The sequence below is a fragment of the Gossypium arboreum genome, chromosome 10 (genome assembly GCF_025698485.1).
Source record: "Gossypium arboreum isolate Shixiya-1 chromosome 10, ASM2569848v2, whole genome shotgun sequence".
NCBI lineage: Eukaryota > Viridiplantae > Streptophyta > Magnoliopsida > Malvales > Malvaceae > Gossypium > Gossypium arboreum.
Window position 1 is genome coordinate 121,263,245 of NC_069079.1, and position 72,089 is coordinate 121,335,333.

Genomic DNA, 72,089 nt, shown 5'->3' on the forward strand with positions numbered 1-72,089 from the left:
TCTAATCCTCCTCTTTTATTTTTCAAAAACCATATACAATTCTAATACCTATTCATTTTATTTTTGGATGATGATTTTATTAGATAATCTCCCGTTGCAAATGAAATACTGTGGGATCAGGGATTCATCTTTTCCTTGGGATTTTTCATAAGTGAGCCTTAAACTTCAATGATAATCTTTTCTTCTCCACTTATTAAAGTCGAATTTAATGATGTTTCTATATGCTAGTGAAGCATTTTTCTTCGTACGCTTGGATTCGTATTCTTGCCTTAAGAGAAAGTATTGTCGTTTGGAAGATAGATAAGTACGTCTCCTCAATTGACTTTTGTAACGAAACTTCAATGGATTGTTTTAGATTTTTAACTTATTATTAATTTATTAATAAAAGGATTCAAGACCAGATTTGTTCCCTTAGAGTTGGAAACATAGTTGATATCATTGGAATTTGCAAAATCAAGTGTGGGGATTTATCCTATAAAAATATATGAAATTATTGTTAATAGTAAAAATGTGAAATATTAAATATTAGTTTAAGAAAACTCTGAAATGTGAAAATGGGCAAATACACTAAGTATTCAAATGGATTGATAAAAAGGAGGATTCCAAGTAAGTGATTATGAACTTTCAGATTTTTGAAAACATGAATATGATTGTGTGATTTTCTGATAAATGTAATATTATATGATTTCCTAACACTCATGTAATGTGACATATGGCATTATTTGATGTGCATGAAAATGAACATGCCACTTGTTCTATTGTTATTCTTATTCACATGTTAAGCATGCCATTATATTGATTCTGATTCGCGTGTAAAGTATGCCACTGTGTTAAACCGTAATGAGATCAGATTGGCATGTAAAGCTTGCCCACTTAAAATTATGTTCTGTCTGTCATATCACTTGTATGAGCTTGAGATATGATTGTATGGAGGATGATTTTGGCAATTTAATAATCTGCATATTCTGGTGATTTAACCACATTATCTTGCAGTATATCTACAAATCTTATGGCTTGACCACAATATTCTGATTTGGCAATTTAATATGTATTTTGATAAGTTTTCGTTGTCGGGCAACCCAAGATGACATAATTGGTGCATTATTGGATGGACGAGTTCTAGGGAACTCATTATGGTGTATAGCGGAGATAGGTAGGAAATGTTTTTCTGAAAATCTACACTATTTCTGAAAAAGTGTCACATAGACATCAATGATATGCATATTGATAAATGTAATTTTGTGATTGTATATTTATGTATATGTGGATTTGTATACTGCTGAGAATCTGTCTTAATTTCGGTTATTATGCAAGTTGACCCACACTGGGCTTTTAAAGCTCACCCCTATAAGTTTATGATTTTTTAGATAATAATCAAGTTTAGAACATGGGATCAACTTACGGAGGTGCTCTCGGATAACTATTTTAATAAACTGACAAAATATATGTTTCGGTATTTTAGGGTTGTATGTTTATTTTCTATAGATTGTGGCATGGGACACTATTTTTTATTTTTGACGTTTTACATGATTTGGTCTTTAAAACTAAATTTTAAGACGATTTATAAATATGGAAAGAAAAACTAGATTTTTCAACCTAACGACAACCTCAATTCAATGATTTTTATTTCAAACTCAAGACTTCAATTTTTGGAACTCAAAACTATCTGATCATTTAATTGATATTTTACAAGTCATGTCAAAATTATGATTTCAAATCGACAAGTGAGATTTAGTTACTTTTCCTTGCAACATTTCCTTTGGAATATGATGTTTTCTGTATACATTTGAAACTTGAGTTTTTCTAAAGATAATCGAGTTTTTTTTACAATTTCTTTCTAAAAGAAAATTTATAGACACTACTTGGTTTTTCTTAAGCAAATCAAAATGACAATTTTAAATAATGACGATTGTCGAGAGAAAATAGTTAAATGATTTTCTGCGCCATCATCATTGCCAATGTGATCTTCGAGATTTGACCATAACGTCTAAGTTGGGTTTAGAGGGTTATGTCACTAACATAATATGACACACCATAAAACTCACTAATTTCTTAAGGGGAGATATCGAATTTCTTGTACTGAACATACACCTTGTTCTTTTTAGAAAATTTTAAATTGGAGTAAAACTACAAAACTACTTGGATTACTGCAGGTGTAGTTGGTACCATATCAAGGTTCTTCCATCGATGAAAATGAACCAAATCCCAAACATCTTCGTAGCCTAAGGCTGAAGAGTCGAAGGCTCTTTCAAGGATGAAGCTCTTTCATTGAATGTTCGAGAAATAGGCTTTGGCCTCATTCGATTTAAACTTGTTCGGAACATACTCTAGTTCCGGAGGTGGTTCGAGTTGGGATTTCGTTCATTTTTTCATTCTAAGGGGCATGTTTATCAACATTTTAACAAAAGCTAACTAACAAGTATGTACTAATAAACTAACCTATAACCAATCAGCACTAAAACCAAAATGATATAGGAAAAAAAAAAAAAAGAGAGGCAAAAATAGCAAATGCTAACAAAATGAAGAAAAAGGAAACTTATACGCATTAGTTGCGAGGGATTTGTTGTGTGAGGCAAAAAATTTCGTACTTTCCAACCTAAAAGAGTAGAATAACTAGAAAGAAAAAGAAAACTAACTAAAAATAAAGCAAAAAGAAAGGAAAAATTGTAAAGAGAAATAGAGGAAATTGAAAGAGAGATAGAGAGAAAATAGAGAGAGGGAGAGTTTTTAGGGATTTAAGGTTGAGGAATTAGGGGAACATGAAGAGCGGATCATGACACACGAAATCAAGTATTGCCTAACTCAACTTTGATATAACGATACTCAGGGTTGGATATCGCGATATCCCTAATTTCTGGACCTTTCACATTTCATTCTGTTTGAGGTGTCGCGGTGTCAAGGGTTGGGTATCACGATATCACTGTGTAAAACCAAAATTTTAACTTTTGAAATTCTAGGGCTATCATAATATCAAGGATCTGATATCATGATACCAACAAGATTTTTGGTCCTCTCTTGAAACTATCCTAGAAATCGTGATATCCCCCCTTCGTATCGCAATTTCATTGGAAAATCCCCAAAATTTCTACAAAATCATCTTTTTTCTTCCCAATCATAAAAATTCTCTCCTAAGAAATCTAAATAGAAAACAACTACTAATTAAAATCCTACGCTACAGGAAAAAATAGTTGGAGTCCATTCTCAAAACATTTAATTATTTACAAATTTTTGGGTTCTATCTCCATATGCGACAATTTAAAAATGTAATTTGGAGCGGTTGATCGCGCCACTAAAATGATGTTTTATCGGTGTTCTCGACACTTGGATACGTCTCTTTTTCTATGTGCAACTGAGGCCTCCCAAGAATCGTAATGTACTCCTTATCCTTGTTTGCTTCCAGATTCTTCTATGTGGCGCACGTACACCTGAAAAACTACACCATTCCATAAAATTTGCAAACTTGTTAGCACAATAAGGTTTTGTCTCAACTACTTAACACTCATTCCCTTGTGATGGCAACACCTCTTTAGACTTAGGCTCGGGCTCAACACATTTGAAAATTTTGGTCTCTCTCTCGATATCCATAGTCAACTCACTCCTTCTTACATCTATAGTGGCTCTAAACTTAGGTAAGAAAAGTCTCCCTAAAAGGATAAGAATTTTGAGATCCTCCCAAAGTCCAGCATGATAAAGTCAACAGGAAAATAAATTGCCTAACCCTTACTAAAACATCCTCAAGAACTCCCTTAGGGTGTAGCAAAGACCATTCGAGTAATTGTAAGGTGACCGTAATGTCCTTAAGCTCTCTCAAACCTAGCCTCCTATAGATGAACATTGGCATGAGGTTAATGCTTGCCCATAAGTCACATAGGGTTTTCCCTAAACTCACTCCGCTTATCTCTATTAGAATGGTGAAGCTGCCAGGATCCTTAACCTTAGGAGGGACTTTTCTAGACCCTATCACGTTGCATTCCTCATTAAGAGCTTTTTGCTCTCTTTTTCCTATTTTCTTCCTATGAGACATAACACCCCTAAGGAATATGATGTATTTGGGTATTTTTTTAAGGAGCTCTAATAAGGGGAGGTTTACATTCAATACCTTAAACATATTTAGGAATTGCAAGAACTCCTCACTTTCTTTCTTCTTTTTCTCCTCTAAATGTGAAGGATATGATATAAGCTTTGGGCTTGGTAGTGGTGGTGGAATGATTTTATCCTCTAGTTCGATTTGTGTGGGTTCACCCTCAAGTTCTTCCTTCTCTCCTACCTCATCTCCAACACTAGAAGTGGGGATGCTCTCATCCTTTTCACTAACTTCTTTCTCTCCAAAATTTGATTAGATATGATTTTTAACCACAACCCTTGATCTAAGGGTGATTGCCTTGGCAAGTTCCATTCCCTCTTTGGATTAGGTTTGGTATTACTAGGTATGCTAGAAGCTAAGTTTTTTTGCAACAATTGCATAACTTGGTCTAATTGACTACGGATTTAGCACACATCGACTTGCACTATATGAAAGCCTTCTGTTTGGAAATGTGCCCATATTGTAGTAAACATGTATATGTTTTCTATTTATTTGAACAATGAATAAATAAATAAAGTTAATTTCACATTTCACTATTATATCTTTTGTATTTATGTCTTTTATATTTTGCATGCATAGTGAAATTATGACAAGCAAATATTAGCTCATTGTTTGTCTAAAGTTCAAACTAAAGATAAGTGGTATAGTAAAGAACATTTACATTACGAGAAAGATGACTCACTTCAGTAGATAATCTAACTGAGTCCGTAATCCTGTAAAAGAATCAAAGTGAGCATTTGATTCAAATACTAAGAAGGATTATCATGTCTTCTACAATTCCAAGTGAGCAGTTGACTCCACGAGTAGAGACATAGATGTATTTATTGGTAGAATGATACATTGGACTAGACCCAAGATGAATTAATTCTTAATCCGTTTGTGAATTAATTCACTTGTGATGTTCATGGTTTCAATTACCTAAATATTTAGTTAGTCACTAACCATGTGTACGCAACTCATGCACTTTGATATAAGTGAAGGCTTATGCCCTAAAGATGATCGAGCCTATAGCCGGTATGTTGGGTACATGACTTGTTTATGGCATGGCTTTATTGGAAACAGTGGAAGTTATAGCTCAATTAAAGAGTTAATGATATCCTCTCATTAGCATTGTGTAGATTGATAAATATAGAACGTGGCCAAGAGTTGCTTGTTCTCGAACAAGCAATTTATCAATCATTTGTTGACAGTGATCATATTAATCATTAAGAAGACACAATTGTGACAATGAGATAAAATAGAATTGTATTAAGTGAACGTATTTAACTCAAAGGAATCAAGGATATCATATAAGGGTAACACACACATGACGAGGTCATTGGACAAAACAATTGGATAAATTGCTTTCATAAAGAGTTTTCAATCATGATGCTTCTTGTGGACTGACTCTATGATTAAGTAATTGTGAATTATCAAAACGATACTTTTGGACATAATTGCATTCATTAGAGCCTAATTGTATATGTTCGATTGGTCCCTACGCTAGCTCAACAAAAGCTCAATCAGACTGCATTTGAATTAGAAGAAAATTTTACAAATTTGGGAATAATTTAATTGAGTTGATTTATTCGATGTGGAATTAAATTAGGTGGTCGTAAGAATTGTTCAACTAAAAATTTTGATTAAAGAATTTTCTTGAAAAATTAATTTGGAAAATCTAAGTGATTTTTTGAAAAATTAATTTTGATTAAGTAAAATTAAATTAATCAAATCAATGAAAATTAATATGATATTCTTTGAAGTTAATTTTCAAGCCAGACAATTGGCCAATTGGGTAATTGAACTTGAAAATTGGACCTGAAATTGTAAATTAGGCCTGGCATCCCAAAACCGAGACCAAGACCCAAAAATTGGTCGAACTATATAGTCCAATTGATGGCTAGACTAGACTGGTTGAGTTGTCATTGACCTGGACTAAACCGACTCAGGGTGCCATAAGGGTGTCACACCTGTATCACCGAACACGACGGTACCAGTGGCAACAACGACAGTTGGTCGTCGGTGGTTGAGTAGTTGAAGAGTTACATTTCTATTGGAATTTCAAAATTAATATTATTTTAATAATTTAATATTAAATTTAATCTAATATTTATCTTGATAAATGTTATATTAATTTAATATTAAAGTGATTAAGTTTAATTATAGTTAAATTCTATAAACTCTCCCTATATAAAGAGAGCCTTGGGTCATTATTTACACACACTTGAATTCAAAAGAAAGCTGTAGAAAGAAAATTCTCTGAAGAGATTATTCTAGAAAATTTCTAGATATATTTTTTTGATTTAGAACTTGACCCAAAAGTTTAGAGAAACTGCAAAATTACCACACTAGTAATTTTTGTGAAAAATTTTCTAATTCGAAAAGAGTCCACACTAGGAAGACGTGAGCTTGAGGATGGTGAAGAAGACTACTCGGTCGAAGCGTTCATCCTAGGCGAATCGAAAATGTACAATTTTGATTAAGTGTTTATTACTTTAGATATCACAACAAAGATATTATTTTGGAAAAAAAATTAAAACTCTAGTTTTTCTCTAAATTTAATTTTCGTTGCATTTTCCAAACCTATTTTTTTCCAACACCTTCCTCTACTAGATTACCCTAATTGACAATGGAATGTCACTAGTATAGGTTGATTTTCTCCCTTTATCTTGAGGTGCCTTCAAAGGTAATGGAGGTTGATACAATGCATTTGGTTTTGAAGGAATAACGTTTTGGTTCCCTTGATTAGGAGGTCCCCTTTGGTTCCCTCCCCACCTAAGGTTAGGATGGTCACGTCATCCCGGATTGTAGGTGTTGGAGTAGGGGTTATATCCTCTATTCCCCATATAGTTAACCTTAATATGGTTGCCTTCATTATTGTGTCTTGAATGGAAATAGGTTAGATTTGGCTGATTTTGGACTTGCGCCTTGGCCAAACTCATCTCCAATTGATTAAGCCTTTCGAAGACTTGTTGATACTTGTCGTCACTACCAACAACATTCACTACTGATTGTTTGGCTTGATATTTAGCCAACCACATGTAAGAATACATCACTATGTCCTCGATAAGTTGGCAGGCCTCGATGTAGATCTTTGACATGAATACTTTTGTGGATGCTCCATCAAGACTAGAGCGTAAGTTTCAGTCAAGCCTATTGTTGAAGACTTAAAGTTTTATCCAATCTTGTAAACCATAAGATGGGAACTTGTAAAGCATTAGCTTAAAGCACTCTTATGCCTTATATAATGGCTCTTCATCCAATTGTCAAAAATTCATAATATCCATACGAAGGAGAAAGTATTTTGCTAAAAATTTTCTTGCTAGCTCGTCCCATGTATAAATGGAATCTATCAACTATGAATGTAACAACATAAAAGCATCATCAGTAAGAGAGAAGGGAATAACCAAGGACGGATAGCATAATCAAACACCCGATTGTATTTAAAGGTATCACAAATGGATAGATATCTTTTTAAATGTTGGTTCAGATCCTCATTCGTTGACTGTTGAAATTGAAGGTTCGGTTGTATCATCTGGATCATGGTCGATTTAATTTTGAAGTTGTTAGCATTAATTGTTAACATCAAAGTTGGGCATCGCATAGTTACGCAAAGTTCGGTTCTAAGATGTTGCACCCTCCTCGTGTGTGTGATGATACACTTCGGTTCCAGTTTGAATGGTAAGACATTGTTATCATTTCGAGTCATTCAACGCATCCTACAAGCACAAAAGAGTGAAGAAAATTAACCAAAACTTTCTTCAAAATAAAAACAAAGAGAAAACAAAGACATATCTATAAATCCTACTTTTGTTACGTAACATGCACACTAAAAATTACTCAATCTTACACTGTCTCCTCGGCAACAATGCCAACCACTTTGACCTTGTTCACACACGCACAAAACAAACGATTTTATAAAACAATTTTATAAGCGAGGCTTTACTGCAAGTATACAAGTTAGTTGTAATATTTATAGTGTTAAAATGGAACACCAGAGTATTCCAAGGGTTGAACCCAAATGAGATGGCGATTGAGTGAGAAATAGTATGCACGATAGACTCTAAATGGTTACTGATATAATTTTATAATACGAAAAATCATGAAAAGAAAAATATTGCAAAAAAATTGATATACTAATCTAAAAAATAAATTGCAAAGAATATAAAACTAAGAATTTAACCAAATGAATGATGAACGGTGGTTGTTTAATTTCAATGTGGTTCACCAATTTCGGATAAGGGATTTAAATCGCTCAAATTACTTGTGGCTCTATTTTATCTTCGATCTCAATTTCACCGACTTAGACAAATTGTTTTCTATTTATCTTCCGATCTTGTCGATTAATCTGGGACTAATGAACGGGTGCACAAAAAGATTACCTTCTAGTTTCACTTGGCTAGATATTTCCTTAAAAGTGTCACTTCCTAAGTTTTTAGATCTATTCGATTTAGTCCAATCTATTACGATTTTATCTTTTGTGCAAACATTTCAGCTTACCCATATCTCTATCAACCATCCCCCTAATGCTGAAAGTTAAGAGAATGAACATGGAAATGAAAAAAAAAACATCCATTAAAGTAAAACTTAAAAAAAATGTAAAAGTTGAGATTTTTATGCAAGACAAATTAAAGAACATGGAATGAAAAGCATTCAACAAGAAAATCTAAAGCAATAAACATAAAATGCACTAACTTTAACAGGTTTAAAGTAAAAGAAATTGAAATATATTAAACTAAATCTAAAAATGTCTTAAAACCAAGGTATAGGGACTAAAATTGTAAATAAACCTAAGCTTAAGTGATAACTAACTTAACTAACACTAAGAACATCAAGAAGAAGAAGTAAATGCAAAAATAAATAAATTATTTTTTTTGAATTAAAAGATTTGACTGGAATTAATAGAATGAACTAATTACACATAAACAGAATTGGACTAAAGTCCATTAGTCGAAACCTATTAGAAGAATAAATAAATCTAAAATCCTACTAAGTAAAGGAGCCGGTTTAAAACATCTTGAACTAGCCCAAATCGTCCGAATGTAACTACAACTAAACAGAAAAATCAAAGAAAATCCTATACCAGTCAAATCGATAGCTGGATACCAATAGTCTCTGTCCTTTCACATCACCGACCCAGCCTTAATGATAGTAGTTTTCAAAAAAAGATCTTTAATTTACCTATTATCTTTTCTAGAAATTTCCATCTTCATTTCCTCTCAATCCTGATTCCTTGGCCAATACTTCTCCAGAGCTTGACGAACGTGTTCTGGAATCCCTCCCACCAGGTAACAACTTTCTCTCCTCTTTAAAGCCTCCTTCGCAAGAACATTAGCATAAGTATTCTTTGTTTTAGGGATAAAATGAAACCTATCTCTTGAAATCTATCTTTTGTGCTTTGAATGTCTTTAAAAAATTGCTCCAATGGCCGATTTGTCAATCTCAGAACTTTGGCATTTCTTTATAACAGTTTTTGAGTCGCCCATTACTTCCATTTTGTTTAATGCCATGAAGATTCCTAATTTCACTACTTGTAACCCTGCATGAGACTCTGCCATGAACAAAGTAGCTATATTAGAATGAGTGACCATCTTCGATGCAAAGATTACCCCCTCTTCATTTCATAAAAGTAAGCCCGAAGCTGATCTAGAATGTTGTTGGTCGTAGGCTGCGTCAAAATAAACTGTAACCCTTGCTCTTCGGACATTCTGTTGTATACTTCCATCGGACTGATATGTGAGTTTTTTGTCTTTTATCCCATCGAACTTAGAGATATAACTTTGGATCTATTTTGCTATGTCTCTTCCTGTCGCAGTTCTCTTTTCATATATTAATCTATTCCTGTTGAATCAAATCAACCAGAGTCTACAATAGAAAAATCGAATCTGTTCACTAGTCCCTTATTCAAAGACCGAGGTAAGCCACTCCCATGTATTCTGAGTATTATTATTTAGTACCTAAGAAAGATTTAAGTGATTCCAAATCTCAACAGTTGTAGGGCACTGACAAAAAATGTGGCTACTGTCCTCCTCATTTTGACGGCACTGAGGATATTGTGCATCCACCACCACTTTCTTTTGCTTAAGGTTAACAAGGGAAGGAATAAAATTCTAAGAGATTCTCCAAACTGTGATTGTAACTTTTGAGGGGATGTATAGTTTCTATAGTTTCTTATAGAATTTTTTATTTCAGTTTGTATAAAATTACTATTAGGATCCACGTTAGACTCCTGTAATAGTTTATAGGCGCTTCTGACTGAGAACTCACCGGACAGTTCACCTCTCCATACTTGAAAATCTTCGTATGCTGTCTCCGTTAATGGAATCTGCATGGTTTTTCTTGCAACATCCATACGAAAGGTATTCATAATAACATCTACTTTCTAAGTCCTAGTAGTGCCCTCTATTAGATCCGAAACTAACTTGATGTTTTCATTATTTTCTTGGTTTTGTAATTTGTCTGCTTCATCCTCTGAAATCCACAGATTATCCCAAACGAAAATATGATTCCCTTTGCCAAACCTCCAGCATATACCTTTCTCCAAAAGCCCTCTTGTTGCCCAGACACTTTTCCAGGTAAGCGAAGGTAACGTTCCTAACCGAGCATTGTAGAAATCCAAGTTAAGATAATATTTTTCCTTCAAAACACGAGCTAATAACGAATTTGGAAAATTAATAAAGTGCCAACCCTTCTTTTCTAACAACGCGACATTACATGTTGCAAGGTTTCGAAAACCAAGTCCACCATCCTCTTTCAATGAGCATAGTTCTTTCCAAGTACACCAATGAATGTCTTTTTTGTCATGACCTTTCTGCCACCAAAATTTAGTGATAACAGCCTCCAATTCAACACATAGAGACTTAGGAAGTAGAAAGTAAGCCATAGTGTAAGTAGGGATGGATTAAAGAACTGCTTTTATGAAAACTTCTTTCCCTTCTTGAAAGAGGTGCCTTATGCTCCAATTGTCAATTTGTTTTTTAAATCTATCATTCAAAACTTGAAATGACAATCTTTTCTTTCTTCCTACCAGATTAGGGAGCCCTAAGTACCGTTCTAGATCAGTTGACCTTCTTACTTCAAATACATTAGAAACTGCTATCCTTTTCCTATCTTGCGTATTTGTGCTAAAAAACACTGTTGACTTGTCATAATTAACACACTGGCCAGAACACTTTTCATATTCATTCAAAATCTGTTTTAAGGAATGCGCTCCTCTTTCAGTAGCTTCTGCTAATAAAATGCAATCATCTGCAAAGAGTAAATGTAAGATAGATGGCTCACTTCGACAAGCTTTTATGCCTTTAATTATTTTTTCGCCAATTACAAGCCTTATAAGACTTGAGAGGCCTTCCCCACAGAATAAAAGCAAAAACGAACTTAGAGGATCTCCTTGTCTTCAACCTCTACTGGGATGGAACACTGCCCCTAACTTTCCATTGAACACCACTGAGTACGATACTGTAGACACACATTTCACTATCGAATCAACCCATCCTGGATCAAAACCCATTCTCTTCATTGTCATTTCCATAAACTTCCATTCGACTCTATCGTATGCCTTGCTCATATCAAATTTCACCACCATAAGCCTTTTTTTTCCTATCTTCTTGTGCATTAGAGTATGTAAAATTTCATAAGCTAGTAACACAATATCAAAAATCAACCTCCTTGGTACGAAAGCACTCTCTGCTAAATCTATACATTTATTAATCACTACCCGAACTTGATTTGCTATGACCTTAGCTATCAATTTATAAATCACGTTACATAAGCTAATTGGTCTGAATTGAGTAATATTGGAAGGATTTAAAATCTTGGGTATTAGAACATGATACGTGATATTCGTGACAGGTTTTAAAAATTTATAATTAATCGTTCTTGAAACTAACTATTATCACGATGAAGGCAAGAGTACCTATCGAACACTAGTATAGCTTTAGCGAGACCGGATTGTCGAACACAAAGGAACCAAGAGTACTAGTAATTACTTTCTTTTTATTATCTAGCCTAAAAATTAAGGTATTTGTTTATCTAAACTAATTAACTAAACTAAGGGTGCACAGAGAGAAAATTGGGGAAAAGCTTTTATGAAAACTCGATTGATTAAGACAATACCCAAGGAAAAATCCACCTAGACTTCACTTGTTATTTGACTTTGAATCAGACGATTTATTCATTTGAGTTGATCCATAGAAATCCCTAAGTTATATTATTATCTCTCTTGAGACTAATAACGTCTAACCCTAGGTTGATTAATTGAAATCTCTTTCTAATTAACATCCTAGTGTTGCATTAACTCGATCTATGGACTCCCTTATTAGGTTTCACCCTAATTCGACAAAATTTTGTTACCCTATCACTAGGCATGCAATCAAATCCGCTTAATTACGACAAATTTACTCTTAAACATGGACTTTTTCTCCTCTAAATAAGCGCATTAACTTGAATCAATATCTTGGAATATTAAAACAAGAATTAAGAACACATAATTAAGAACAAGTCAAATATTTATCATACAATTCAGATAATAATAACAGGATCCGTCTTAGGTTTCATTCCCCTTAGGTATTTAGGGGGTTTAGTTCATAATTATGAAAGAAAACATCTCAAAAAGAATAAAGATAACAAAACATAAAGAAAACCCAAAACTCCTGAAGTAAATTGAAGGGAGATCTTCAGTCTTGATGATGAATTCGGCTTCTGAGATGGATTAATCGGCTTTCCTTGGGTAATTTCTTCCTCATACTCTGTGTCCTACTTCTAAGTGCCTCCTCAGGTGTTTTTATAGGCTTTAGAAAGCCTAAGAGCCCTCAAAAGTAGCCTTTTCCGAATAGGACTATACTTGGTCTCGACAGGGACACGCCCATGTACGATTGCTTCAGGTCATGGTCAAGGCTATTAAATAGGCACGGGCATTTGGTCTACCGTGTAAGTCATGCTTTGATTCTGCCAAATGGACACAGAAGTGTGGATTACCCGTGTGAAGAAGTCCAGGCCGTGTTGATTTCGCATGTTGGTCTATTTTCTCTATTTTTGGCCTGTTCCTCGCTCTTTTTACTCTCCTATGCTTACCTAAGTATAAAACATGAAACTAAAGGATTAGTAGCATCAAATTCACAAAACCTAAGGAGAAATCATCCATAAATGTGCTAAGCATGGGATAAAAATATGTATAAATTACGGTTTATCAAATACCCCCACACTTAAGTGTTTGCTTGTCCTCAAGCAAAATCCTCAACTCACAATCAAAATAAATTCTTCTCAACTTATAATTCTCATCAATAGTCTCTCAAAATAAACCATAAGTAATCACACATTGAGAATTCAACTAGAAGAACATCAAAGTTTCAATCATTCCAAGTTGAGCATTTTATCACGAAAACATAGGTGTCTCCCTTCATCTAAGTGATTACCTTTGATTCAAAATATCACAAAGCTTAACATCCTCACTAAAGATTCACTCAAATCACTCGAGGTGTTTAAGAACAATAAATAAAGCACTCATTAGTCAATATGAAAAGTTATTACCATAGGCTTGCATGAAAATCAAATCTCCACCACTATATATTGAGATGATACGTCAATTAAAAGGTTGTTAGAGGGTAGTAACGTGGCTTTGGTTAGGGGGTGTGGTCACAAGCTGAAAGAAAATGTTAGAATCGAGATTGAATTGAAAAATTACTTAACTAGAAAAATAACTAATCATTAATTGAATACAAGTGAGCTTCTTCTCAGAATATGGAATTAACATTTAAACTCAAAAAATAACGAATTACTACTAATATATATGTATGTATTGTATTTAATATTTTTTTTAAGAACAAGTCAAATAACATAGGCTATCTATCAGGAATAAAATATAGCTAAGCAATTTATTCAAATAAAATCTCGACAAAAAATAGGGATCAAGTTAATTTAGGGGATTTCTATAATAATGGGTTAAGGGTTATTGTTGAGGGTAAATCAATGAATGGGTTGTTAGGCTCAAGGGGGTTCACTAAGGGTTAATAGTGAAGGTAGGCTTTCATGGAGTGAGTGGGTTAAACCTAAGTGCCTTTATCATCTCGACATATCAAATCAAATGGTGTGGTCTTGACATGCATAATCAAGCAGTTCTAGAATGACAATTCAATATTGATGCACTCAAAGCAACAATAAAAGTGAGCATGAAAGAAATAATAGATGCTCTAAGGCTTAAGATCTCACAAAAATTATGGCTTTTTAATGTTTAAACCTGTGAATTTGAACTCAAGATAATACCTAAACTTGGGGAAACAACCTAAAAATTTTTAATTCTTAAAAAGCAACTTATCATGCTTGATTCTCTAATTCCTTAAAGTTTAACAATCAATGCATAAATGCCTGTGCTTTAATTCAAGACATATTAATAAAAATCGTAAATTAATCAAAATTCATTCTAATGATGATATGAGAAAATTATTTGAGAACAAGACAAAATTTTGGGATTTTTCTGATAATGATATAAAAGGCCCCTCCACACTTAAGATGTACATTGCCCTCAATGTGCAAAGTTAGATTTATTGAATTACATAGATATAAGATTATAAGATAAGGAGAGGAATGAGACTTCTTGAATGATGAATGGAATCCTTGAATTGGAGTTATGGAGAATAATCGGCCAAGGCAATAATGAGATTGGAGGATGATACTCCGGTGGTGGTAGAGGTTGGGTTTCACAACCACAGTGTCTAGCGAAGAGGTTATCGTGGTGGTCGGGTAGGACATGGTAGTCGTGGATAACCTTTTCTAGTGAAGTTGCAAGTTCCTAAGTAATAGTGAGCTTTGGAGCTCTTTATAACTGTGATAGAATCAGGAACTTCTTTTAGGAAATATAAATAAGCATAATTACTTGTAAATAAATAACAGGATAAAAATTATAAAATCTCAAGATAAAATAAAAATAGTATTAAAGGGAAATAAAAAGTAATTTTAAAATATAAATAAAGATAAAAATAAAATAAAAAGTAAAAATAAATAATAGGTGTTTATAAAAAAATTGGGGCACACGGCCGTGGGGCGCGCTCGTGTGCCTTCATTTCAGCTTGTGCGTTTCATGGTTTTCGAAATTAGGCACATTGGTGCACACGGCCATGTTGCATGGCCGTGTCATTCTTCGTTCGCTTCTCCCGCACTCGTGTATGCGGGCGCACGCTCGTGTTGTTTTGACAGGCTCGACCACGGTAGGTGGGCACGGGCGTGTCACACCCCCGTGTTAATTTGGCAGGATTGCCCACGGCTACGGCCGTGGCAACTTATCAAATCCCGTGTTAGGGGAACATTTTTGCTTTATTTTCACACGACCGTATCGCACGGCCGTGTTGCCTCTTGTGGTATGGGCACGGCCTATGGCACGCCTGTGTTTCTGGCCGTGTGGTTCTGGAAATCCTGTGTTCAGTGACTCAGTTAGTGATTAAATGTTAAAAACAAAAAATTAAAGAAGATAACACCATTAGTGCTCGGGTTGCCTCTCGAGAAGCGCTTATTTATAGTCTAAGCTCGACTTACCTTTCTGCTGCGTGCTCATGGTGGTGTGAGGAGTTTACACTCCTCCTCCCTACTATCAATTTTATCAAAATAAGGTTTTAAACGAGTACTATTTACTTTAAAAGTGTCAAATTTAGGATGAATTACCTCGACTGTACCGTATGGAAAAATATTGAGTGTCGTGAAAGGAATTTCTCCATTAGATACAGAAGTGGCAATACGAGGATCTGCTACATCCAGTAGTACTCTGTCTCCAACCTTAAGTTGATTTGATGGAATATTGAGCTCATCAAGGCGTGGTTTTGGTTTATCGTGTTTCCTTGGTTTATGTGTTCGCAATTCATCTAGTTCCTCGATTTGTAGCCTTCGTTCTTTATAGATGGGTTCTTTGTTGTTACTTGAACAAGGCTCATGTGTGCTCTTCGAACGTGTTTCCTGTAAAGAAGGTTGCATCACATGGTCAGTATTAATAGGATTACGAGCTTAAAGAGTAACTGAGTCATCACTCGCACGAAGTGTGGGTTCACTTGTACCAACATTAATAACGGTTTTAACAGTTGCTAAAAAGGGACTTCCTGGAATTAGAGGTGCGTCACTACCCTCTTCTATGTCTAGAATAACAAAATCTATTGGGAATATAAATTCGTCAATTTTTACAAGTACATCTTCAATGATACCTCTAGGAAATCTAATAGTTTTATCGGCTAACTGAATACTTATCCTAGTTTGTTTGGGTTTCCCAAGACCTAGTTGTTTAAACATTTTGTAGGGCATGACATTAATACTAGCCCTTAAATCAGCCAAAGTATTTTTAACATTTAAGCTACCAATTAAACAAGGAATCGTAAAACTCTCTGGATCTTTCAATTTGTTGGCCAGCTTGTTCTGTAGAATGGCTGAGCAAACTGCATTTAACTCCACATGCGATGCCTCATCCAACTTCCGTTTATTTGCTAAAAGCTCCTTTAATAATTTGACTGTGTTTGACATCTGCGAAAGAGCTTCAATAAATGGTATGTTAATGTGTGATTTCTTTAATAGTTTAAGGAATTTACCAAATTGTTCATCTGTGCAGTCTTTCCTTGTTGCATTGAGGTATGACACTCGTGGTTTGTACTCTTTACTTACCGGTTTCTGCTCATTGTGGTCTACCTCGCCTTTACCTTTACTTACCACAATTCCTTGCCTCGGTTTTGGTTCAGGTTCAACTAACCCTTCCTCATCTTGAATGGTAATTGCACTGAGTTGTTCCCTTGGGTTAGATTCAGTGTTACTCGGTAGGCTACCTTGTGGTTATTCAAAAATCAATTTCGTGAGTTGGCCTATCTGAGTTTTGAACCCTTGGATCGACGTCTGTTGATTCTTAAGTGTTGTTTTAGTATTTTGGAAGCGAGTTTTCGACACCGAGATAAACTTTGTTGGCATCTCCTCAAGGTTCGGCTTCATTTCCTGTTGGTAAGGTGGTTGTTGAAAACCCAGAGGATGTTGCGGCCTTTGATTCCCTTGGCCTCCCCATGAGAAATTTGGTTGGTTCCTCTATCCTGCATTGTAAGTGTTACTATAACGATTATTTTTAGGTCGAGGATTATTACCCATATAATTTAATTGCTCGTTTTCCATGATGTGGTCATAAGGTGGGTATTCTGAATTGCTCGTCCCTCCTTCACTTGCATTGCATTGCATTACTGTGTGAACCTGTGAAGAGCCAAGAAAACCGTCAATTTTTCTATTCAAAAGTTCTACCTGATTAGAGAGCATGGTGACCGAATCGACGTTAAAAACGCCGACTGCTTTCATTGGCTTTGTCCTCATAACTTGCCACTGATAATTATTCAGTGACATCTCTTTTATAAATTCATAAGCATCCTCAGGTGTCTTATTATTGATAGTCCCACCAGCGGCTCTGTCAACTATCTGTCTAGTTGAAGGATTCAGGCCATTGTGAAAAGTTTGAACCTGTAGCCAGAGTGGTAACCCATGGTGAGGGCACCTTCTCAACAGATCCTTGTTTTCTCCCATGCATCGTAGAGTGTTTTTAGATCCATATGCACAAAAGAAGAGATATCATTCCTTAATTTAGCCTTTTTAGCCAGCGGAAAATATTTTAGTAAAAACTTTTCGTTCATTTGTTACCACGAGGGTCAGTGATTGACCCTCATGGTAACGAGTTCAACCATTGTTTAGCTTTATTCCTCAGTGAAAAAGGAAACAATCGAAGGCGTATGGCGTCGTCAGAAACTCCAGAAAATTCGTCAAGTGATTGTTTAGATCTTCATCCTGCAAACCATCAAACTGAACAAATTGCTGTATCATTTGAATTGTGTTAGGTTTCAGTTCAAAATTATTTGGAGCAATAGCAGGCCTAACTATACTTGACTCAGTTCCTGTTAAATTCAGTTCAGTATAATCATACATAGTGCGTAGAGCATGATTCTGATTTACTGGATCAGTAACAATCGTAGGAGGTAGCGGATTTTCCTGATTCTCAGCCATCTCCTCGGTTGTGGTTTGAATATCATCCTCTTGCTCTTCTTCTGTGTATCTTAAGCTTCGCCTTTTTTCTCTTCAGTTTCTACGAGCTGTGCGATCGATCTCACTATCAAAAAGTAATGGTCCTGACGAGTTTCTTCTGGTCATAAACTAGAAAAACCTGTCAGAAAATAAAAGAAAAGTTAGAAAAGTGGAACTAAACTAAACTAAAAAAAATAAATTGCAATAAAAGTAAAATTGCTAAAGTAATAAAAATTGAGTGTTCCTAATATCTTAAGTTCCCCGGCAACGGCGCCAAAAACTTGATACGTGATATTCGCGACACGTTTTAAAAATTTAAAATTAATCGTTCTTGAAACTAACTATTATCACAATGAAGGCAAGTGTACCTATCGAACAGTAGTATAGCTTTAGCAAGACCGGATTGTCGAACCCAAAAGAACCAAGAGTACTAGTAATTACTTTCTTTTTATTATCTAGCCTAAAAATTAAGGTATTTGTTTATCTAAACTAATTAACTAAAATAAGGGTGCACAAAGAGAAAATTGAGGAAAAGCTTTTGGGAAAACTCGATTGATTAAGACAATACCCAAGGAAAAATCCACCTAGACTTCACTTGTTATTGGATTTTGAATCAGACGATTTATTCATTTGACTTGATCCGTAGAAATCCCTAATTTATATTATTATCTCTCTCGAGACTAATAACGTCTAACCCTAGGTTAATTAAATGAAATCTCTTTCTAATTAACACCCTAGTCTTGCATTAACTCGATCTATGGACTCCTTTATTAGGTTTCACCCTAATCCAGCAAAATCTTGTCGCCTTATCTCTAGGCGTGCAATCAACTCCGCTTAATTACGACAAATTTACTCTTAGACAAGGACTTTTGCTCCTTTGAATAAGCGCATTAACTTGAATAAATATCCTGGAATATTAAAACAAGAATTAAGAATACATAATTAAGAACAAGTCAAATATTTATCATACAATTCAGATAATAATAACATGATCCATCTTTGGATTCATTCCTTTAAGGTATTTAGGGGGTTTAGTTCATAATTATGAAAGAATAAGATAACAAAACATAAAGAAAACCTAAAAGTCCTGAAGGAAATTGAAGGGAGATCTTCAGCCTTGATGATGAATCCATCTTCTATCAATTGGCTTTCCTTAAGTAATTCCTGCCTCCTACTCCGTGTCCTACTTCTAAGTTCCTCCTCAGGTGTTTTTATAGCTTTTAGAATGCCTAAGAGCCCTCAAAAGTGGCCTTTTCCAAATAGGACTATACTTGGGCTCGACAGGGACACGTTCGTGTGCGATTGGTTCAGACCGTGGTCAAAGCTGTTAAATAGGCACGGGCGTGTGGTCTACCCGTGGAAGTCGTGCTTTGATTCTACCAAATGGACACGGCCATATGGATTACCCATGTGAGGAAGTCCAGGCCATGTTCATTTCCCATGTTGGTCTATTTTCTCCGTTTTCGGCCCGTTTCTCGCTCTTTTTACTCTCCTATGCTCATCTAAGTATAAAACATGAAACTAAAGGATTAGGAGCATCAAATTCACCAAATCTAAGGAGAAATCATCCATAAATGTGCTAAGCATGGGATAAAAATATGTATAAATTACTGTTTATCAGCACAATATTTGTTTTATTGATCGAACTCATTTCCATACCTTCATTCAGTCTTTGAAGGAAAAAATCTAAAACCTCCTCTCCAATGATAGACCAACATTTTTGATAGAATAACTCCGAAAAACCGTCATCTCCTGGTGCTTTAGTAGGACCCAACTCCGTTAAAGTTTCTCCTAGCTCCTCCTTAGTTTATCTTTCTTTTAATCGACAATTGTCATCTTCATTAATGCAGCAATCAATTCCTGATAAGATTAGATCATAATTATCCTAGCTTCCCTCTGAAAATAGCTTCTGGAATTATGATCTGGCAATTCCTTCCATTTTATTGTCCTCATCCGTTTCTCTGCCATCTTCAAATTGCATTTTGTGGATAAAATTTCTCCTCCTCCTTTGCGTTGCTTGCTTATGAATAAATGTTGTGCTTCTATCTCCAAATTTCAACCAGTTTATTCGAGCTCTTTGTTCCCAGTAACATTCATCATTCTCTATTCCAAAATTTAATTGAATCTTTGTATCTATAAGTTCTGCCATATTTTCATTACTTCTTTCATACTCCAGCAGCCTTGTCAATTTTGAATTCAAAACATCTTTTTTTATTTTTCTGCTTCGACAAATTTTTCCAGCCCATCTCTCTAAACCTCTTCTCATATTTTCTAGCTTACTCAATAAATCCCCTGTGCAATTCTCTCAAATAGCACGAACTTCCTCTATAAACGCTTCCTACAAGGTCCACCACGCTTCAAACTTAATGTTTTTATTAAGTTGCCTTCTCACTTCACGTTCTGTAGTAATAAGTAAAGGACAATGGTCTGAAAAAGAATGAGGGAGGTGTTGAATTAAAGAGTCTGGGAATAAAGAGATTCACTCTTTAGTGGCTACTCCTCTATCAAGTCTTTCTTGAATATCTGTTTCTGGCAAGTTACCTCTCTCCCAAGTGAACCAATTTCCCGAGTAGCCCACATCCACCAAACTATAATTTTCTAACACCTTTCAAAAAGCTTCCATCCTTCTTTCCTCTCGAGGTAATCCTCTTTTCTTTTTGAAACCATACAGAATTTTGTTAAAATCCCCACAAACAAGCCATGGAAACTCTCCAGTATTTCGTAAATGCCGTAACAAATTCCATGAGTCATCCCTATCATGTGAATAAGGAGAACCATAAAACCCTGTAAATCTCTACTTCTTCCTATCACTTGAACCCTCAATTAAAATATCAATATGATGGATTGAAAAGCTTTGAAGCGTGACATTAACATCCCCTCTCCATGCTAAACATAATCCTCCTCTCGAACCAATCGTATCCACATCAATACTATAGTGAAAACCACAAATTTGTCTAAATTTTTCCATCTGATTTCTATTGATATTTGTCTCCATAAAGAAGACCACTTGGGGATATCGTGACCTCAGCAGATGCTGAAGTCTACGAACTGCCCGTGGATTCCCCAAACCATAGACGTTCCAACTTATGATTTTCATTGCACTGGGTTAGCTTGCCTTATAGCAGCCGCCGATGAAAAGTAATTAATTTCTGACAACCTCCTATTTCTAAGGATCACGTTGCTGCTTTCTTCAATAACCCCTCTAGCCCTCTTTTTTCTTTCTTCACCTATTACCATATCATCTTTCAGATCATGATCCATTGCATTCTGGATTTGACCAGATAATGAATTTTCACCCTCTTGTTGTGACGTGGGCCATGTTCCTTCCAAGTTAAAACCCAAAATAGGATCAATATGTTTTAAACACCCTCTCTTTTTATCTGCTCCCCACCCACTATTTCCTTGAAATTGACCGCTTGTATAGATACCACCCATTACTCCACCATCCTCCCTTAACCAGACGCTATTCGTTACTTGTGCTCTTCTTGATTTAGCTCGTAAAGATAAGTCACAACCCATATCAGTAATTTCTACCCCTACTGCCATCTTAGCTTTACAAAAAGAATCACTATGACCTAGACGACCACAATAGAAACAAAATAGGGACAATCTTTCATACTTAAACTTAACATAAGAGCAAATACTACAAAACATGACTTGTTCTTCTTTTTAAGAGGACATCGAATATCTATTTGGACTCAAATTCTCATAAAATTCATATTTTCTTTTCCTAAAGTTGAGCCATCATATTCCAGAAAGTTCCCCATAAAATTCCCCAGTTGCATAGCCAAATTTTCAGAGTAAAACCCTATGGGAACATCATGAACTTGTACCCAGAAGGGTGTTGAAATCAAAGGATCCTTTAATGGATCTTCCCCCCATTGCAACTTATAAATAATCAATAGATGATTATTAAAAGTCCATGGTGACCCTTTTAAAATCCTTTCTAAATCTATAACATGAAAAAATTGAAATAAATACCTTTTTTCCTCCAAATCTCTAATTTGAACACCCCTAACAGGATGCCATAAGTTAGCCATAGTGCTTCTCATTGTTGGAAAATGAATAACACTAGCTGTTAAGAAACACTCCACTAATCTGAAAGCTCCCTCTTCCTTATCTGTATTCGGATCTACTTGTATTTGCAAAACTACTTTTTCATCTTCGTTGAGGGTTAATCCTGCAAAATATGTTTCCATAGATGCAGGTAAATAACCAGTATCGTGGAGACTTTTTCCTAAAGGCTTGGAGATGATTGTGAAAGTGGCTGCCGCTAATGAAAGACGATACAAAAAAACCTAAAAGCTTGCCAAAGGACAGACAGTTGCGTGCTGGGGTAGCAAACTATTAGAAAAATAAATTCTAAACTAAGGAAGAAGAAGAGAAAATGAAAAACCCTAGAAAAAGTGTAGAAACCTAAAAGAAAACTAAACCTAAAACAAAGCTAATGTCTGTCTCTCTCTTCTTCAGCCAATTTTGGCTATTTTAGGTTGTCTTCCCATGAATTTTCATTGCCAAAAATGCCACTACACGGGTCTTGGGTGATTAGTAGACCAAGTGGATAAAGACTACCCTTTTTGTCCAAATTTGTCCCATCGACGATGTCGATGTCTTGATACCTAGAAAAGGATATTGCGACATCTCAGCCAGTGTCGAGCCTTGGGGTTTTTTTTTAAGGGTAGATATCGCAATACCCAAAGAGGATAGCACGATATCACTGAAAGGTGACTCCGTTCTTCAATATTGTTTGAGGTATCGCGATTCCAAGGTATGGATATCGTGATACCATTTTCCTTGGTGCCATTCTCGCTCGTTTTCAACCTCCATTATGTCCCAATCATAGTGGGCTTAGCATAATCATACATACTCCAAGGAGCATGATGTACAGGAACTTGCTGATTATCAAGATTATTATCATATCCACAGTAATGTCTTTTTGCTCTTGAACGTCTATTAAAATCTGTTGACTTTGTCTTGCTTCTCTAACCTCTCCCCGATTGCTACGAGTATTTTTTTCGAACTCATTATAAAAAACTAATGGTTCCAACGAAATGCCTCTAGTTATAAACCAAAAGAACCTGTAAAAATCAAACAAAAGAAAAATTAGAATGTAACAATTAAATTAAAAACAGAAATATTAAAATAAAAATAAAAAATGGATAAATTATTAAAAATAAAATTTTCCTAATATTCTAGTCCCCAGCAACGGTGCCAAAAATTTGATGTGTTACGAAACTAACTAAAAATTTGAGTAAGGCAAGTGCACCTATCAATTAATAGTATAGCTATGGTGAGCAAAGATATCATTCCCACCAAGACTAAAAGTACTAGTAATTACCGTATTTCTATTATTTAATCAAATAATTCAAGTGATTGATTAAAAACTAAAATTAACTAAATTAATTAACTAACGAATACGACAAAGAACAAAACACAAAAATAATGGAGTAAAAACCAAGAAGCGAAACAATACCCAAGAAAGAATCTACCTAAATTATCCTCTGTCACTACCAATCCAGATTACGCAATTTCTTTACTTAACACCTTGATCCATATAAATCCCTAAATTATGGTACTATTTCTTTTGAGCATAATAGCAACAGACTCTAGGTTGATTAACTGAAATTTCTTTCTAATTAAAACCCCTATTATCACATTAACTCGCGCTATGGATTCCCCTATTAGATTTGACTCCAATCCTGTAGATTTATATCGTTCTATTTCTAGGAATGCATGCAACTCTAGTCAAGTATGCAAGATCTATTATTAAACAGGGTCTATTCAACCACCGATTTAAGCACATCAAACATGGATCAATAATTTAAAAATATTAAACCAATAATTAAGCACACATAATTGAGAACAAGAATCTAAATATATATTGTGTAAAATAAAAATCAAACGACATGATCCATCATATAATCCATCTCCTCTAAGTATTTAGAAAATTAGTTCATGCTTGAAAATAAAAACATTCAAGAGACATTATAACCAAAAGAAATAAAGAGAATAAAGAGACTCATGATAACTTTCTAAGAAATCAACTGGAAATCTTCAATCTTGACGGAAATATGCTTCAGAGTCAGCTTCAATGGTGTTTTTTGAGCTGTTTTCTTAAATATTCTATGACGGCTCTCTTCTATCTTCTTATTTTTGTCATATATATGTCTTAGAATATCCCAAAAAAAACCTAAAAATCGTGATTTTCCACTGTTTAGTGCGTAATCCCGTGAATTCGACACGACCTACCAGACGCTCGTATAGGTCACACATCTGTGTGGTCTAGCGATGTGGAATGGTTCAGTTTGTGTGGCTTCTGTAGCTTGCTTCGACACTCCGATTTTCGCTCGTTTTTCTCTCCTTTTGCTCCCAAGTTCTCTATTAGGTATTAAAATATGAATTTAAATGATTAGGAGTATAAAATTCATAATTAACATCGAATAATCACCCAAAAACGATAAGTACGAAGTTAAAACATATTACTTTTAATACTTATTAAATAACTTTATTTAAAAATAAATATTAATTATAATCATTACAAAAAATCAAATTCAAAATTCGACACCCAAAACCCCAAATTCATAATCCAAAACCTAAAATCTAAAATAAGAAACTCATAACTTAAAATCTGAAAATAAAAATAAAATAATTTAATATTTATTTATGTTTAATAAAATTAATAATTCTTATTTTAAATCTTTCAATATTTTTATTTTACATTAATGATGATACGTTATTTTATTATTATTGATAGTGCATAAAATCTATACAGCCATAGTATATAAATATTAATCCAATATTTATTGGTTAAATATCAATAAGCTATACTATATAATATAGCCGCGTGGTCCAAAAAGTAAACCTTATAACTACTCAAATTAATTATATATTAATAGAAATGGATGTTGACTCTGATTTATAATTATATATTATAGAGATTTAAGTATTTTTTATTCTGCATTGAAAAAAAAGTTTTGAGTATTATTTATATGGATTTATTGAGTACTAAAATTTCAATGTTAATTCTATGTTCCTTTTCAATATTCGTGGTGGTAGACGTACTACTTTTATTTATTCTGCTAGTGAGCGCCTCCTTATTTTTAGATATTAATATTTGATGTATAATTGATTTATAGGTCTAATGTATTATTAGTTAGTAACTAAGTGATACATTATTATTGATGTAAAAAAATATTGAAGGATTTAAAAATAAATATTATTAACTTTGTAACTTTCTCAATTAGGCCTAGACGTTAGACTCGAATTCAGAAGATTACATTAGCTACTGAAATGACCCAGAAAGCTAACGGAGTTTTTAAAACGGTTATTTTAAAGCATTTGTTCAATTTTGTAGAAAAATTAGTTAAATTTTGATTAATTACGCTTCGAAGTTATAATTAAAGTATAGCAATGGAAAATTATAATTACTAATGTTTTCAGGGGTTCATGCCTAACTACTTAATAAATAAATATCCTAGAACTTAATTAAATGTCATGCAATATAAAAAAATATATAAACCCTAAGTCCCATGTCACTGTTCGAAATGAAATAATACAATTTTTGAATAATGAAAAAAAGGGTCGAATAATAAATCTAAAATATTTTCATAGATCAAGCCGAGTCCCTCTGGATATTGTGCCTGTGCCCTAACCTGGTGGGTTATCTGAAAAGATGGAAAATAAGAGGGAGTAAGCCATGAAGCTCAATGTGAGTTCCATCACAAGAAAATCAATGCAACCTATAGCATATAGATTCTCAACACATATCATAATTCACATTAGCAAATTCAGTATGTCGAAATAGCAGAACAATTTAACAATGTATAAACAACTACACATATATCATATTATAACGAAGACTTCATAATTTCAAGCACATGCTTTACAGATGCATATAGATTCGTTTAACAAGTAAGATCCTACCCCGCTGCTATACAACATAAGAGTTCCCCAGAACTTGTCCATCCCTACACACTAGGTTGTGGGTAAACCATAAAGTTGCAGGTTAATACGTTGTTAGATGGTTGTGAATACACAACATAATTGCAAATTAAAGCTGCAAGATAATGGATGGGCAAACCACCAGTGTTGCAGGTTAATAAGCTACCAAATGGTTTTGAATACATAACAAAATTGCAGATAATAGCTGCTAGATAATATGTGGATGAACCACCAGAATTGCATATTAAAAATCTGCCAGAACTTCTTCCTTTCAAAGCGCCTCATCCAATGTAATAAAAATATGACATGCTTATAAAGGATTAGAATGGAAATGAATAACATATTTGTAACAAATCAAATACAACAACAATAATTATGCTTTCAACTAATTGATATAGTAGCCAAAACATATGTTTTTCAGGGATCCAATTTAACGGTATCATAGGGCATGTTATATGAACATTCACAAATACAAATACAATAAATATATTTATTAACAATTCATGCAAATATATAATAGTATAATATTAATTCAGTCAATTAGGTCATGGATTCTAATATTATTCATATTACCAAAGGCTTAATTGAATAAATTAAACCCACTAAAAACAGTTCGAGAATCAAACAATGTAACACCCCAAAAAAATTAGTTTTTAAATTGTTAAAATTTGTCAAGTGAATTAATCTAGTTCAGTGGTGAAGTGTTATTCTTATGTGTGAGAAGTTTTGGGTTCGGTTCCTTTCTCTTAAATTTTTGTCAATTTTTTCCCAACCCCTATATTTGAACTTATAGCTTATATTTAATTTTCGCTCAACTGATGACAGAATGAGCCTGTTGGTTCAAAGGTAAGGCTTCTGCTTACCCTTTAGTCCTGTGTTTGAATCCTTACATGTGTAAATGGGCGTGGTAGATCTTTGGGTAAAATTTGAATTCTTAGGGTAGTTTTAAAGTTCTTTTCTAAAAATTTCCAAAATTTTTCCAAAAATCTCTCCCACTCCCACTCCCTCTCACGTCTCTTCTCTCTTCCCCAAAACTACCGTCACTTTTCCACTCCTCTCTCACCTTGCTATTCCAAGTTTTCTAACCCTTTTTTTCACGTTTCTTCTTTTCTAATTCTTTTCTTTTTGCTCTTCTAGTTCACTTTTGTCATTGTATTGCATTTTTGTGCTGCCATATTTTGCCGAACGATTGCATGGTGTAAGTATCATAATTTGTTTTACCTTGAACTTCTATTAGGAGAAGAACATGAGGCGTACGACATCCCTCTATCGACCTAGGCATCATTTTAGGCTACTATTTTCTCAAGGGTAAGTGATCAATGTGCAGTTTAAGGTCGAATAGCGGTGTTAGTATTGTGTTGCTGGTGTTTACAGCTGAGTTAGAGACTCAAAATTTTAGATTATCACTATCAATTCTCACATTCTTATTTTCAAATTTAGGTACTGAAATTTCGATTGTGGTGTGGCCATCAAAAAATGATTAGTTGTGTAACGAAAAACCCAAAAAATAGCGAATGTGTAACGCCCTAATATTTTAATTTTAATTTTTGGGTATACGTAACACAATTGTGTATCTGCTTCAGTGGTTAAGTGTTTTGGGTGTGTATGAGAGGTCCCAAGCTCAAGCCATAACTTGGGAAAATTTTGGATATTTTTATGAATTAAGCCCTATCTCCAGTCAGTAGGCTTTTAGTTAAAAGTTTTCAAGTAATTAGCAGAATGGGCTTGCTGGTCTAGTGGTTAAGTGGAGTGTTAAATTGTTAAAGGTCCTGTGTTTGAATCCTTGTGCGAGCGAGGGAGTAATTTCTTTTGCATGGGGCATGCGGCATGGATGAGTTTGACTGGGATTGAAAGTCAGTGAAGTTGTGTAATAGTGGGGAGTTGGGGAAAATCTGATAGGATTTGATTTTTGTTTTTCCAAAACTACTTCACATCTCAAAATTTTTTCTCTCTCTGCTGTTTTCCTCCTTCATCCCCCACCATTACTACCGAAATATTTTTCCCCTCATCTATTCTCTTTTCGTTTTCTTTTTCCATCCATTCCCGTTGTTTAAGTGTGTGATTTCGCTGTTCGGTAAGTATCAGTTCTGCCTTTTTCTTTTTGGTTTCGTATGTAGTCTATTAAAGAAGGTTGTTGTGGATCTTTTTGATTAGGTGAAGGGCAATAATTGATCGGTGATGCTGCAGAGAATTAGGAGTTGTGATTTCGATTGTTGACGGTAAGGGTTTCATTAGATTACCGATGTTAGATTTCGATAGGATTTTGATTGAATGACGAAACAAGTGTTTAATTGAGTGTTACATTGATTGATTTTTAGGTTCTGGAGGCTTAGGAGAGCTTACGCGTCAAAAATGATACAAGTGTGTACCCGCAACACAAAAAAAGGGTTCGGTGAAAAACCGAAACACCCCACTGTTGACGCCACATGGGCGTGTAGTCACCCGTGTGGTAGGCCGTGTGCCCTAACATGGGCGTGTGATCGACAAGGCTAGGCCGTGCGTGTAAGACACGATTGTGTGATGGCCAGGCAGGCCGTGTACGACACACGTGCTAAAATAATTTGGTTCATGTGGGCCATACGAGCGTGTGGGTCTACACGGGTAAACCACACTAACGTGTGGGATTTTGGGTTAGGCCGTGTAATCCATACAGCCAAGGCAAATTTGGGCCGTGTGATCCACACGACCAAAGCAAATTTGGGTCGTGTGGGCCCACACGGGCAGGCCACATGGGAGTGTGAGCCTATTTTCATTGAATTGCTTGATTAGGTTGTACGGGTCGCCCAAGTCGACTGTGAACTTACTGTAGGGTCAGTAAGCATTACTTAGATCCCTAATTGTGTGAACTGACTGATTAATGGATATATATTGAGTATGATCATAGTATGTATGTATACATTTACTGATTATATGTACTGATATCATGAGTTAGCATGTCATGTATTATATGTTGCATTGCATGGGGTTGGGTAGATTTTATTTAGAGGAAGTGTACTGAAAAGCTTAAGCCTAATATACTGGCAGCTTAGCTGCAAACTATTGTTTTGTGCCGCATTCGGTACTACCTGGAGTGTAGGGATGGGTAGGTTGATTTAATCCCCACATGGAGTGAAGGGTTGGACGGAGATAGTATGGAGAGACTGCTTGGGTAGGACTTTGTTACTAAATACTGTATATCTATTTGATATGTGATATTCGCGATAGGTTTTAAATATTTATAATTAATCGTTCTTGAAACTAACTATTATCAATATGAAGGCAAGTGTACCTATTAAACAGTAGTATAGCTTTAGCAAGACCGGATTGTCGAACCCAAAGGAACCAAGAGTACTAGTAATTACTTTCTTTTTATTATCTAACCTAAAAATTAAGAGATTTGGTTATCTAAACTAATTACTAAACTAAGAATGCAGAGAAAGAAAATTTAGGAAAATACTTTTGGGAAAATTTGATTGATTAAGACAATACCTAAAGAAAATTCCACCTAGACTTCACTTGTTATTTGACTCTAAATCAGACGATTTATTCATTTGACTTGATCCGTAGAAATCCATAAGTTATATTATTATCTCTCTCGAGACTAATATCATTTAACCTTAGGTTGAATAATTGAAATCTCTTTCTAATTAACACCCTAGAATTGCATTGACTCGATCTATGGATTCCCTTATTAGGTTTCACCCTAATCCGGAAAAATCTTGTCACCCTATCTCTAGGCGTGCAATCAACTCCGCTTAATTATGAAAAATTTACTCTTAGACGGGGTCTACTCCTCCTCTGAATAAGAGCATTAACTCGAATCAATATCCTGGAATATTAAAACAAGAATTAAGAACACATAATTAAGAACAAGTCAAATATTTATCATACAATTCAGATAATGGTAACAAGATCCATCTTAGGTTTCATTCCCCTTAGGTATTTAGGGGGTTTAGTTCATGATTATAGAAGAAAACATCTTCAAAGTATAAAGATAACAAAACATAAGAAAACCCAAAACTCCTGAAGGAACTTGAAGGGAGATCTTCAGTCTTGATGATGAATTCGGCTCTTGAGATGGATCAATCGACTTTCCTTGAGTAATTCCTTGCTTCCTACTCTGCGTCTCTCTTCCTAAGTGTCTTCTCAGGTGTTTAAATAGGCTTTAGAATGCCTAAGAGCCCTCAAAATTGAACTTTTCCGAATAGGGTTATACTTGGGCTCGGCAGGGACACGCCCGTGTGACACCCTGTGTGCGAATACACCAGCCCGTGGTCAAGGTTGTTGAATAGGCACGGGCGTGTAGTCTACCCGTGTAAGTCCTGCTTCGATCCTTCCAAAGGGACACGCTCATGTGAGGTAGTCCAGGCCGTGTTGATTTCCTATGTGGGTCCATTTTCTCCATTTTCGATCTATTTCTCGCTCTTTTTACTCTCCTATGCTCACTTAAGTATAAAACATGAAATTAAAGAATTAGGAACATTGAATTCACCAAATCTAAGGAGAAACCATCCATAAATGTGCTAAGCATGGGATAAAAACATGTATAAATTACGGTTTATCAAATGCCCCCACACTTAAGCGTTTGCTTGTCCTCAAGCAAAATCCTCAACTCACAATAAAAATAAATTCTTCTCAATTTATAATCCCTATCAATAATATCTCAAAGTAATCCATAAGTATTCATACATTGAAAATTCAACTAAAAGTACATCAAAGTTTCAAACATTCCAAGTTGAGTATTTTATCATGAAAACATAGGTGTCTCCCCTTATCTAAGTGATTACCTTTGATCAAAATATCACAGAGTTTAACATCCTCACTAAAGATTCACTCAAATCACTCAAGGTGTTTAAAGACATCAATTAAAGCACTCATTAGTCAATATGAAAAGTTATTACCACAGTCTTGCTTGAAAATCAAATCTCCACCATTATATATTGAGTTGATATATCAATTAAAAAGGTCTTTTAGAGGGTTGTAATGTGGCTTTGGTTAAGGTGTGTGGTCACAAGCTGAAAGAAAATGTTAGAATCGAGATTGAATTGAAAAATCACTTAGCTAGAAAAATAACCAATCATCAGTTGAATACAAGTGAGCTTCTTCTCAGAATATGGAATTAACACTCAAGTTTAAAAATGACGAATTACTACTAATATGTATTGAAGTATATATATATATATATATATATATATATATATATATATATATAAGAACAAGTCAAATACATAGAAGAGAAAAACATAGCTAAGCAATTAGTTCAAATCAAATCTCGACAAAAATAGGGATCAAATTAGGGGATTTCAACAATAATGGGTTATGGTTTAATATTTAGGGTAAATCAATTAATGGCTTGTTAGGCTCAAAGGGGTTCACTAAGGGTTAATTATGAAGGTAGGCTTTTGTGGAGTGAGTGGGTTAAACCTAAGTATCTTTATCATCTTGACATATCAAATCAAATGGTGTGGTCTTGACATGCATAATCAAGCAAGTTCTAGAATAACAAATCAATACTGACGCACTCATAATAAAAGTGAGCATGAAAGAAATAAAATATGCTCTAAAGGCTCAAGATCTCACAAAAATTATGGCTTTTTGATGTATAAACTTGTGAATTTCAACTCACGATAATACCTAAACTTAGGGAAACAACCTAAAAGTTTATAATTCTTCAAAAATCAACTTATCATGCTTGATTTCCTAATGTCTTAAAGTTTAAAAAATCAATGCATAAATGCCTATGTTCTAATTCAAGACATATCAATAAAAATCATAAATTAATTAAAATTCATGCTAAAGTGATATGAGTGATCCACGTGAGACTAAGACAAAATTCAGGGATTTCTAATAATGATATAAAAGACCCCCCACACTTAAGATGTACATTTCCCTCAATGTACAAAGATAAATATATTGAAAAATATAGATAAATAATCATAAGATAGGGAGAGAAGTGAAACTTCCTGAATGATGAATGAACTCATTGATTTGGAGTTATGGAGAATAATCAGCCAAGGCAATGATGAGAGTGGAGAAGGATACTCTGGTGGTGGTAGAGGTTCATTAGTCCATAAGTCCTGCGCCAAAAGAATATTATATCTGGTGGTAGCTATGGTCGTAGTTGAGCAGGACATGGCAGTCGTGGAGAGCCTTTGCCAGCGGAGTTTTTAGTTACTATGAGATGATGAGCTTTGGAGCTCTTTATAACTATGATAGAATCAGGAACTCTTTAGGAAATATAATGGAGCATAATTACTCGTAATGAAATAGCGGAAAATAAAAATTGTAAAAACTCAAGATAAAATAGTATCAAAAGGAAATAAAAAGTAATTTCAAAATATAGAGATAAAAATAAAATAAGTAATAGGTGTTTAGAGAGAAATTGGGGCACACAGTCGTAGGGCACGCCCGTGTGCCTTCATTTCAGCCCGTGCGTTTCGTGGTTTTTGAAATTAGGCATATTGGTGTACACGGCCATGTTGCACGGCCATGTCAATCTTTGTTCGCTTCTCCCACGCCCGTGTACGTAGGCACATGCCCGTGTTATTTTGACAGGCTCGACCACGGTCGGTGGGCACGGTTGTGTTGCTCGCCCGTATTAATTTGGCAGGATTGCCCACGGCCATGTCACACGGTCGTGGCAACTTTATCGGATCCCGTGTTGGGGAAACGTTTTTGCTCTGTTTTTACAAGGTCGTATTGCATGGCCATGTTGCATCTCGTGGTATGTGCACAGCCTACGGCACGCCCATGTGCTTGGCCGTGTGGTTCTGAAAATCCTGTGTTCAGTGACTCAGTTAGTGAATTAAATGTCAAAGACTAAAATTTAAAGAAGTTAACACCATTAGTGCTCAGGGTGCCTCCCGAGAAGCGCTTGTTTATAATCTAATCTCGACTCTACCTTGTGGGTATATTTAGGTAACTTCGTGGAGCCGTAGCTCATTTTTATCATCTTTGAAATTCTCACTGTTATATATTTTGAGATGATGTCCATTTACCTTAAAAGTGCCTTGTGATGGATGACTTACCTCTACTGTGCCATATGGAAACACAGTTTGAACTACGAAAGGACCTGACCATCGTGATTTAAGCTTTCCAGGAAACAATTTGATCCTCGAGTTATATAACAGGACAAGGTCTCCAACTTCAAATTGCCTTCGTTGCTTCAAACGGTTGTTGTGCCGGCGCTTCGTCGCTTCCTTGTATAGGCGCGAATTTTCATATGCATTGGCTCGCCACTCATCTAACTCGTTCAACTGCATCAACCTGTTTTCACCTGCAAGTTTGGGGTCAAGGTTTAGAAATTTTATAGCCCAGAATGCCTTGTGTTCTAATTCAAATGGTAGATGACAACTTTTCCCATAAAAAAGTCTGTAAGGTGATGTTCCTATGGGAGTCTTACAAGCAGTTCTATAAGCCCATAAAGCATCATCTAATTTCATTACCCAATCCTTCTTGTTTAATTCTACTATCTTTTCTAGGATACATTTAAGCTCTCGGTTCGCTACTTCGACTTGGCCACTAGTTTGAGGGTGATAAGGGTTAGCTATTCTGTGATGAACTCCGTATTTCTTAGGGGTCTTGTCAAATTGGGCGTTACAAAAATGAGTACCCCTATCACTAATAATTGTTCTAGGTGTACCAAATCGAGAGAAAAGTTTCTTTAAGAATCGTACTACAACTCTAGCATCATTAGTAGGTAAAGCTTGGGCTTCAACCCATTTAGACATATAATCAACAGCTACTAAGATGTATTTATTCCCGAATGAAATAGAGAATGGACCTATGAAGTCGATACCCCAAACGTCAAATATTTCACACGGTAGCATATATGTTTGAGGCATTTCATCACGTTTGGATATATTACCTACTCTTTGACATTTGTCAAAAGAAGTAACATACCTGTTGGCGTCTTTGAATAGAGTGAGCCAATAAAAACCTGATTCAAGGACTTTATGTGTAATATCCCAAAAATTTTACAGTAAAATATTATCCGTGATATAGTAAAATAAGGAAATAAAGTGACAAAAAGGGAAATTTTGAGTTATGTCAATATTGGGAAGTATATTATGATTTATTAATTCAAGAAAGGACTAAATTGTAACAGTGAGAAAAGTTTTATTGCACAAGAGTAAATACTCAAAATTTGAGGGGTTAAAGTGTAAATATGAAAAAGTTGAAGGACCAATGTATAAATATTTTAAGGGTGGAATGATTTAGAAACTAAGGAAAATGGATGGATTCGGGCCAAATTGAATAGGTGAAGAACTATGAGGGACTAAATTGCAATTTTACCAAATTAAATGATGACTCAAGGATGGAATTTTAAAAGATAAATAATGTAATAACCCGAATTTTACGGTTATCGAAAAAGTGTGTTTTCGAGTCTCCGTTACTAAAAAACGGATCCGTAAATATTTATCAAAAATATTTAAAAAGTTAATTAAGTGGTTAATTAGAGTTTAATTAAGTGAATTTAGCTTAATTAAGGATAATTGGATAAAAGGATTAAATTGCATAAAGTGTGAAAGTTTAATTATAGATTAAAAGAAAATTTAAAAAGGACCAAAATGGCAATTACGCCATTTAGTATAAGTGAGTAGTAAAAAGTAAAAATCCAAGATTTTTACTTAGATTTTAGTTATAAAATATATATATTTTAGTAATAAATGATATTAAATTAATTTATTATAATTATATTATAAGATATTTATATGATAAATAAATTAGTATAAAGACAAATGTATAGTAAATAAAATATACAAGTGTATGGATAAAAATATATACATTTGTAATATAAGTATTTAACTATTAATGGATATTTATTAATTATAAAAGATATTTATTAATTAAATAATTATATTATAAGATTTTATATGATAAATATATGGTTATAAATGGATACAAATGTACTAATAATATACACATGAATGAATAAATAATACTTATTATTTAAATATAAATACATGTGTGTATATATAAAAAGGAAATAAAAAAAGAATAAAAAGAATAGAAATGAAGAAAAAGCAAACGAAACAGAAAGCAGGGGAAGGAAAGAAAGAAAAAGGGCAAAGAAAGAGAAAAAGGGAAAATTAAAGGTGTGAAGCTTGGAAGTTTAATAGGTAAGTCAATTAAGTCCTTTTCTTTTAATTTTGATGTTTTAGAAGTTTTGGAATAAGGTTTTGATGAAGTTAAGTTGATATTTTGAAAGTTATTAGATTTCTAGATATTGTTCATGTTGAATGAAATGATTGAATTAGGGATTAAATTGATAGAAATTTCAAGTTAGAAGTGAAATAAGGACTGAATTGTATGAACTGTGAAATTTGGGGCAAAATGAAAATTAACATTTTACAATAAAACTGTTTTAGACAGTAGCAGTAGTCTAACTTTGAAAAATCACCATAAATTTTAGAAATTGAATTAGAAGATGAACAAAATATGAAATTAAAGCTCATTGAGTCTAGTTTCTCGTTGAAGAAATGGTGTAAGCAATGGATTTGTAAATCATGAGATATAATGAATTTTGTTAGACAAGGTTAGAATGAATTTAGGTTCCCCTGTTCTGACTTTGGAAAATCATCAAAAAATTTGAGAAAAATAATTAGGGAATTAAATTTATATTATTAGAATTTTGAATGAGTCTATTTTTAATATAAATAAACAGAAACATTATTTCAATTCTGTACAAGGAGATAATTAATTTTTAGTGAAGAAGGGTCAGAACTGTCAGATAGCAGAATAAGGGTGACTTTAATGAATAAACTGTACTAATTGCCTAAACCAAAAATTCTAAAACTTTTATGGTAAGAATATATGTGAGTCTAGTTTCAGATAAAATTTACGGATCTTAATTTGGAGTTCTGTATCTCAAGATATAAATAATTTAGTGATTATGACTCAAATGGACAACTGTGAATTTACATATAAGTAAATAGTGAAATTATTGATAATGTTACTTATAAGCATATTATATAAATTTAAGGATGTGGAATGGAGAGGAGGAGGAGAAAAATATATATGAATATTCAGCTAGCATGGCTAATTTGCATGTTTTAGGCTTAAGGACTAAATTGAATAAAAGTAAAACTTCAGGGGACAATTTTGTAAAAATGTCAAAAATGACCAAATTGAAGGGAATGAATTGTTTTATTATCTAAATTAATAAATTGAGTGAAATTATCAATTTATGATCGGGTAAAAATTGGGAAAATGGTAAAATACCAAAATGTCCCTAAATCTTGATATTTCTGCAATTTTCGCTAAGGTAAGTTCGTGTAGCTTGAATTATACTCTTAAATGCTTGAAATGTATGTTTTTGATATGAATATGATTTGAATGTTCATTGTATGAAAATTGATGAAACATTAACATATTTGATAAAAGGGGAAGAAATCCAGTTGAATGAAAGGAAAATTCGATGGATCTTTAAAAAAAGAATTGACGGTAAAAAGGATCTAGCCTGGATAGGTGATCCTATCCTGATATAGCCCTCCCGAAGAATATGTGGAAAATGGATTTAGCCCGGACGAGTAATCCGAATTAGGGTCTGAATTTAGCCTGGACTGGTAATTCAAATTCAAGCTCATGAGAGTAATTGTCGTTGTGGGATTTAGCTCGACCGTAATCCCGACAATACTCTATGAGTTTATATTATGAGGATTTAGCTCGATGGTAACCCATTGTAAGGATGAGGTTCATGGAGTGTGCTTTCTACGAAATGAAATGTGTAAGACCATGGTTGAAAGACACCATGGCAACATGATATGAAATGTGTAAGACCATGGTTGAAAGACACCATGGCAACATTGTATGAAATGTGTAAGACCATGGTTGAAAGATACCATGGCAACAGGATATAAAATGTGTAAGACCATGGTTGAAAGTACCATGGCAGCGTGACATGAAAAAAATAAGACCATGGTTGAAAGATACCATGGCAACATGACGGGAATGAATAAGACCATGGTTGAAAAATACCATGGCAATGTAACATGAAATGAACAAGACCATGGTTGAAAGATGCCATGGCAACCTGACAAAAAATGAGTAAGACCATAGTTGAAAGACACTATGGCATCATGTCAAAGATAAATAAGACCGTGGATGGGAGACGCTATGACATCTATTGAACAATTGATATTCAAGTAATATATATCATATAATGAATGGCTATATGAAATGGTTGTGTGAAATGTTTACAAGAACTGGCCACATGGAAATATATGTAAAAAATAGTTGTATGAAATAATTATGAAGATAGATAAACGAAATAAGAATAAGCACATGAAATATAATTTATGTTAAGTTTGATATAAACTTTACGAATAAATATACATAAAATATATGGAAATGATGGAGCATGAAATATTGATATAATGAAATGATTGATATATACTTATGAAGAAACGGTAAGAGAATGATATCTTTCATGACATGTACATATATGATTATCTTTGCTATGTTGATACAAGGAAATTATGTAAGTAAAGACAATTATTAAACTCAAGTGTGGCATGTCGAAAAAAAATAAGTATATCAATGTTGAATTTATATGAAATATGTGCAAGTATACTAACAATGATGTTGTTTGACGCTTAGACAAGTGCCAAGCTATTGATTGAATGGTAACATGTTTAATTATAAGGAGCATTGAAATGGTAAGTACTTAGATGAAAATAAAATTTAATATTTTGCTAAAATTTTTTTATATGATCCCAATTTAATTCCGGTTGGTTTTTAATGTATGTTTGGCGTTTCGAGGGCCCAATAGAGAGATGTTATGAACATTTTCAAAATATGAATAATAAATGACTCAGAATTATCTGAAAATGTTCAGTAAACTCCGGTAATGCCTCGTACCCTATTCCGGCAATAGATACAGGTAGGGGGTGTTACATTATGTGCGATCTTATTTCCATCGTAATTTCCTTCAGTCGGTTCGAGGGGCAATGTTCCAAGATTTTCAATACTTCTGTCCTTGTAACGCATCTCCTAATGATTTGATCTGCACATTTACGGAAAAGAAAAGGGTCTTCCCAAAAGTAGTTTTTCACATCAGTGAAGAATCGCTTCTTTTACTGATGTGTCAACCCTTTTGGGATAATGTTAGCGGCTAAAAAAATTACAATATCTGCAAACCTCGGTACCTCAGAATCAGATATAGCAAAAAATTGTTCTTCAGTGAATGAATCATTTATTTCAATGTCATCTGGCTCTTTGGTACTTGAGTTTTCAAGCCTGGAGAGATGGTCAGCCGCGAGATTTTCAACTCATTTCTTACCCTTAATCTCCAAATCAAATTCCTGCAATAATAAGATCCATCGAGTGAGTCGAGGTTTTGCATCAGTTTTAGTCAAAAGGTGGCGAAAAGCGGAATGGTCAGTATAAACGACAACTTAGACAATATTAAATATGGCCTAAATTTATCGAATGCAAAAACCACAGCTAGCAGGTCTTTCTCCATGGTGGTGTAGTTTTCTTGTGCGGCTGTCAAAGTTTTGCTAGCATAATAGATAGGTTGAAAATGTTTATCTCTTCGCTGTCCCAAAACTGCACCTACTGCAAAATCACTCACATCGCATATTAGTTCAAAAGGTGAATTCCAATCAGGTGCAATTATAATTGGAGCTTTAGTCAGTTTATCCTTTAAAGTATTAAATGCTTCTAAACACTCCTGATCGAAATTAAAAGGCACATCTTTTTCTAGTAATTTAGTCAAAGGCTTAGCTATTTTAAAAAAGTCTTTAATAAATCTTCTATAAAACCCAGCATGTCCTAAAAAGCTTCTAATGACCTTAACCGAATTAGGAGGAGGTAGTTTTTCAATGGTTTCAATTTTAGACTTATCAACCTCAATCCCTCTACTGGAAATTTTATTTCCTAACTCAATACCTTCTTGAACCATAAAGTGACATTTTCCCAGTTAAGTACAAGGTTTTTTTCCTCACATCTTATTACCACTCGTTTTAAATTTTTGAGGTAGAGATGGAAAGAGTTACCGAAAACTGAGAAATCATCCATAAATACCTCCATGACGTCTTCTACGAATTCGTCAAAAATGGTCATCATGCAGCGCTGAAAAGTAGCAGGAGCATTACATAATCCAAAAGGCATTCTACGATAAGTAAACATACCGTATGGACATGTAAATGTCGTCTTTTCTTGATCCTCAGGAGCTATTGGGATTTGGAAATAGCTAGAGAGTCCGTCTAAAAAGTAGTAGTATATGTGCCCTAACAACCTTTCCAACATTTGGTCAATAAATAGAAAAGGGAAGTGATCTTTTCTCGTGACATCATTTAGCTTCCTATAATCAATGCACACTCTCCAACCTGTAACTGTCCTTGTTGGGATTAATTCATTCTTCTCATTGGCTACAACAGTCATGCCTCCTTTTTTAGGAACAACCTGCACTGGACTCACCCAAAAACTATCAAAAATAGGGTAAATAATTCCAGCATCTAGGAGTTTAATTACCTTAGCTTTAACAACTTCCTTCATGTTAGGGTTCAGTTGTCTTTGGGTTTGCACGCATGGTTTATATTCATCTTCCATTAAAATTTTGTGGGTGTAAAAAGAAAGGCTGATCCTTTTAATGTCAGAAATTTTCCAAGCTATGGCCCTTTATGCTCTCTTAATACTTGGAGTAATTTCTCTTTCTCCTTGGGTTACAAGTTGGATGCAAATAATTTCCAGTAATGTAGAATTATTTCCAATGAATGCATATTCTAAGTGATTCGGCAATTGTTTAAGTTCCAGTTTGGGAGGTTCTTCAATAGAGGGTTTTTGCTTAAGTTCATCTTTTACCTTAATTCCCTCATATTCTGCTAGGTTTAGGGAGGTTTCATTAGAGTTTGGTTCAGTTCCTACCTTAGAATCATCATCTACCCCTCTCCTTAGGTGAGACACAGTTCCATCATGTCCTTGTGTACAATTTCCTGAAAAGAATCTTGAGTAGCATGATCTACAGAGTCGATAAAATAACATGAGTCATCCTGTTCCCTAGAAAATCTCATGGCATCATAAATTTTAAAAATAATCTCTTTGCCACCTACTCTAAGTACCAATTTACCATCACCCACATCAATTACAGCCCTAGCAGTGGCTAAAAATGGCTGACCTAAGATTAAAGGCACCTCAACATCTTCATCCATGTCAAGCACAATGAAATCAATAGAAAATATAAATTTATCTACTTTTACAAGTACGTCCTCTATAATTCCTCTAGGATATTTAACAAATCTATCAGCTAATTGAATACTCATCCTAGTGGGTTTAGGTTCCCCAAGACCAAGTTGTTTAAACATTTTATATGGCATCAAATTAATACTGGCGCCTAAATCAGCTAGTGTTTTATCAACATTCAAACTATCAATTAAGCAGGGAATAGTAAAACTTCCTGGATCTTTCAATTTGGTTGGCAGTTTATTTTGGAGTATGGCTGAGCACTCCTCATTAAGTTCCATAGTAGATAAGTCTTCAAACTTCCTTTTGTTTGTTAGAAGCTCCTTTAAAAATTTTTCATATGTAGGCATCTGCGATATAGCTTCAACAAAAGGTAAGTTAATATGCAGTTGTTTAAAAAGTTCAAGAAATTTATCGAATTGTGCATCCATATGGTCTTTTTTCAACTTTGTTGGGTAAGGGATTGGTGGTTTATATTCTTTTGGCATTAGATTGTCATTGTTTTCGGGTTCGACCTCATTTCTGTCAGCTTCTTGTGGTGGCTTCTTTTCAGATTCAGCAACAGTTTCCCACTCCTTTGTGTATCTAGTTTCACGTGCTCTTTTGGGTTGGGTTCAGTGCTACTTTGTAGACCTCTTTGTGGTCTTTCAGAAATCAATTTAGCGAGCTGATCTATCTGAGTTTCGAGCCCTTGGATCGACGCTTGTTGATTTTTAAGTGTTGTCTCGGTATTTTGAAAATGAGTTTCTGACACTGAGATGAATTTTGTTAGAATCTCCTCAAGGTTTAGCTTTTTCTTTTGTTGGTAGGGTGGTTGTTGGAAGCCTGGAGGTGGTGGTGGTCGCTGATTCCCTTGGCCTCCCTATGAGAAATTTGGATGGTTCCTCCAACCTGCATTGTAAGTATTACTATAAGGATTATTTTGAGATCGAGGATTATTACCCATGTAATTTAACTGCTTGTTCTCCATGTTGTGGCCATAGGGTGGGTATTCTGAATTGCTTGATCCTCCTCTACTTGCTTCGCACTGCATTACTGGGTGAACCTGTGAAGAACTAAGAAAACCATCAATTTTCTTATTTAAGAGTTCTACCTGATTAGAGAGCATGGTGACCGAATCGACGTTATAAACGCCGGCTGCTTTTGTTGGCTTTGTCCTCATGACTTGCCATTGATAATTATTCAGTGACATCTCTTCTATAAATTCATAAACATCTTCAGGTGTTTTATTATTGATGGTTTCACCAGTGGCTGCGTCGATCATCTGTCGAGTCGAAGGATTCAGGCCATTATGAAACATTTGAACCTGTAGCCAAAGTGGTAACCCATGGTGAGAGCACCTTCTCAAAAGGTCCTTGTATCTCTCACTTGCATCGTAGAGTGTTTCTAAATTCATCTGCACAAAAGAAGAGATATCATTACGTAATTTGGCTATTTTAGCAAGCGGAAAATATTTTAATAAAAACTTTTCGGTCATTTGTTCCCAAGTAGTGATTGACCCTCGTGGTAACGAGTTCAACCATTGTTTAGCCTTATTCCTCAACGAAAGAGGGGATAACCGAATGCGAATGGCATCATCAGTAATACCATTAATTTTAAAAGTGTCACAAAACTCTAAGAACTTTGCCAAATGAGCGTTATGATCCTCGTCCTATAAACCATCAAACTAAACAAATTGTTGGATCATTTGAATTTTGTTAGGTTTCAATCCAAAATTATTTGCAGCAACAGCAAGCCTAACTATGCTTGATTCAGTTCCTGTTAAAGAAGGTTTAGCATAATCGTACATAGTGCATGGAGCAAGATTCTAATTTACTGGATCAGCAGCAATCGCAGGAGGTAGCAGATTTTCTTGGTTTTCAACCATCTCATCGATTGTGGTTGATGTATCGTCCTTTTACTCTTCCTCTGTGTATCGTAAGCTTCGCCTTATTTCTCTTCAGTTTCTACGAACTGTGCGGTCAATCTCACCGTCAAAAAGTAGTGATCCTGACTGGTTTCTTCTGGTCATAAACTAGAAAAACATGTCAGAAGAAAATAAAATAAAAATTTAAATTGCAAAAAAAGTAAAATAACTAAAGTAATAAAAATCGAGTGTTCCTAATATCCTAGTTCCCCGGCAACGGCGCCAAAAACTTGATACGTGATATTCGCGACAGGTTTTAAATAATTATAATTAATCGTTCTTGAAACTAACTATTATCACAATGAAGGCAAGTTTACCTATCGAACAGTAGTATAGTTTTAGCAAGACCGGATTGTCAAACCCAAAGGAGCCAAGAGTACTAGTAATTACTTTCTTTTTATTATCTAACCTAAAAATTAAGAGATTTGGTTATCTAAACTAATTACTAAACTAAGATGCACAGAAAGAAAATTTGGGAAAAAACTTTTGGGAAAATTCAATTGATTAAGACAATACCTAAGGAAAAATCCACCTAGACTTCACTTATTATTTGACTCTGAATCAGACGATTTATTCATTCGACTTGATCCGTAGAAATACCTAAGTTATATTATTCTCTCTCGAGACTAATAACATCTAACCCTAGGTTGAATAATTGAAATCTCTTTCTAATTAACACCCTAGAATTACATTAACTCGATCTATGGATTCCCTTATTAGGTTTCACCCTAATCCGGTAAAATCTTGTCACCCTATCTCTAAGGTGCAATCAACTCCTCTTAATTATGAAAAATTTACTCTTAGACAGGGTCTATTCCTCCTCTGAATAAGAGCATTAACTCGAATCAATATCCTGGAATATTAAAACAAGAATTAAGAACACATAATTAAGAACAAGTCAAATATTTATCATACAATTCAGATAATAATAACAAGATCCGTCTTAGGTTTCATTCCCCTTAGGTATTTAGGGGGTTTAGTTCATGATTATAGAAGAAAACATCTCCGAAGCATAAAGATAACAAAACATAAGAAAACCTAAAACTCCCGAAGGAACTTGAAGGGAGATCTTTAGTCTTGATGATGAATTCGGCTTTTGAGATGGATCAATCGGCTTTCCTTCAGTAACTCATTGCTTTCTACTCTGCGTCTCTCTTCCTAAGTGCCTCATCAGGTGTTTAAATAGGCTTTAGAATCCTAAGAGCCCTCAAAATTGGCCTTTTCCGAATAGAGTTATACTTGGGTTCTGTAGGGACATGCCCGTGTGCGATTACTCCTGCCCATGGCCAATGCTGTTGAATAGGCACGGGCGTGTAGTCTACCCGTGTAAGTTACACTTTGATTATTCCAAAGGGACACGGTCTTGTGACACGCCCGTATGAGGAAGTCCAGGTCATGTTGATTTCCCATGTGGGTCTATTTTCTCTGTTTTCGGCCTGTTTCTCTCTCTTTTTACTCTCATATACTCACCTAAGTATAAAACATGAAATTAAAGAATTAGAAGCATCGAATTCACCAAATCTAAGGAGAAACTATCCATGAATGTCAAATCATGGGATAAAAACATGTATAAATTACGATTTATCACTATTATTGATTGATGGGCTAAGGCCCTTATGCAAACTGATACTGATATTAAAAGGGGCTTAGGCCCAAGACTATTTTTGACGATGCACTTTGTTTATTGTTGTTTGTTTTCTGTAGGATTACACACTGAGTTTATGTAAACTCACCCTTCTCTGTTTAATGTGCACAGGTAATCCCAAGACCTAAATGGATCAGGCGGCAGAGGACTCGATAGTGACCACAGTTTTTGGACTTTTACGATTTATAATTTATGATTTATGGTTTTAGTTACCATGGTTTATTTGGATGAAATTTGAGACTTTTTCTTAAATTTGGTTTTTATTTATTTTTATGGATTTATAACTACTAGACGTAGGAAAACTCGATTTTCAAAAAGACAAAGTTTTCTCTAAACCCACGATTTAATCAAAACGGTTTTAAAATCTTCCGCAATGAATTATGTTTAAAACAATCGACTAAACGAGTAAAGATTTTGAAATTAATGAGAGATAAGAAATGTAATTAAACGGAAATGGATTTGTCGTAGAAACTTAATTTTCAAACACCCTATCATGTGACATTGCCAGAATCGGCCATAACACCTGGGCTGGGTTTGAGGTGTTACAGAATGGCACGATGCTAAAAAGTGGACTGCTGATGCTACATGGGCTGGGTCTATTAGGCCGTGTGGACTACAAAGGCATGTGCTAGGCCGTATTGATGTGTGATTGGTATTTTAGCCACTCCATAGGGTCCATAATATATAAATAGGAGTTGAAAAAATGATATCTGATATTATGCTACTGTATACAATGTGGATAATGTATGTGAAATACGTATATGACTTGTAATCGAATAATTCTGTTAGCACGTTTTGATGTGGAAAACATGTATGACATATATGCATTTGATATTTGTTAGTATGTCCATGTGTATTGCAATGGGATAATGATATGACGGAAGAAGTGTTGGCAGTTTAATAATCTACCTTATTTATTGGTTATACCACATGACTATATTGGTGGCCGAGCCATACTTATCTGCTTCAGGTGAATTACCGCATATTATATCTGGCAGGTTGACTATGCTATTCTGAAAAGTGACATACACTCACTTATAGGTGTGTGGGGTTGGATGGGTGTTTAATACCCTAATTGGTATGTAGGGATAGACAGAGATTGTGTGTAGCGAATAGGGGTAGGATCTAAATATGTATCTGATTATGCATCTGTATTTGATTATGAAAATGCATCTGATTCTGTATCTAAGTTGCAAATGTATGCTCATTTCATATTTTGTATGCATCTGATTTATAGTTGGGTTGAGATACAAACTGAGCTTGGTAGCTCACTCTTTTGTTTGTTCCTTCTCAGGTAATTAGCAAACCTAGGATTGGATGGCGCAGATGGACTCAAAATTTGATTATGCTTAAAATGATTTAACTGAACTTTATGTCTTAATTTGGACTTTTTCAGACTTTTGGATTATAATTTGTTTTTGGACATTTGTAACACGTAGGTTTGTGCAAGTGTACACAGTCGCTATCAAGTAATAAGTAAGTATCGAGTTATCATCTCCACAGGGATTGTATTTGTGTTAAATAACTTAATTGTAAAATTACACTAACAACTTGGTAAATAAAAAACACAATATGGTTGAGAAGTGATGATTAAAATTAAATATATTAAACTAAATGCAATGATCCCTAATGCAAATTATCCTAAGTATGCAAACTATATGAATGAAATAGATTTTAGCAAAATTAAACACAATTTGTAACAATCATAACATAAATAAACTAGGACAATTACTTTAATTAAACTCAATTTATTATTAACATGCTTAATAACATTCGAAAAAACATTTCATGGCAACTCGATCTTTCATGAGTTTGGAAACCACATTAGGTCCTTTCGGAATCCTTTACTTAGTAAATATGCATTTTACTAATCCTTATTTACTAAGGGTTTCTTAGCATTTTTTGTGAGGTAATAGGGACGCGTTAGATTTGAAACAGTTAATCATACAAATCTAAAAACTATGCAGATAACAGAGCTTGGTTAGGGATGTTATGCAACCTGTAATTTAATCGGGTTAGGATCTAAATTAAGCATGCACATTTCAATTATGTGTCCACTAGTCGTTGTCTGGTTAGGATCGCTCAGCTAATTCAGGTGCATCTCAATCACTTATGAATGAAATACAGACTTGATTTTGATTGAAAACATGATCGATTAAGGCACAAACATTATAAGCATGAATCAAATAAATATTATTTAATCAAAGCAATCATCCTAGCTTAAATAAAATTAAGCTAACATTGTTGTAAACAAGAACAAATAACACATAACAAACATTTTTAGATTAAATTAAAGAAAAGAAAGATTAAACCCAAATCAGAGTGGCTGTCACCTAGGACTCTGACCGACGAGGCTCCTTCGTTCCTTCATTTTGCTCCTTTTCTCATGGCTCTCCAAGGTGGCCGGCCAAGGGCTCTTTAAGGGGCTTAATTGCTAAAATCTCTATGAAGAGATGATGCTAGGCGTGGGGAATGAAAAATGCTAAGAGAATTGAGAGAGAAGAGAGAATGATGAGGGATAAGGGATGATGAATGAGGGAATGAAGGGGTCTTATTTATAGGTGAAGAGAGGTGGATAGTTTGCTAAAAATAGCTGGGTTTAGTCTCTTCAAAATTCTTCCATGAGTGTCCGGCCACAAATAGTTGAATTTGATCTGAATTTTGCTTGATTTTTAAGCAATTTAAATGTCATAATAACTCAGGACTGAGACTCGGTCAAACATAAATCTTTGGGAAAATCTCTAATTTCTTCAATAATGCAAGGACCTTGTGTAATTAAAAAAAGTAGTTTAAGAGGACAACCATGTGTAGCCGAATTTGGGTTGACTTGGTCTTCAATTTAGACGGTTTTTGTAATTCAACAAAGCTATCAGACCTGTCCAAAATAAATCAATAAATTAAAGGACCAAAGAATAAAATTTATCCAATTTAAATAATTAATTACAACCCAAATTATTAATGAAATATTTAAAATGATTTACCAAATATAATTTTATATTTTATTATTTAATTTAATCATGCATGGCCCATTTTATGTCTTAAAAATGTAATATGTTCAAATCAATATAAAATAACCTATTTTATGCATGAAAACTATATAATAAAGCATAAAATCACACTTTAATAATTTCTATGTCCTAGTTTCATATTTTCACATATTTCATTAATTTCTTAAACAATTACTTAGTTTTAACAACGAATTTAAGTAAAATGTGATAAATTACATAGGCAAAATCCTATATATTTTTCAGTTTACAACGTTACCTTTCGATCTAACTTGTTTTTTTTTTTTGGAATAAGTGGTATTATGTATATATCAGCAAAATTGCCTTCTTATTATTCATACCACAGTTTTCAAAACTTCGTAACTTTCCGCTGCAAAATGAGATGATTATTTAAATGGTTTTTCGTAATAAAGTAAATGGTTTTACGATGATTATTCCCTAAAACTAGAAAATGATTTATCAAAGTTAGCAGTGTTTTACCTCACGATCTCAAGGTGAATTTCTAGGTTTTCAAGCAAGCTAATGTAATTCCTCAAGATTCGGTCATAACGTCCAAACCGGGTGCAAGGTGTTACAAACAAATACTAGTCTGCACAAAACATAAAATCCTAGGGAAAACTATAAAATTCGAGAAACATGGGACACATGGTCGTGTGACCGAACCGTGTGGAGGGGGTACTTCAATTAATAACGGGTTTCAAGAAAAATCAAGATTACCGAGATTTTCGGCAAGATTTGTAAAAGATCCATTAATTTGGATGAACGATTAATACTGAACGTAAATACTATGAGAATTTGGGATTATTTATCAGGTTTGAATTGAACTTATTGTTTCTTGGTGAGATTAGGGATGAAATTGACAACAGTTCAATTCTGGCAAGAAAATGAGTTAATTTCAGGGTTAAACTTTGATTCGGGTTTGCAAAGAAAAGAAAGATCATCTCAATGATAGAAGAAAATTATTTGCAAAGATGAGAATGGGAAAGAAAGAGAAGAGAAATAGGGAAATTAAAAGAAAACTTCTATTTCAATTTGTAAAAGAAAGCAAAAGTTCTAATGAAAGTAAGAAAAAGGGAGAATAAATGCAAAATCATGTGGGTTTTTGCCCATGTTTTGTTTTTAACACATTAATATATATTCTAGTATGATTTTGTTCATTTGTTACTAAAAGAATTTAAAAAAATGGAAAGAATATGACTTAAATCAAAAACCTTTAAGAAGTATACTAAGCACTTAACCATCAAAACCAAGTCATTTCTTATTTACTTATTTTATCTAACCTTACATATTTTGTGGTGTTACAAACTTTATTAAACATAATTAAATATTATTTATAATTATTTTGTTTTTCTTTCAAGTTTTAAGTATAGATTTTAGGTTTTGGTTTTGGATTACAAATTTGCGGTTTTGGATTTCAATTTTCAAATTTGATGTTTTTGTATTTATTTATGTTCAATGAATATAATTAATATTTATTTTAAATAGAGTTATTTATATTTATTTTTGACCCTTCAATTTTTGTTTTGTTTTACATAGTGATGATGAATCATTTTATTATTAATTGATGGTACATGAAACCTATACATCAGTGAATAATATTTTTTTTTACTAAAATTCCAGTTTGGGCATATTATTCCAAAGCTAAATAAGTTCATAACAAAACCTTTTTTGATAGTTTCAATTCTCAAGAAAGTCATCTCTTTCAGAACTTTTCATCTGCAATGTAGTACTTTCCTTTAACCTTTCCACTCCTTCGGCCATTTTCAATCTGGTTCTCTCACCCAATCAGCAAGCTTTTGTTTCTCGGTATACCCAGGAACGCTCTTCAGCAGGTAAAACTCTTCATTTTTCTTTAGGGATTCTATAGCTAAAATATGGGCTAAACCATTTGTTGATCTCGGAGTACACTTGAACATAAAACTCTTGAATATGTCCTTTATCTGTTGAATATAATGAATATACGCTCTTCCTTATGATTTGTCTTGATTTTTGGATTGACACTTTTTAATGATGGCTAATGAGTCCCCTTTACTAATGATCTCCGACCACTTCATTTCCATACCAATTTGGGCTACTCTTCGACATACAAGAGCTTCGACAGAGAAAGTGAAGGGTACCTCTTCATGGGTCTCCGAATAGGGAAGAAGAATGGCTCCTTCAGCATTTTTGGCCACAATACCCGAGGCCAATTTATATTTACAATCATCATACGCATCGTCAAAATTGATTTTGACAATAGAATCAGGTGGGCCACTCCACTTTATCGACCCTTAAGGTTTTGAAAGATTTCTTTTTTCGATCCCATTTAACTCATTGATGTAGTTATTAACAAACCTTGTTAAATCATTTCCAATGCTTACTTTTCGTTTATGGATTCTAGCATTTTTGTTTTCCCAAATGGTCTAAAGCGCACAATAGAACATGTGACACTGCTGGGAAGGACACTATTCAAATACCCAGGTGAGCCATTGTATAAAACCCATATAAGTAACATTCAAAGTATTCAAGAATGATAATACTGTTCAAACTTCTACAAAAATAGGGCATTCTCGGAATAAGTGATCAATGGTTTCATCCCCTCTTCCACATCGAGGACAGGTCATATTGGTTGGTAGTTTTTTGTAGTGCATATTGACTAGTGTAGGAAAATAGTTCCATGAGAGCCTCCAAATTGTAATTTTTATCTTTAAAGAGAGGTTTAAGTGCCAAATTTTTTTGTAGAATTCTCTATAGTTGGTTTGTAAACCATAAGCGCTAGGATTATCATGAAAATTTAGTAATAGTTTATAGGCGCTACGTACCAAGAACTTAACCGAAGGCTTGCCACTCTATAAAACTAAGTCAGGGCGGGGTTCTTTTACCAACAGAATACGGAGTATTCTTTTAGCATCCTCTTCCGTAAATGTATTGAAAACTATCTCTCGTTTCTATGCTCATGTAACACCCCAAACCCGGCCCAGACGTTATGGCCGAATCTGACGTGCCACATTGGAGTTGAAAACCCACGTTTCGTTTTAATGTTTTAAAACCATATATTTTATTGAGTTAACAAAGTGTATGGAAGTGGGCACCGGTAGGTATCCGAGACAGAGGAGGTGAGCCATGAAGGTCGCTTAAGTACCAAGCTCTTTGATTGGAACCAATCCTGACATGCCCACAACCATAGCCACACTTTGTTATATCGAGTTTAAATTTGTTTAAGTGGGCGCCTTTGATAAATCGATTAATCGTGATGTTGAGATATTTTAAAACAAATATCGTTTTGAAAACACGTCCTAAGTCTAGCCCATTTGAATAATTATTAACCAATTTTTTAAAGTTATTAAAATTAAAATAATCCCGAAAAAAATGAAAGGAAAGTTAAAATTGGCCTTATTACAACCCAAAAGTAAATAATAACTAAAGTAATTAAAACGAAAACCAACACTTGTTTAAAAGCCCAAAGATGATCACCGTGGCCACTCAATCCTCTCCGCCCAAGTCCTCACATTAAGGCTCACCGCAAGGTTAAGGAAGGGGTGAGTTTGGAAACTCAGGTGTGCAACAAGCCCTTTCGAGCCCAAAACAATAACGGCCTATTGGGTCTAAGCCCAAATCCAATCTCAATCATGCATCGGGTCAGTAGCCCTTTTCGTATTTCATATTTCATAATCTTGGGCAAGCCTTTTCATGTTTCATATTTCATAATACTGGGCCGAAGCCTTTTCATGTTTCATATTTCATAATACTGGGCCGAAGCCTTTTCATATTTCATATTACTGGGCCGAAGCCTTTTCATGTTTCATATCTCATAATACTAGGCCGAAGCCTTTACTGTAAACGGTATGGCCCTTAGGCCCATTTCAATGTCACATATAATTTCAATGAAAGAATGCAACCCATTTGGGAGACTACTCAACCCACCATCCGCTACTCTCCACCGTACCAACCAACACACCATGTGGGATTAACTCGACCCACCCCGCCAAACTCTCCATCGGCAAGATAGTCGCTTTATCATATAACCGGAGGCCTAGCCTCTTTTAATAATCGGGCCAAAGCCCTTTCAATAATCGGGGCATAAGCCCTTTTATAAGCTGGGCATAAGCCTTTTTCACTTCCTCCATCCATATAAAAACCCAACCCAATGCATTTATGATTACCTCATGTGCATATCATACATATCATGTGCGTATCATACATTTCATGTGCATATCATACATACCATATTTATCAAAATCCCATGTATTAAAATCATACATAAACCCTAGGGGTATAATGGTCATTTTTACCTAGGGGCAAAACGGTCATTTTCATATTATAAGGGTAATCTTGTAATTTTACCACAAATTAGGGTTTCCATGTTTATTAATGATTACTTAACAATTCATGGGTGCAACCAGTGATTCTGGCCCATTTTTAGCGAGAACGAGTTATTGGGCCTAAAACCCTTAATGGGCCCTACTTAGCCAATTTTGTCATCTAGGCCCATTTAGCCTATATTCCATAATGGTTTTATCGGTCTCGATGCTAATTTAACTAGTTTTCATATTCTACCAATTTTACCCAAATGGGCCCGAAGTCTGATGGGCCCCACTTCGACCCTCGAGGCCCAACTTACCAAGAACGCCAAAATCACACTCTTACCGTTTCCATCATTCTCGATCATCGTCTCATCGATTCTAACTAACTAGTGAGCATTCGCTGCTCATAAGTCCTCGAAATGCCGAAATTTGGCATTTCGCTTTTCGGCATTTATCGCTTTAAGCTATGAAAAGGGTTCGTTACACACGATTTGCGATATTCCTTGACGAGATCTCCTACACGATTTCTCCTATAATCAATTGTTAAATAGATCAGCTCGCAATAATTGAACCAAAATAAGAACTTTCCAATATTAACACTTACACATTCGCCACCATCCATAATGGCCTTAGGTACCTTACCTTTGTCGCGATTGATGACTAGGCTCGGCTACTCCGTGATCCAAGCTACTCCAAAACGACACTACACCTTGCTGCTCCTTCAATAAATAAACCAAAAATATTAAAAGAAGACCCCATAAAGTCTATGCCCATATTCGCCATCTCCCTAAATTAGAGAGGTTTCGCTTTTCTTAAACTCCCTAAGATTGAATTGATTAAAGCTACGAGCACTTACCAAGGTTCACTTACCCAAATGGTTTCAATCTCGTGTTAACTCCGATTCAACGCAATGCAGCTCTAAAACACTAGCGAACCCGCACCACAAGGATCCTACGAATCGGCCACCAAGTCACCCAAGGGTGTTTGTGTTTTTTGGCTTTTGGGTCATCAAGAAAAAGTGGTTATGGACCAAAAGGGTGTTGACAAAAGAGTTGAAAGGCTTTTAAAATAACAAGAATCGGCTAAAAGAAAAAGAACAAGTGTATACCTTTATAGAGCAATCGACTTCCTTTGACTCCTTCGGATTTGGCTTATTGATATTCGGTTAGAAACGAGAAGAATGATAGGTTCGGCTTTTACTATAAACGAAAGAGAGGAAGAATAAGAAGTAGAGAGTTTGTGGAAGAAATAACGAAAGAGAAAAGAGAGGATTAGCTTAAGAACAATCGGCAAGAGGAGAAAGAAAGAGAAGAAGGCTACATACCAAAGAAGAAATCGGCACACTCGCACCCTAATGCCGAAATTAACTAGCCTCGATATCCTTCGCCGAAAATCCCTCTCAAATCTCCCTTCCAAACGGCTAAGCTCTATCCTTCTCTCAAATCCCTAAAATCTCTCCCTTATCCCTCCTTAATTTATGCATTTGACTTGATCCAACTCTCCTCTTAGAATCCACTTAGGTTCCAACACTTACCCTTCCCGCACATAAAAATAAATCCTCTTATTTGCCAACACAGAATCGAACCCAGGACTTCCTTATGCTCCACACGCCACCTTTTAGGAGCTTAGTGGCGCCACCCTTGCCACTTTACCAAAGCTCTTTTTGTGATACATTTTACCCACAACTTAATATAAGGGCACCTAGCCGAACCCCTAACTCCTAAGTCCAAAATTTTAAAAATTCTACCTGGTTTGGCCAACTCATGGGCCTTCCATAAGCCCATTAACATACCCACATTATGAATTCCATAATCACATACCAAATTTTAGAAATTTACTTAAAATATCAAGATTCGCTAAAACCCGAAAATCGGGATGTTACAACTCCACCCTCCTTAAAGAAATTTCGACCTCGAAATTTACAGTCCAAACAGTTGAGGGTATCACGACGACCGCCTCTTCGGTCTCCCAAGTAGCTTCTTCCTTGCCATGGTTCCTCCAAAGTACCTTCACCAACGGATGACCTCCTTTTCAACACCTTGACATCACGATCAAGTATTTGCACAGTTCCTTTTCAAAGGTCAAATCCGATCGTACCTCAATTTACGCAATCGCACGATATGAGTTGGGTCAGAACGATATCGCCTTAGCATGGACACATGGAAGACATCGTGAATGCGATCCAGTTCTGGAGGTAACTCTAGTTGATAAGCCACCAGCCCTATCCGCTTAATGATTCGATAAGGTCCAATAAACCGTGGGCTCAACTTACCCTTCTTTCCAAATCTCAAGATCTTCTTCCAAGGCGAAACTTTCAAAAAGACCATGTCTCCTACCGCATATTCAATATCCTTACGCTTCAGATCGGCATAAGACTTTTGTCGATCCGCCGCCTCTTTTAACCGCTTCCTGATCACCTTAATCTTGTCTTCAGTATCTGCCACCAAATCTGGCCCAAGTATTTGCCTTTCCCCAATTCGCCCAACAAGTAGGCGAGCGACACCTTCGCCCATATAGTGCCTCATATGGAGCCATCTCAATACTTGCTTGGTAATCATTGTTATACGCGAACTCCGCTAAGGGTAAATGGTCCTCCAGTGCCTTTAAACTCAATAGCACAACCCTCAACATATCCTCTAAAATCAATAACCCTCTCGATCGCCCATCCGATCGAGGGTGAAAAGCCGATCAAATCCAATCGCGTTCCCAATGCCCCATGCAACTTCGCCAAAACCGAGATGTAAACCTTGGGTCTCGATGCGAAATTATCGACATCGCACACCATGCAATCGCACTATTTCCGCCACATACAATCGCCAACTTCTGAAGTGAGTAATCGGTTCGGACAGGTATGAAATGAGCAGATTTCGTGAGTCTATCCATAATCACCCAAACCGAATCCTTCCTAGAAGGTGTCAACGGCAACCCACTTACAAAGTCCATAGTTACCCCTTCCCACTTCCAAAGTGGTATCTTTACCGGCTGTAATAATCCCAAGGTAGTTGATGCTCGATCTTCACTTGTTGACATGTCAAACATCTCCCAACAAATTCGGTCACTTCTCGCTTAAGCCCAAGCCACCAATATTGCTCTCGCAAGTCTCGATACAACTTACTCCCTCCTGGATGCATAGCACAAGGTCCATTATGTGCCTCTTTCAAAATCATCAATCTCAAGTCGAGTCTTTCGACATACAAATTCTTCCTCGAAAACAAAGAACTCCCTCACTATTTAACCCAAAGTCGATTCTCCCCTTCTCAACTTGTCGAACCCGAGCAACCAACGACTCGCCCTCCAACTGCTGCTTTTAACTGTTCTACCCAAGTCGGTCTTACCAGAACTCCGCCAATAAACTTCCGTCATCATACAAACTTAGACGAGCAAACATCGCTTTTAATTACGCCACCGTCCTTCGACTTAGCGATCAGCCACGACATTCGCCTTACGGATGATACTCGATCGAATACCATAATCCTTTAACAACTCTATCCACCTTCACGCCTAAGATTCAGCTCCTTTTGAGTCGCAAGTACTTAAGACTCTTGTGATCCGTATAGATGATGCATTTCTCCCCATACGTAATGCCTCCATATCTTAAGTGCAAAGATTATCACGCCAATTCCAAGTCATGAGTAGGGTAGTTCACCTCATGTGGCTTAAGTCGTCGTGAAGCATAGCGACCACTTTACCCTCTTGCATCAACACGCAATTTCAAACCTACATGTGACGATCATCGTACACAGTGAAATCCTTACCGACTGGTGAATCAAACCGACGCTCACAAAAGCTTCTTCATCTCTCAAAAGCCTCTTGCTACTTATTTGTCCAAACAAAAGGTGCTCCTTCCTTATAAGTTTCATTAATCGGTGTCGCCAACACGTAAAATCCTTCCACGAATCTCCGATAATAACCCGCCAACCCCGTAAAACTTGAATCTCCGCTACCGACTTGGTGGCTTCCATTCCGAATTGCTTCAATCTTCGAGGGTCCACCTTGATCCCCTGGCAGACACAACATGCCCCAAGAAGGTAACTTCCTTCACCAAAACTCGCACTTACTAAACTTTGCATATAGTTGCTTCTCCTTAACACTTGCAAAGACTACACTAAGATGCTCATCATGCTTCTCTTCCGCTTCAATACACCAAGATATCATCAATAAAATGACTACGAACCGATCCAAGTATGGTCGAATACCCGATTCATCAAATCCATGAATGCCGCCGTGCATTAGTCAACCCAAATGGCATTACCGTAAACTCGTAATGTCCGTGACGAGTCCCGAACGCCGCCTTATGAATATCCCCTCTTTAACTCTTAATTGATGATATCCCGACCAAGGTCGATTTTAGAAAACACCGAGGCTCCTTTTAGTTGGTCGAACAGATCATCAATTCTTGGTAACGGATACTTGTTCTTAATAGTCAGCTTATTCAACTGCCGATAGTCAATGCACATGCGCATAGTCCCATCTTTCTTCTTTACTGAACAAGACGGCACCACTTACGGGAAACACTTGGTCTTATAAACCCTCTATCCAAGAGCTCTTGAATCGAGCTTTCAATTCTACCAACTCCTTTGGTGCCATCCGATAAGGTGCAATGGACACAGAGTCGTTCCCGTAGTAAGTCGATTCCAAACTCGACTTCTCTATTCGGGGTAATCCAAGAAGTTCATCCGGGAATACATCCCGAAATTCCCTAATAGTCCTAACCGATTCCACCGTTATCTCCTCAAGTCCCGCTTTGACTCACAAAGGCCAAGCACGCTTCACAACCTTTCCGGATCAACTTCTCGCTCTTAACGCCAAACAACATTGATAAATAATCCTTCGCTCCCCTATGACCATTATCTCCTCATCTTCGGTAGTTCTTAGTACCATCCTCTTTGCCGCACAATCCAACGTCGCCTTGTGCTTAATTAACCAATCCATTCCTGAATAAGATCAAAATCCCGAAATGGCGCTCCATCAAATCTCCTTCAAAGATTTTATCTTGTGTCCCTAACTGATCGCCTCTAAAAATTTTATCTACCTTAACCGAATGTCCTAATGGACTTATTATCGATACCCCACTCACGCCTTCTCGGGAAGCACATCCAAAGCCCCGATACATCACAAGCAACATACGAGTGGGTGGAACCCACATCAATCAAAGCAAAGATGTAAGGCATGCTATGAATGAAGAACGTATCAGTTATAACATCGAGCGCCACCCTCTTCACGACGTCGTGCAAGATAAACTAACGCCGGTTGTCGAGCTTCAAAGATGACCAGCACCTCTCGCCAGGGGCCCCACGTCCTCGTCCATTACCATTGCCACCTCTACCTTGCCCACGACCCTCTGTGGTGGTGGTCCTCCTCGCCGTGGTTGGACATCCTTTGCTCGCCGCCAGCTCCCGAAATGTCCTCTGAAGACACTCTCGAACTTATGCTCTTTTGACCCACATCGAAAACATGCTCCAGCTTCGTTTCAAGACTCCCCACCCTACCACAGTCCCTCGCAAGCCGGTCTATAAGTATTTATCGAACCGCCGAACCGGTTCCTCCATCCTTGCTCTTTTAACACTTGATTCGTGGCACTTGAGGGTCCGAAATCCTCTTGAACTGGGTCGATCCTTCTCACGATTCTCGTCGCTCACTCACCTTCACCTCCTCGGCTATCTTAGCCTTTTCTACCAACGCAAAAAAACCACGCTCCCTCCGTGGAGCTATCAATATCCTAAGCTCATCGCGGAGACCATCCTCAAAGCGGACATCGCTCATATTCGGTTGCCACTATACCACTAGCATATCGACTCACCTCAAAAATTCTCGCCTCATACTCTGCTACATGCCTTATCACCTTGAGTCGATTCAAGAATTCCTTTCGACGAGCATCAACATAGCTTGCTCCAACATACCTCCCTTTAAAGGCGCTTTGAACAATTCCTGTGTTACTTGCTCAATTGGGGTACTCTCCTTACGGTGATCCACCATCGATATGCCTCACACGTAGCAATGCGACACAGCTCCCTCACTTTTGCTCCACCGAGCGCCTAGGTCGCCCATGATCCGCTTCTGTTGCCTCCACCAATATTCGCCACATTCGGGGCCACTCCAGATACACCCTAAATACCTCCGCTCCGTTGGCTTGAGTCGCTCGATATAGACCCCTTATTCACCGTCCCTAGTACTAGCTCCACCACTCTTTCTAAAACCCTTAACATGGCTTGGGATAAAGCGTCATCCCCATGACCCGATCATAAGACCCATCCTCCGCTTGCTTGCAGACACTGGCTCCTCACCGGCCTATGCCCCGAGGATGAAGATTCACTTGCACCTTCCGCGACCACGTCCGCGGCCTCGTCCACGAGCTCCTCTAGTACTCATATCGAATTATCGATTTATGAATTTTATGAAATTAGTATAACGCTCCACTGCTTATTAAGAAAATGTCTTATGTAGATATAGCAGCTTCAAGGATTTTTCAGATCATCGTAGCCTAGCTACGCCTCATTCCTACTGCTTACAGCTCTACCCTAGCTAAAGTCTCATAGTAGGGTCTCAAAGACTATTCATAATATCAATATCATATATTGTAAGGAAAATATACTTACAGACTTGGTGCCGGGATTCAAGGCGCCACTTCTTTCTCCAATCCATTTAAAAACATGTTTTGATTATCGAAAATAGTAATTCAAAACTTTGATTTGAAAACTCCCTTTATTTTGAACTCTTGATTTAAAATGAAAAATCGGTACCCTTTTTACCTATATTTCTCCGCAACCATATTTAAAATGAACTTTTCAAAACTATTTTCAAAAAATACCCTTCTTAGGCCTAAGTTTTCAAAACATTTTGGACCCGATCCACGTACCGAGTTGTTGCAACCTAGGCTCGATACCACTAAATGTAACACCCCAAACCCTACCAGACGTTATGGCCGAATCGACGTGCCACATTGGAGTTGAAAACCCACGCTTCGCTTTTAATGTTTTAAAACCATATATTTTATTGAGTTAACAAAGTGTATGGAAGTCGGGCACCGGTAGGTATCCGAGACAGAGGAGGTGAGCCATGAAGGTCGCTTAAGTACCAAGCTCTTTGATTGGAACCAATCCTAGACATGCCCACAACCATAGCCACACTTTGTTATATCGAGTTTAAATTTGTTTAAGTGGACGCTTTGATAAATCGATTAATCGTGATGTTGAGATATTTTAAAACAAATATCGTTTTGAAAACACGCCCTAAGTCTAGCCCATTTGAATAATTATTAACCAATTTTTTAAAGTTATTAAAATTAAAATAATCCCAAAAAAATGAAAGGAAAGTTAAAATTGGCCTTATTACAACCCAAAAGTAAATAATAACTAAAGTAATTAAAACGAAAACCAATACTTGTTTAAAAGCCCAAAGATGATCACCGTGGCCACTCCGAATCCTCTCCTACCAAGTCCTCACATCAAGGCTCACCCGCAAGGTTAAGGAAGGGGTGAGTTTGGAAACTCGATGTGCAACAAGCCCTTTCGAGCCCAAAACAATAACGGCCTATTGGGTCTAAGCCCAAATCCAATCTCAATCATGCATCGGGTAGTAGCCCTTTTCGTATTTTATATTTCATAATCTCGGGTCAAGCCTTTTCATGTTTCATATTTCATAATCTGGTCGAAGCCTTTTATCAGAAACGGTATGGCCCTTAGGCCCATTTCAATGTCACATATAATTTCAATGAAAGAATGCAACCCATTTGGGAGACTACTCAACCCACCATCCGCTACTCTCCACCCGTACCAACCAACACACCATGTGGGATTAACTCGACCCACCCCGCTAAACTCTCCAATCGGCAAAGATAGTCATTTATCATATAACCGAGGCCTAGCCTCTTTTAATAATCAGGGCCAAAGCCCTTTCAATAACTGGGGCATAAGCCCTTTTATAATCGGCATAAGCCCTTTTCACTTCCTCCATCCATATAAAACCCAACCCAATGCATTTATGATTACCTCATGTGCATATCATACATATCATGTGCGATCATACATTTCATGTGCATATCATACATACCATATTTATCAAAATCCCATGTATTAAAATCATACATAAACCCTAGGGGTATAATGGTCATTTTACCTAGGGCAAAACGGTCATTTTCATATTATAAGGGTAATCTTGTAATTTTACCACAAATTAGGGTTTCCATGTTTATTAATGATTACTTAACAATTCATGGGTGCAACCATGATTCTCGCCCATTTTTAGCGAGAACGAGTTATTGGGCCTAAAACCCTTAATGGGCCCTACTTAGCCAATTTCGTCATCTAGGCCCATTTAGCCTATATTCCATAATGGTTTTATCAGTCTCGATGCGCAATTTAACTAGTTTTCATATTCTACCAATTTTACCCAAATGGGCCCGAAGTCTGATGGGCCCCACTTCGACCCTCGAGGCCCAACTTACCAAGAACGCCAAAAATCACACTCTTACCATTTCCATCATTCTCGATCATCGTATCATCGATTCTAACTAACTAGTGAGCGTTATTGCTCATAAGTCCTCGAAATGCCGAATTTGGCATTTCGCTTTTCATTTATCGCTTTAAGCTATGAAAAGGGTTCGTTACACACCGATTTGCGATATTCCTTGACGAGATCTCCTACACGATTTCTCCTATAATCAATTGTTAAATAGATCAGCTCGCAATAATTGAACCAAAATAAGAACTTTCCAATATTAACACTTACACATTCGCCACCATCCATAATGGCCTTAGGTACCTTACCTTTGTCGCGATTGATGACTAGGCCTAGCTACTCCGCGATCCAAGCTACTCCAAAACGACACTACACCTTGCTGCTCCTTCAATAAATAAACCAAAAATATTAAAAGAAGACCCCATAAAGTCTATGCCCATATTCGGCCATCTCCCTAAATTAGAGAGGTTTCGGCTTTTCTTAAACTCCCTAAGATTGAATTGATTAAAGCTACGAGCACTTACCAAGGTTCACTTACCCAAACGGTTTCAATCTCGTGTTAACTCCGATTCAACGCAATGCAGACTCTAAAACACTAGCGTAACCCGTACCACAAGGATCCTACGAATCGGCCACCAAGTCACCCAAGGGTGTTTGTGTTTTTTGGCTTTTGGGTCATCAAGAAAAAGTGGTTATGGACCAAAAGGGTGTTGACAAAAGAGTTGAAAGGCTTTTAAAATAACAAGAATCGCTAAAAGAAAAAGAACAAGTGTATACCTTTATAGAGCAATCGACTTCCTTTGACTCCTTCGGGATTTGGCTTATTGATATTCGGTTAGAAACGAGAAGAATGATAGGTTCGGCTTTTACTATAAACGAAAGAGAGGAAGAATAAGAAGTAGAGAGTTTGTGGAAGAAATAACGAAAGAGAAAAGAGAGGGATTAGCTTAAGAACAATCGGCAAGAGGAGAAAGAAAAGAGAAGAAGGCTACATACCAAAGAAGAAATCGGCACACTCGCACCCTAATGCCGAAATTAACTAGCTCGATATCCTTCTCAGAAAATCCCTCTCAAATCTCCCTTCCAAACGGCTAAGCTCATCCTTCTCTCAAATCCCTAAAATCTCTCCCTTATCCCTCCTTAATTTATGCATTTGACTTGATCCAACTCTCCTCTTACAGAATCCACTTAGGTTCCAACACTTACCCTTCCTGCACATAAAAATAAATCCTCTTATTTGCCAACACAGGGAATCGAACCCAGGACTTCCCTTATGCTCCACACGCCACCTTTTAGGAGCTTAGTGGCGTCACCCTTGCCACTTTACCAAAGCTCTTTTTTGTGATACATTTTACCCACAACTTAATATAAGGGCACCTAGCCAGAACCCCTAACTCCTAAGTCCAAAATTTTAAAAATTCTACCGGGTTTTGGCCAACTCATGGGCCTTCCATAAGCCCATTAACATACCCACATTATGAATTCCATAATCACATACCAAATTTTAGAAATTTACTTAAAATATCAAGATTCGCGAAAACCCGAAAATCAGGATGTTACAGCTCATACATTAGTGTTGATTAACTCAGCCATCTTAGAATCTTGCATATTATAAACGAAAAAAGATAATTTGAAATTTTCAACATCAGGGATCCAAGAATCATTATTAATTGAGATATTCATACCTGTACCCACCCTCCAGTAAAGACTTTCACCCAAAAGACCCTTTGCTGCCCAAATACTCTTCCATGTATAAGATGTCATACTCCTCAACTGCGCATTAATAAAATTAGTATTAGGGAAATACTTCACTTTAAGAACATGTGCAACTAAAGAGTTTAGGTAATTACTAATCCTCCAACCTTTTTTCACCAATAAAGCAATATTAAATTGAGTCACACTTCTGAATCTCATTCCCCCTTCCTCTTTTAATCGACACATATGCCTTCATTGACACCTATGTATAACTCACTTCCCATGCCCTTTCTGCCACCAGAATTTAGCTAAAATGCTCTCTAGTTCTGTAACGCCCCCACACCCGAGACCGTCGCCGGAGTCGAGTATGAGGTGTTACTAAGCTTAGTTTAACATTTTTAGAACTTTGAATTATTTGTTTCTACATTCACAGCTTTTAAGCTACTTGCATCACAGTCACAAGAAAAATCATATCTCGAGTTACAAAACTCGAAATTAAGATCCGTAAATTTTCCCTGAATCTAGACTCATAAAAATATCTACTAATTTTTTTATAGAATTTTTGGTTGGGCCAATTAGTACAGTTTATTAGTTAAAGTTACCCCTGTTTCAAGACTCAACTAGTCTGACCTTTGTTTACTACGAACCACATTTCTCTCTGTACAAAATTCATATGACTATGAGGTTTGTTTATACTAAAACTAGACTAAATAAGGATTCTGAGGATATAAAATACACCACCTAATTATATATTTACAATTTATGGTGAATTTCTAAAGTAGGAACAGGGGATTCAGAAACTGCTATGACTCTGTTTCACTAAAATTAAAATATCTTCTAACATATACTTCCTTTACTTGTTTCATTTGTTTCATGTGAAACTAGACATAATAAGCTTCAATTTGATATGTATTTCACCACCAAATTCAATTTCTATGATTTTTAGTAAATTTTCAAACTCGCGTTAGTATTGCTGCGGTATTCTGTTTATGGTAAATTTCATCCTTTTTATGAGTTTTTATGCACTAAGTATCTTAATAGTTTTCCTTAACATCAAACATAATCTAAACTAATCATTTTCATAATTTATCATTATCAAGCATTTCCTCAACCATTTCACAACCATACCATAAGATCATTTACACAAAATGGGTATATTGCTATACATGCCATACTTAAATTTACAAGCCATTTACCAAAAATCTTCCGGATAGTGTGGCTGAGCCTTCGACCTATCCCGACTCCTGAACTGGCTTGTCCAAAACTACAATGAGTAAGAAGGAGGGAGTAAGCATAAATGCTTAGTAAGTTCATATGCAAATAATAAGTAACATAACAAACAGTTATACCACCAACATTAGCATACATCACTAAAACACGTATCACATTTTTAATCATTCTTCATCATCTTATTACCTTATCGTGGTTGTATCAATACTCAACCCGAGGGTTAAATACATACCTGTCCAAAATATCCATTTCATATCACTTACCAATACGTCTCTTTACATCTCGAAATTTTCCTCCATTTGAGTAGAACTTTACCCGTTGAACACATCTAATATAATTCGGATACATGGATAACTTGCACATAAGTGCCACATATTCAATCAAGCAATCATGTAACCCGCCCATAAGCGAACTCGGACTCAACTCAACGAGCTCGGGCGTTCGATCCATAAGTGAACTCGGACTCAACTCAACGAGTTCGGATGCCTAGTTACATCTCACGAACTCGGACTCAACTCAACGAGTTCGGACATTCGCATCCATAAGTGAACTCGGACTCAACTCAACGAGTTCGGATGCTCAACCATCCTAGTGACATGTCACTTGTATCCTAATCTATTCCTAAGGTTCAAACGGGCTTTTCCTCGAACACTTATCCTTGCCGTCTTCCGTAGAATGCCAAATCAATACTCAGTAACAATTATATTTAACAAGTAGTTCACATAATTTACATATTATTTGAAATTAACCACAAAGCATACATTTCATAATAAAATTCAGCATAACACATAATTAATATCAATAACTTAAAAATAACAATTATGCTACATTATTTACACATGAACTTACCTTGGTACCAAAATACAAAGATTTTGCAATTTAGTCCACAATCTTTTCTTTTCCTCGATTGAGGTCGATTCCACGCCTTTCTTGATCTAAAATAACACATTTAGCTTATTTAATACTCACATTATCAAATTAATCCTTAACTCAAATTTTGGCAAAATTACAATTTTACCCCTAAACTTTTGCATATTTACATTTTTGCCCCTAGGCTCGGGATTAAACTTTATTCCTTATTCTTATGTTTTACAACATGCTGATCACTTTTCTCTTCTATGGCAACATCAAATTCTCACTCTAACATGTACTTGTGACTATTAGGTATTTTTACCGATTAAGCCCTTTTACTCGCTTTTTGCTTAAAATCGAGTAGTACAAGTTGTCTAACATAATTTAAAACTTCATATTCTATCATAAAACATCAAAATACACAAATTTCACCTATGGGTATTTTTCCAAATATAAACCCTAGGTTAAATTATTGCTAACATAAGCTTTATCGAGTTACGGGATCTCAAAACGTAAATATCATTAAAAGCGGGCTTGGAATCACTTAATATGGAGCTTGGAAGCTTGAAACAAACCCTAGCTATGGAGAACCCTTGAAATTTCGGCCTAATGAAGAAGATGGACAAAATTGGCTTTTAATTTTGTTTTTAATTCATTTTAATAACTAAATGACCAAAATACCCTTACTACTAAACTTTCCAAAAATTCCTTCCATGTCCTAATTTTGTCCATGAACTTAAAATTGGTAAAATTGCTATTTAAGACCTCCTCATTAATATTCCAAAACAATTTCATACTAAAAACTTCTAGAATGCAAGTTTTGCAACTTATTCGATTTAGTCCCTACGTTCAATTTAAGCACTTTAGGCATAGAATTTCATCACGAAATTTTCACACAATCATGCAATCATATCATAAACATCAAAATCATTGTAAAATAATTATTTCTATCTCGAATTTGTGGTCACGAAACTACTATTCCGATTAAGCCTTAATTTAGGATATTACAACTCTCCCCCCCTTTTAAAGATTTTCGTCCTCGAAAATCTTACCGGTAAACAGGTGTGGGTATTGGTTTCTCATAGTTTCTTCAGTTTCCCATGTAGTCTCTTCTACCCCATGCTTTTGCCATAACACTTTCACAAGTGCAACACTTTTATTTCTTAGTTATTTGACTTCTCGAGCTAAAATCTTAATCGGTTCTTCTTCATAAGTCATATCAGGTCGTAGTTCAATTTCTGTCGGTGAAATTATATGTGAAGGATCTGAACGATACCGACGTAACATAGATACGTGAAACACATCATGAATCTTTTCTAATTCGGGTGGTAAAGCTAGCCGATATGCTACCGGTCCAACTTTTTCAATTATTTCATACGGTCCAATAAAACGCAGACTTAACTTGCCCTTTCGTCCAAATCTAAGGACTTTCTTCCATGGAGACACTTTCAAAATACCTTATCACCAACTTGAAACTCAATGTTCTTTCGCTTTAGGTGCGCATAAGATTTACATCTATCTGAAGCGACTTTCAAACAATCTCGAATTATCTTCACTTTTCTTCGCTTCTTTTATTAAATCAACTCCATAAATCTGATTTTCCTTGAGTTCAGTCCAATACAAAGGCGTTCGACACTTGCGACCATACAATGCTTCATAAGGTGCCATTTTCAAGCTCGTCTAATAGCTATTGTTGTAAGCAAATTCTACCAACGGCAAATATCTTTCCCAACTTCCTTGAAATTCCAATACACAACATCTGAGCATGTCTTCAAGAATCAATTACTCTCTCGATTGTCCATCGGTTTGTGGATGAAAAGCGATCGAAATTTAACTGTACCTAACGCGTCTTGCAACTTTTGCCAAAACCGCGAGGTAAACCTTGGATCTCTATCTGAAATAATCGATAATGGTATTCCGTGTAATCTAACAATTTCTTTAATATACTGATTCAGCCAACTTGTTAAGAGAATAATTAAACGCGTCGGGATAAAATGAACCGACTTAGTTAATCATCAACTATTACCCGATGGCATCTTTCTTTTCCGGAGTCAATGGCAATCTTGAAACAAAATCCATAGTAATCGATCCCATTTCCTTCAGAACCATAATAGGCTGGAGTAATCACGAAGGTACTTGGTGTTCACTTTCACCGTTGACAAATTAAGCATTTGGACACAAACTCGATATATCTCTTTTCATTCCATTCCACCAATACATTTTCTTCAAGTCATTATACATTTTCGTACTACGGATGAATCGAGAAATAACCACTATGTGCTTCTGTAGGATCTTTTGAATCAATTCCTCATTCTTGATACACAAATCCGATCTTTAAACATTAAGCACCCATCGAACCAATTCAAATCGATCCCGTGTCGACTTCACACTGCTTTCTTTTGGCTAGCAAATCTTGATCATTTTTCCGAGTTTGAAATCTCTTGTAAAACATTGGTTTTGCTCTTAACTCGCTAGAATCGAACCATCATTTGACACTTTCAACCGAGTGTTCATAACTCTCAAAGCAAACAACAACTTTCGCTCAAAGCATCAAGAACCACATTCGCTTTTCGGGATGATAATCAATAACAAGCTCGTAATCTTTTAACAACTCCAACCATCTTCGTTGTCTCAAATTCAAGTCTTTTGTGACATCAAGTACTTAAGACTTTTGTGGTCGGTATATACCCGACATTTTTCACCATACAAATAATGTCGCCAAATTTTCAAAGCAAACACCACCGCACCAATTCCAAATCGTGAGTAGGATAATTCCTCTCATGAGGTTTTAACCGCCTCAAGCATATGCCACCACTTTTCCTTCTTGCATGAGCACACACCCCAAACCATTTAGAGAAGCATCACTATACACCACAAATTCTTTACGATTCGGCTGTACTAACACTTTGGTGCCTCTGTTAATAACTTTTTCAATTCTTCAAAACTCGTTGACATTCTTCCGTCCATTCAAATTTAACATCCTTTCGAGTAATCTAGTTATAGGAGCAGCAATTATAGAAAATCCATTTACAAACCGCCGATAATACCCAGCTAGCCCCAAGAAACTTCTAACTTCGATTCGTTTTTCGATGGTTTCCAATCAACAATGGCTGAAATTTTACTAGGATCAACCCGTATACCATCACCAAAACAATATGACCCAAAAATCCAACTTCCGGAGCCAAAATTCACTTTTACTAAACTTAGCATACAAATGCTTATCTCTCAAAGTTTGCAAAACTATCCTCAAATGCTCAAAGATGTTCATCTCATCTTTTGAATAAATTAAAATATCATCTATAAACACCACAACAAATTTGTCCAAGTATGGCGAAATATGCGATTCATTAAATCCATAAACACAACAGAGCATTTGTCAATCCGAATGGCATAACTAAAATTCATAATGACCATACCTTGTTCTAAAAGCGCTTTTAGGTACATCCGACTCCTTTACCCGCAGCTTGGTAATACCCAGATCTCAAGTCAATCTTTGAAAACCATGTCGCTCCTTTTAGCCGATCAAACAAATCATCAATTCTCGAGAACGGATACTTGTTTTTGATTGTCACCTTGTTTAACCGCCGATAATCAACACATAATCTCATAGAACCATCCTTCTTTTCACAAATAACACGGAGCACCCCAAGGTGAAAAACTTCGGTCTCACAAAGCCTTTATCACCAACTCTTGCAATCTGCGACTTTAATTCTTTCAACTCTGTTGGTGCCATTCTATATGGAGCAATCGAGATCGGAGTGTTCGGTATCAAATCAATACCAAATTCTACTTCCCGACCGAGGCAAACCCGGCAATTCTTCCGAAATACGTCCAAATTCACACACAACCCAAGACTGATTCAACTTTCTTTTCAACTTCTTTTGTATTAATTACATACGCCAAATAAGCTTCATAACCCTTTCTCGAGATATCTTTGAGCCGACATTGAAGAAATCACACTAGGCAATGCCTCGATTTATCTGATTCAACCCGCAGAGTTTCACCATTTCCACACTTTAATTCTATAACCTTTTCTTTGCAATTTACTATAGCATCATGCAATGTCAACCAATCCATACCCAAAATAACATCAAATTCATCAAACGGCAACAACATCAAGTCACCGGAAAGTAATGATCCCGAATCATTAAAGGACATTTCTTACATACTTTATCAACAATCACACATTTGCCTAACGGATTCGACACTCTAATCATAAATTCAGATTCTCAACAGGTATATTCATACTAGACACCAATTTCATGCACACATATGAATGAGTAGAACCGGATCAATCAAAGCAATAACATTAACATTATAGAGAAAATGTACCGGTAATCACATCAGGTGAGGAAGCATCTTCACGCGCTTTAATAGCATAAGTTCTAGCTGGAGCCCTTCCTTCAGGTCTAACCGGTGCATCCCTGGCTACATTCTTACTGCTTGTTTCACTTACAACTTTTCTCGGATACCTTCCCCTCGAGTCTGCACCACTAGCTTTTACATTCTGAAATTTTTCTTTCTTAGCTCTCTCTGGCGCCTCTAATAAAATGATCTGAGAACCATATCGAAAACATTCATTTGCTCTGCACGGACCAAAATGATTTCTACCACACACCGGCACTCGGGTTTAACAAATCTCGTATTTCCCACACTAGCCGCAAGTAGTCCGAGATTTAGGACCCACATTTCGCTTCTTAAAATTTCCATATGATTGCCCAAATGAAACTTGGGAACGAGGATTCATATTTCTTGACTTTCCGGTTTCTTGTGAGGGTGCATTACTCATTGGTTTTTCTTCCAATTTCGTGTTTGATTCTACCTTTTTCTTTTCCTTCATGAATTCTTCACCTTGCAAGCTCGATCGACAAGTACCACCATTTCTTTTAGTTCAAGGATCCCAACAAATACCTTAATGTCTTCGTTAAGCCCGTCTTCAAATCGTCGGCACATCTTGGCTTCAGAGGAACATATTCCCCGCATACTTACTTAATCGAACAAACTCTCTTTCATATTCGAGACTGTCATATTACCTTGCTTCACTCAAGAAACTCTTTACATTTCGATCAATAAATCTTTCACTAATATATTTCTTCCAAACTCTTCTTGAAAGAATTCCTGTGTTACCCTCTCTTCGGTACCACCAAATCAAAGTCTTCCACCAATTATAGGCTGAATCTCTCAACAAAGATGTAGCACATTTCAAACATTCTTTAGGTGTACAAGATAATTCATCAAATACCGGATAGAATTTTCAAGCCGAACTCGCTTTCTCGCATCATCATCAATATTTGCTCTAAATTCTTCACCCCTTGTTTACTTAATTCTATCAACGGGGTTCTGTGAAATTTTATCATATCCACTCCTTGAGGCATTGGAGGCATAGGTTGAGGAATTGGGGAGGTGGGGAGGTCGTACATTTGGGTTCGTATGAACGAACTCGATGTACCATGCACTCATCATTTGGAGAAAGGCTTCCGATCCCTTTCCTCCTCCCCGACCAACAAGAGGGGGTGGGTTTTCGCGCCGCTCCATCAGCCGAGTGGCGCATTACTCAGACTTCATCTCGCCACACTGGATCGAGATCCATTTACTATATAAAAAAATTTCATTTAAAAGGTCAAGTCGTCACACTATCACAATTCATACATATGGCATGTATAGCAAAATCCGTACATACAACACGTAGTCCGAGAACCGACTAAACCTGCTCGATACCACTAAATGTAACGCCCCACACCCGAGACCGTCACGGAGTCGAGTATGAGGTGTTACTAAGCTTAGTTTAACATTTTAGAACTTTGAATTATTTGTTTCTACATTCACAGCTTTTAAGCTACTTGCATCACAGTCACAAGAAAATCATATCTCGAGTTACAAAACTCGAAATTAAGATCCGTAAATTTTCCTGAATCTAGACTCATAAAAATATCTACTAATTTTTTATAGAATTTTGGTTGGGCCAATTAGTACAGTTTATTAGTTAAAGTTACCCCTGTTTCAAGACTCAACTAGTCTGACCTTTGTTTACTACGAACCACATTTCTCTCTGTACAAAATTCATATGACTATGAGGTTTGTTTATACTAAAACTAGACTAAATAAGGATTCTGAGGATATAAAATACACCACCTAATTATATATTTACAATTTATGGTGAATTTCTAAAGTAGGAACAGGGGATTCAGAAACTGCTATGACTCTGTTTCACTAAAATTAAAATATCTTCTAACATATACTTCCTTTACTTGTTTCATTTGTTTCATGTGAAACTAGACATAATAAGCTTCAATTTTATATGTATTTCACCACCAAATTCAATTTCTATGATTTTTAGTAAATTTTCAAACTCGCGTTAGTATTGCTGCGGTATTCTGTTTATGGTAAATTTCATCCTTTTTATGAGTTTTTATGCACTAAGTATCTTAATAGTTTTCCTTAACATCAAACATAATCTAAACTAATCATTTTCATAATTTATCATTATCAAGCATTTCCTCAACCATTTCACAACCATACCATAAGATCATTTACACAAAATGGGTATATTGCTATACATGCCATACTTAAATTTACAAGCCATTTACCAAAAATCTTCTCGGATAGTGTGGTGAGCCTTCGACCTATCCCGACTCTCGAGCTGGCTTGTCCAAAACTACAATGAGTAAGAAGGAGGAGTAAGCATAAATGCTTAGTAAGTTCATATGCAAATAATAAGTAACATAACAAACAGTTATACCGATCAACATTAGCATACATCACTAAAACACGATCACATTTTTAATCATTCTTCATCATCTTATTACCTTATCGTGGTTGTATCAATACTCAACCCGAGGGTTAAATACATACCTGTCCAAAATATCCATTTCATATCACTTACCAATACGTCTCTTTACATCTCAAATTTTCCTCCATTTGAGTAGAACTTTACCCGTTGAACACATCTAATATAATTCGGATACATGGATAACTTGCACATAAGTGCCACATATTCAATCAAGCAATCATGTAACCCGCCCATAAGCGAACTCGGACTCAACTCAACGAGCTCGGGCGTTCGCATCCATAAGTGAACTCGGACTCAACTCAACGAGTTCGGATGCCTAGTTACATCTCACGAACTCGGACTCAACTCAACGAGTTCGACATTCGCATCCATAAGTGAACTCGGACTCAACTCAACGAGTTCGGATGCTCAACCATCCTAGTGACATGTCACTTGTATCCTAATCTATTCCTAAGGTTCAAACGGGCTTTTCCTCGAACACTTATCCTTGCCGTCTTCCGTAGAATGCCAAATCAATACTCAGTAACAATTATATTTAACAAGTAGTTCACATAATTTACATATTATTTGAAATTAACCACAAAGCATACATTTCATAATAAAATTCAGCATAACACATAATTAATATCAATAACTTAAAAATAACAATTATGCTACATTATTTACACATGAACTTACCTTGGTACCAAAATACAAAGATTTTGCAATTTAGTCCACAATCTTTTCTTTTCCTCGATTGAGGTCGATTCCACGTCTTTCTTGATCTAAAATAACACATTTAGCTTATTTAATACTCACATTATCAAATTAATCCTTAACTCAAATTTTGGCAAAATTACAATTTTACCCCTAAACTTTTGCATATTTACATTTTTGCCCCTAGGCTCTGGATTAAACTTTATTCCTTATTCTTATGTTTTACAACATGCTGATCACTTTTCTCTTCTATGGCAACATCAAATTCTCACTCTAACATGTACTTGTGACTATTAGGTATTTTTACCGATTAAGCCCTTTACTCGTTTTTGCTTAAAATCGAGTAGTACAAGTTGTCTAACATAATTTAAAACTTCATATTCTATCATAAAACATCAAAATACACAAATTTCACCTATGGGTATTTTTCCAAATATAAACCCTAGGTTAAATTATTGCTAACATAAGCTTTATCGAGTTAAGGATCTCAAAACGTAAATATCATTAAAAGCGGGCTTGGAATCACTTAATATGGAGCTTGGAAGCTTGAAACAAACCCTAGCTATGGAGAACCCTTGAAATTTCGGCCTAATGAAGAAGATGGACAAAATTGGCTTTTAATTTTGTTTTTAATTCATTTTAATAACTAAATGACCAAAATACCCTTACTACTAAACTTTCCAAAAATTCCTTCCATGTCCTAATTTTGTCCATGAACTTAAAATTGGTAAAATTGCTATTTAAGACCTCCTCATTAATATTCCAAAACAATTTCATACTAAAACTTCTAGAATGCAAGTTTTGCAACTTATTCGATTTAGTCCCTACGTTCAATTTAAGCACTTTAGGCATAGAATTTCATCACGAAATTTTCACACAATCATGCAATCATATCATAAACATCAAAATCATTGTAAAATAATTATTTCTATCTCGAATTTGTGGTCACGAAACTACTATTCGATTAAGCCTTAATTTAGGATATTACAACTCTCCCCCTTTTAAAGATTTTCGTCCTCGAAAATCTTACCGGTAAACAGGTGTGGGTATTGGTTTCTCATAGTTTCTTCAGTTTCCCATGTAGTCTCTTCTACCCCATGCTTTTGCCATAACACTTTCACAAGTGCAACACTTTTATTTCTTAGTTATTTGACTTCTCGAGCTAAAATCTTAATCGGTTCTTCTTCATAAGTCATATCAGGTCGTAGTTCAATTTCTGTCGGTGAAATTATATGTGAAGGATCTGAACGATACCGACGTAACATAGATACGTGAAACACATCATGAATCTTTTCTAATTCGGTGGTAAAGCTAGCCGATATGCTACCAGTCCAACTTTTTCAA

The 72,089-nt window shown here is 35.7% G+C and overlaps 1 protein-coding gene, 1 long non-coding RNA gene and 2 other non-coding genes across 4 annotated transcripts; 3 read left to right on the forward strand and 1 right to left on the reverse strand.

Annotated features, from left to right (window-relative positions):
- Positions 1 to 9,256: 9,256 nt before the first annotated feature.
- On the reverse strand, positions 9,257 to 10,946 carry LOC108488170 (uncharacterized mitochondrial protein AtMg00310-like). Its single transcript, XM_017792467.1, has 3 exons — positions 10,486 to 10,946; positions 10,331 to 10,401; positions 9,257 to 9,381 (listed from the first exon to the last, which is right to left on the reverse strand). The coding sequence occupies exons 1-3, from the start codon at positions 10,944 to 10,946 to the stop codon at positions 9,257 to 9,259; spliced, it is 657 nt and encodes a 218-aa protein (XP_017647956.1).
- Positions 10,947 to 17,540: 6,594 nt separating this feature from the next.
- On the forward strand, positions 17,541 to 17,646 carry LOC128282853 (small nucleolar RNA R71). The gene has a single exon (XR_008273206.1). It is a non-coding gene; the product is annotated as a small nucleolar RNA R71 (small nucleolar RNA).
- A 23,862-nt stretch (positions 17,647 to 41,508) lies between these two features.
- Positions 41,509 to 41,615, forward strand: LOC128282848 (small nucleolar RNA R71). Its single transcript, XR_008273201.1, has one exon. It is a non-coding gene; the product is annotated as a small nucleolar RNA R71 (small nucleolar RNA).
- Positions 41,616 to 48,418: 6,803 nt separating this feature from the next.
- LOC128281715 (uncharacterized) lies at positions 48,419 to 49,140 on the forward strand. The gene is made up of 2 exons (XR_008271977.1): positions 48,419 to 48,574; positions 48,833 to 49,140. It is a non-coding gene; the product is annotated as an uncharacterized LOC128281715 (long non-coding RNA).
- Positions 49,141 to 72,089: the final 22,949 nt, after the last annotated feature.

What these genes read in the sequence shown, in the direction of transcription:
- LOC108488170 (XM_017792467.1), bottom strand. Translation starts at nt 10,946, where the DNA reads ATGGCTTACTTTCTACTTCCTAAGTCTCTATGTGTTGAATTGGAGGCT. An exon ending in GAAAATAATGAAAACATCAA is followed by an intron (nt 10,402 to 10,485) that starts GTTAGTTTCGGA and finishes GGATGTTGCAAG; the next exon opens with AAAAACCATGCAGATTCCAT. An exon ending in ATGGAGAGGTGAACTGTCCG is followed by an intron (nt 9,382 to 10,330) that starts GTGAGTTCTCAG and finishes GTTCTTGCGAAG; the next exon opens with GAGGCTTTAAAGAGGAGAGA.